The sequence below is a fragment of the Pinus tabuliformis genome, chromosome 3_1 (assembly GCF_031772625.1).
Source record: "Pinus tabuliformis cultivar Carrire ecotype Pingquan chromosome 3_1, CPIR1, whole genome shotgun sequence".
In the NCBI taxonomy this organism is placed as follows: domain Eukaryota; kingdom Viridiplantae; phylum Streptophyta; class Pinopsida; order Pinales; family Pinaceae; genus Pinus; species Pinus tabuliformis.
Window position 1 is genome coordinate 600,546,159 of NC_142301.1, and position 72,089 is coordinate 600,618,247.

At 36.5% G+C, this 72,089-nt stretch overlaps 1 protein-coding gene and 1 pseudogene across 1 annotated transcript; one reads left to right on the forward strand and one right to left on the reverse strand.

Moving 5' to 3' along the window:
• Positions 1-13,378: 13,378 nt before the first annotated feature.
• Positions 13,379-14,394, reverse strand: LOC149188432 (beta-galactosidase 9 pseudogene; annotated as a pseudogene).
• Positions 14,395-24,324: 9,930 nt separating this feature from the next.
• Positions 24,325-47,589, forward strand: LOC149188433 (chaperonin 60 subunit beta 3, chloroplastic-like). The gene is made up of 4 exons (XM_089409955.1): positions 24,325-24,438; positions 46,689-46,814; positions 47,111-47,248; positions 47,515-47,589. The coding sequence occupies exons 1-4, from the start codon at positions 24,325-24,327 to the stop codon at positions 47,587-47,589; spliced, it is 453 nt and encodes a 150-aa protein (XP_089266081.1).
• The last annotated feature ends 24,500 nt before the right edge of the window (positions 47,590-72,089 follow it).

The window sequence follows — 72,089 nt, forward strand, 5'->3', positions numbered from 1 at the left end:
CATTAAAGAAACTTCTGCGATAATCAGATCTATCATCCAACCGATTGTAGCTTCTATTCACATTCATTCTTGGAGAAAATTGGGAAGATTTTACCTGAGACTGATTGTAGCTTTTGTTTGTCCTTTAGGCAGTTTGTCCCCGAATTTCTCGATGGTCTTTATTTGTTCTTGAGGTAAAATTTCCCTGATTCACCTGATGACTTTTATTTGGCCTTTGCTCGCTTCTCCTTGCTGCATCAAGATAACTTTTAGAGGTAGAGGCTTGAGATGTTTCTCCATTATATCCAAGACCTGTCTTGATCAGAGGAGATCGCTGCACATTGATAATCTCATCCAAGGTTTCAGATCCTTTAACAAATTTAAGATTAATCGCTTTTGTTTTCTCAATCTCCTTTCTAAGACAAACAATCTCACATTCAAATTTTTCAAGGTGTTTTTCCTTTTCAGCTAGTTGACATTGTAGAGAATCAATAATAGCACTCTTCTCTTCTAAGCAAACTTTGAGATCTTTCATTTCTTCACAAAAGCCTTCTACATCTATGGCATCCATATAGTCATCATCTTCAAAAGCCATTAACAATTTATATCTATTACCTTGTTCATCTTCATCACTATTTGAAAGACTATCACTATCTTCATGAGTGTAATAGCTTTTCTTCTTTTCATTTTGTTTCTTGTTCCATTTAACAGGTTCCTTTCCCTTGTCATTCTTATTTTTGTGAGGACATCTAGCAGCATAATGACCTACTCTTCCACAAGTAAAGCATTTAAAAGGTAACTTACCTCTGAACCTTCCAGAACCCCTTTGAAGAATTCTGACAAAATTTGATTCCTCTTCTTCATCTTCTGGCACGTGACTTGCTTCATAATACTCTTCTTTGCTTGAAGCCTTGAAGGCAGCTTCTCTTCTGTCTGATGGACCTCCCTTTCTCATTTCATAAGCGGTTAGAATCCCGTGAAGCTGAGACATAGTAAGAATTTGCAGATTTTCCTTTTCTTCTATGGCAGACACTTTAGATTCAAACTTGGGGGACAAAGATCTTAGAACCTTTTCAACCACAATAGCCTCTTTTATTTCTTCACCCAAGTTTTTCATGCAATTGACAATCTCATCTACCCTAAGGAAATAGTTAGCCACACTTTCATCATTATGCATTCTGAGAGTCTCATACTTAATCCTGAGAGTTTGAAGTTTAGCACGCTTTACCTGTTCGTCTCCTTCATAGCTCGTGACAATTTTTTCCCATATTTCTTTTGGAGATTTATAGTGCATTACCTTCATGAATTCTGATTGAGATATACATCCCAATAGAGTATTGACTGCTTTCGCATTTGTTTCATATTTCTTTTTCTCGGGTGCATCTATAGGAGTAGCTGAAGGAAAAGTGTAGCCTGTCTCTACGATGTCCCAAACTTCTGTACCAAGAGATTGAAGATAGGCAGTAACTCTTACCTTCCAATAATTGAAGTTTGTCTCATCAAAAACCGGTGGCCTGATTGATGCTTCTCTCTCGTAGTTGCTCATGATGAACGATCTACCTTCAAGCGATCAAGCTTCTCTGAAGGACCTCCTCTAATGCCAATTGTTGGAAATAATACTGAGAGGGGGGGTGAATCAGTATTATCAGATCAATAAAACTTTTTCAATGCTCAGAAACATATACGCTACTTCAGTTAAGTGAACCAGCGTGTGCACACTACTGTGTCTAAAGAAACCAGCGTATAACCATAAATCTTATAAGTCACCTAGTTTATCTTCAGTTAAATGCATCAGGACATTATTCATCATATTAAGAGTAAACAGATGCAGTATAGCAGAACATATCATCACACAAAAGCCACACACATGAACACCATGATATAAGGTGGAAACCCAATGTGGGTGAAAACCACCTGCTACAAGTCGTCTCTATCTTTCTTTAATAAGAACTTTAGTTTACAATCTTTTGTACTGGTGCAGCCTTATACCAATACGCAGTTTACAACCTGCAGAAGGCTTCAACCTTCTCTCGTTCTCCAAACTTCCTTGGAAGGGAGCTCCAACCCCCTTTGCTCTTGTACTAGATAAGATACTAGTACGTAGGTGCTGGCCTACAATCTTCTTTCCTTCAGGTACCACTTTTCATCAATTTTCAGACTGGATACTCCTGAAGCACAACATTACAATCTGAAGACCATGATTCATTCACAAATCATTGAAGCATAAAACAACTAATACTAGCATCATCAATCTTTGAATCACTGAACCACTGAAACCCTGTCAAACCCAGTCACCAGAACACAGAGCATACTACAGAACTCTGCAATAACAGTCAGATCCAGCTGCAACCCAAAAATCAAGCTCCAAAAGATATACGCTACTACAATGAAGGCAACCCGCGTATACACGCGGTTTTACTGAAGACAACCTGCGTACAGATCTAAAAATAATTTTTCATAACTTGCAGCTGTACCAAATTTCAGTTATACCCAGAACATAACATTGTGTCAGTATGCAGATCTAGAAATACGCATAATCAACCATATAAAGATAGTTCATTTCAAACCATTTGATCCCGATCTCTCCTTAGATCTTGTTCTACATCAACCGGTGAGATGTCTCCTTAGCTCAGATCAAGCAATGCATCATCAACCCATAACCTGCATACTGGATCTAATACTTCATCAGATATTCAAGATATTTTTTGATACCTTTGCCTAATGATCTTCTTCTCCTTATATAGCCTTAGGCCTTGCTCAATACCATGGGCCAAAACCATAGAAATCCAATACCCTTAACTTCAAAACTAGGGATCAACACGTCCGTCGAGACACCAAGGTCCAAAACCATAGGCACAACTTCCAAGGAATAACCGCCATGGACCAAAGATAAGTTTTCCACATACACGCGCGTTTACTGAAGCCAACCAGCGTGTACACGCGACTTGGTATATAGCGAACCTGCGTATACGCGACTTGGTATATAGTGAACCTGCTTGTATACGCGACTTGGTATATAGTGAACCAGCGTGTATATATTTTTCTTCATACATGTAGATTGATCATCAATTCCTTGCTGCTATCCTTCTGCACTATGATTTGTTATCAGTGTGATTTGCCATCAAGGACAATACTTGTCTCATAATGCCAATAAACAATTGTGTTACTAAAAGGTGCAGATGATTTGAATCCTAGAAGGAGCAGAGAAAAGTGCTCAAAAGAGGTTCCAGAGAGAGAGAACCAAGTTCTTGCCAAAAGACCAAGTACAGAGGAAAGCTTGGTGATGTAAGTGGCAGAAGGGAGGACTTGCTATTGCAGAGGCTTTAATGCAGCTCATAGTGAATGAGTGAGGAACTCATAGAGATGGAGAAGAAGATGACTATTGATAGTCATAGAGGAGGTTCTGAGGAACACCACAACAGAAGAAAAGTGAAGAAAGAGAATGCCAAGGAAAATGGCAAGAGAATGAGTCAAGAGGAAATTGGCAAAGAGATTGTTGAGATGAAAGAACAACTCAATGTATTAATGATGATACTTGAGGAAAGCCAAAGACTAGGTTGGGTCTTGAAGAAAAATCCAGTGAAGTGGCATAAGTTACAGAGAAGGCTACAACAGAAGCAAGTGGTTGACGGAAAAACTCAGAGAAGCTGAGTTGGAAATGGGAGTGTCCATTAGTGAAGTAGAACACATTGAATTTTTGGTTTGAAGATGAAGACTTGAAGAATGAAACTTCAAGTGAGATCAAAAGGTCACATGATTTTAAATCTGATAATTTGTGTATGTTTGCAGGTGAAACATGTGAAGAAGGAAAATTTGCTGATATTGTCGTAAAGAAGGAAGAAGACAGGCAAAATCTAAATTATGTTCTGAAAGAAGAAGTAGAGAAGGATATCAAGCAATCAAGTGAAGGACTTGATGAGATTGAAGAGAAGACCATTGAAATATTTATGTGTCATGTAAAGGACTTGGAACAGCAGGAGGACTTGGTGATTGAATCATCAAATGAGATCAGGAGGTCTTGTGGTTTTACAACTGACAAGTTGTGTGTGAATGTAGGTATTGCAGAAGACAAACCATCTTATGGAACTGTCTTGAATGAAGCTGAAATTTTCCAAGCAAAGTATGATGATGATTGTCTTTCAAATGACGATCAAGTTGAGTTATTACAGCAGAAGGAGTTCATAAATTCTTTGCTTAGTGGAAGAAATATCTTCAGTAGAGATGAGATGGTTACGTCTTAGATAAGGAATTTTCTATTGATGATGACAAAGAGGAATTGATTTTCTTAAATGGCCAAAGGGAGAGTGATGGACATACATCTAAAACTATCACAGATATGGGGGATTAGAATTTTATTTTAATTAAGAATGAAGAAGTAGTGTCAACAAGAATTTATACTTGTGACAAAGAGAAGATAGTGAGGGTTGTACAAAGCTTTTAGGAGAACTTCCAAGTGAGATGGCAATTTATGGCAAGAGTTAAGTCTTTTGGAGACAAGGCTAGAAAACCGAAAAGTAAGTGTTCAAGTTGTAAAATCAGAACTGAATGAGAATGAAGAAGTTAACTACAGTGGACAAGGACAGGAAGACAACATTGAAACAGATGGTGTGGAGGAGAGACTAGTTGATAGTCTCATGAATTCTATTGAGAATTCAAATCAGCATATTGATGTGCTGACAGAGGAGGAAGAATCAGAGCAGCATACTGAAGTGTTGCCAAAGGAAGAAGAGGCACTGAGGCCTTATGTTTTTTATTTTAATAATTGTTTGGTGAGTGCAAGTTTATTTGCAGATGCTGGAGAAAATTTGGCACAGATGAGCAGCCAAATAAAAATGAAAGAGGAAGATTTTGTGGAAGTATTTAATCCATGGAACAGAGATGTTCAATTGCTGGAAAGAATGTTGGAAAGTTAGGATTCAATACAGAAAGAGATAATCATGAAAGAGGGTAAGGATGAAAGGGAGGCAGAACAAGTAAAAATAAGAGAAGAAAAAGTAAGCGTAGGAAAAAGAGTAAGTGCTAGAATTCAACAACTTCAATGAGAAGAACAATAGTTTGAAGAGTTAGTAGATAACAACAACAACCTAAAATAAAGAGAAATAGGTAACAGTAAGTGGCAGAGTATGGAACAGCCCAAGGATGTGTTGGCAATGGAGATTGAAGAATTATGGCAGTTGATGATGAAATAGTCCATATGGAAAAGATTGACAGCAGGAAGGAGGCTGAACCAGAACTTGAACTTGATTGAAAAGGAGAGGAAAATAAAATAGAAGATAGTAGACATATAGCAGCAGCAAAGGTGCAGAGCATTCAGACAACTACAAACTAAACTTTGGGACCCTAAAGGTTTTCTATCAACATATGAAGCCACATTATCAGGAGATCATGAATGCTTTCTACTTTGGGAGTCTGACGCAGGAGCATTCAGCTCAGAAGAATCATTGTATTTTAGTAGACAGGGGGTTCTTTTGTTTCAAGGAAGTTGGTTTCCTAAGTGTTGAATTAATGTAATTACTTAGGCTTTGAGTGATTTTAATGAAAATAGGAATTAATTAAGTATTGTGAAGCATATTGTAAATGTTCTCAAATGAAGGGGAACATGAGAGAATTAGGATAGTTAAGAGATTGAGAGATTTGAGAATTAATTGTAAATCCTAGATTAGGAGCTAGTTCATGATTTTGTGGATTAGAGAGAATCCTTAGAGATAAGGAAGAGATTTTAAGATTTTGTTGAGAAGTTTATGGATCTAAACCAGAAAATGGTTAAAGAATCCTTTTGTATAAATGTAAGCCAAAAAGGCATAAAAAGAGTTAGTCAAGTCAAGTTAGTAGTTAGAGGTTGTGATTTAGAGGTTTGATTGTAAGCCTACAGGCAGATTATGAAACAGAGGCCACTGATATTGGAAATCAAGCCTAAGAGAAGAAACTATGTAAATACATGTTTATTAATAAAAACAACTCAATTTTGAGTTTATGTGTGAGAACTAGAGTAAGTTATAGGTAACATAAGTTGCATGTGTAGAATCAGAGGTGAAATACAGTGAAGAGTAATAGAGAGGTGTTACAACTTTGTACACACCGATAGTACAGGAGGAAGCCTTTAATGTTACAGTGAAGGTGAAAGAAGCATAAAGGGGCGAGCAAAGTTAAGCTCGAGAGGAAGTTGTGATGCAGAACAACTAAAGACCAGAACCTTGGAAGAAATCAGAAACCACATGAACACTAAGAAATGACCTAACCACGAAGTAGGTAGAAGAGAATGAGAACCATCAGTTCATTTAGATCGACAGATATGAATGGTAGGATAAAAAATGTGGAGGAATAGACTACGGGGAATAGGAGTGTATGGATGTCTTGATCATGGTCAAAGGCTCGCACTCAATCACAACCATCGATCAAAATCTCAAATGCTTACATCATAGTCAACTACAGGGGTTGATCTATTTGGTAATCTGTGTGCTAGTTGAAGTGCTGAAGGCCATCGGATTGAATGGTAAGATCAATGGTGTAGAGTGAAGCACCTATGCAAAAAGTGAAACTCAATGTGGGAAGTCAAGGTGGGACCAGTTTCTGTTTCAATAACAATTGATGTTTAGTTGTTGTTCAATTGTTGTTTAGTTGTTGTTCAGTTGATATTTAATTGTTGTTTAGTTGTTGTTTAGTTGTTGTTCGATTGTTGTTTAGTTGTTGTTCAATTGTTGTTTAATTGTTGTTCAATTGCTGAGTGGACCTCAGAAGTTTATCGATGAGAGTTAAAGTTATTTGAGTTCTAGAGCACGAGTGGAGATCATGCGACAGTGATTGATCTGATGGAATGAAATTGATGGTGGAGATTGAACCGATAAAGGTGGGCCTCGAAAAATGTGTCAAGGTTGTGGAAAAAGTGGAAAGGTAAGTTTAAATGTGGCTTATGTATATTTTTGTTATATGAAGTTATAGTAGAAATAAAGCAGATTAAGGGCAATTAACCATGGTATGATTAGCGTTGAGTAAAATTGAGACCAGAGTAAGAGGGTATGGTCAATATGCGTGGGTTTAAGACTTAACCAAAGTTTAGGAAGGTTGAATAAGATTTCGATGGAGAGGTTAATTAAGGTTTAGACTATTGAATAGTCTCTGGATCATTTTCGAATGAGATTTTATTAAGGGGCCTTAAACTGTAATTTAAGAGGGGTTAACTAGGCAAGGAGATTGAAATTCCTGGGGTGAATGAGATTATGCATTTTATATGCATACTGTGGGTATTTTCGGCTTAGTTTGGCATCACATCATTGTGCACAAGCTCTAATATTTGTTTCTCCCTCTTACCACCAGAGGGGAAACTCACCTGATTCTACTTCCCATATACACAATTTTCACAGAAATCAAAATCCGGAAAGATATTAGTCATACCTTCTACCTTACCTTTACCATGAAGTATTCGAAGGCCCTGATCTCTAATATGTCCAAGCATTTGATACCATAGCATCGTCTTTTCTCCAGAGACCACTATATCTTCTGCTCCACTTTCAGGAAGCACAAAACTTTCGCACCCATCAACAATAGTGCTACCTTGCAGCTTGTACAGAGTTCCAATCTGATCTCCACGCATCAATGCTAGTGCTCCCTTAACCATATTGCAGGTATCCTTCTCGAACACTGTTTTTGCACCTGCATCATCCAGCTTGCTTATAGAAACCAGATTTCTAGCCAATTCAAGAATATGTAGAACACCCGAAAGTGTTCTAACACTTCCACCTTGCAACTTCAACTTTACTTTTCTGTGACCAATGATTCTAGCCTTCCTGTCATCCCCCAAGAAGAAATCACCACCATCATATATTTCATACTATCAGAACCACTCTCTATGAGGAGTGAAGTGAAACGATGCACCTGAGTCAATCAACCATGGCTCATGATCTACATGTGTACTTGAAGAAGCCAAGTACACATCCCCACCTTCATCTCAGGTGGTTTTCGCCTCTGCAGAAGGAGCATCATCAGATCCCTTTCCTTTGTTAGGAGCTTTAGATTTACAATCCCTTTTGTAGTGCCTTTCATTTATGCATTTCTAGAACACCACCTTTACAGGTTTTCTTGGAGATTTATATCTCCCTCTAGATTTAGATCTCCCACTCGATGAATTATTTTTGTTTCTGTTCTAGGACCATCCTCGTACAGACAAGGCATCACCATTCTGTGTCTCCATATTTTCTGTCTCATCTCCTCCATCAGCAAGGATGAGAATATTTCATCAGACTCCAAGGCAATTGCATTGCTACCTATTGCAATAACCAGACTATCGCACAAATCTGGTAGAGAACACAACAAACTAATTCACTTATCTTCATCTGAAATTTTAATATCAATAGAAAATAACTGACTTACCACAGTATTAAATGCATTCAGATGCTCTGTCACCGAGTCTCCATCTTTCATCCTCAAGTTATACAACTTTTTCTGTAGGAACAATTTATTCACGAGAGACTTAGATTGATACAAAGTCACTAACTTGTCCCACAAATCCTTCCCCTGATACATTCAATAATACTGAATCTGAGACACATAATTATATTGTGCTCTTTGGCTTCCAATCCAACTTCTTCCATTCTTCATTGGACACTCCCGTTGGTTTAGTACCCGAATCTACCATGATCCACTGATCTTTATCCTCCAACAGATCCTCCATCTTGAGCTTCCACAACTCAAAACTCTGACCATTAAATTTCTCAATCTCTATCTTTCCATTGCTCGCCATCTTCTTTCACCACCAGAATCGATCTCGCTGATCTCCCACTTAATAGGGTATACCATAGGCCCGAGCGAAACCCCTTAGCAACAAAGGAGTCCCCTTGAAGCCAAAACAACTTTTATACCAAATGTTTTAAACCTGTACATAAATTACCTGCATATGAATTCTAAAAAGCAGAAAATAAACAATAGCGAGAGCATAACACATAAAACAAATATATATAGAGATTTTCCCCTGGACCCCAAAACCGAGACTACCAGCTTGATTTTTCATTATGTTCCTTTCAATGTTACAATACATATATATACATGCCGAAGCATCCAATACCATGGACCGAAAACCATCGCGCCCAAAACCATGCACAAAACCATAGGTAGGTTCGCCCCACCTAATATAGGGTCCAATTTTTTTTCCCTAGGGCGCTGCCCTGAATCCCGTAGACGGGGGCTACCCGCTCCCCTCAAAACCCCTAGACATTACATACATCTCATACTAATGTATATACAAGAAGAAACCTATTTACAAGATCCCTTCCCTGAAATTCTTCGAAACATCTATCTATAGGGTCATCAAAATAAGGATGTGATTTTGATGTTTGAAAAGAATTCAAATAAAAAGAAAACAAAAAACCAATATTAAATGCTAAATCTTTGCAAATGAAAGGTAGTTTTAAAGAAAAAGAAAAATAATAAATCTTATTTTCAAAAGAATTTGGCGATAACAACGTGGAAGGTTCATGAAGGGAGTATTTGGCTCGCTATAATGCATTGATGAACTTTCAAGTGTGAGAATCTGTGATGAACTTATTTGAAAATGAGAAATAAATTGGTCAAGCATGAACAAATAAATTTCAAAATAAAAAGTAGCCGATGTCCTTGCCTAAAAATCTTGAATTGATGCTCATATATGCTTTTTAACGCACCCGATGAGTGTCTAGAGTTTGAAAGTTCAAAATACCAATACAATGTGCTCAGAAATTAAAAAATTAGATTCAAAAGAAAAAAAAATTCAAACCAAGAGAACTGAAAACAAAGCAGTTCCAAGTTTACATTAATGTTACAAGTAATGGTACAACAAGGCTAGGACTCATTTGTGAAGATTTCTTTCCCACGAGCATCAATATAAACTATAAAATTAAACTCATTGTTTGCTTTATTTTGCGGGAGTGGGAAGATTCCAATATTATGATCTAAAAATGGAATTCCATAATCATAGGAATAAAAAAAAGGTGATAGGTTATTGAATACCAAAATTAATAGGATGATTCAAATCAGTGTAAATAGGGTCTATCAAACCCTAATTCAATTGCTACATTTCCTAGACATGCCACATCATTGAGTGCTTTCATCCATGAGAGTTTCCTGACTTCAAACCCTGCTGAAGTGCTTCCTTGTGTCACCAGCGCACCCCTGGTCAGGGGTAAGTGCTCTGCAGAGTAGGTAGCCCCATTCAAGGCTGCATTGTAGAGCACCTAAGCCCACTCAAGATTACGCTGGGCAAGAATCCTTGAAATGTTCATTGGATCTTTAGTATATTCCTCCTTTCTAGAAGGAACCTAGCTCCTATCCTATCAAGATGGGCTCGACTTAGGATAGGCTTGGATCATCTAATCCTCTATCATCTCATCCCTTTGAACATGGAAACTAATCATACAATTATGGAAAACCATTCAATTCCATATTACTGACAAAAGCACTTGCATTCATCTATAACTTGGCCTCCCATCATAGAGCCAAGAGAGATTGGATATTATAGAGAAATATTGTTGGTTTAGAGACTTGAATTCATTGTCAAGTAATGTTATGCTGCTGGATTGATGTTGTTATTGGTGTGATGAGAGCTTGGACTAAGCTGGATGAGTGACATGAGATTGAACCACATTGGGTGTAACTTCTCCTTCTATCAATCAATAAAGTTGTTTGTTCCTTTTGTAATACTTTTGTCTATATCTATGATGAACATATGTTCAAATGTTTTCGATTCCATTTTTTTACAATAAATAGATCATATGCTTTGATTGTTGTCATCTTCTATTTATATTGGTAGGTACCAATTGAGTGAATTCAGTTTGAGCGGGAACGACAGGAGAAACTCAAAGGAGATCAAAGGAAGTGAAGGGTCACTAGTAGGTTCCTTTATCTTACCTGTTTATTGTAGGAAAAGGTTAAACATCTTTACTTCAATTGTTCTAATTGTAACTACCCAAATAGGGAAGATATACTTATCTCTAGTTATAAATTCCGCATAAAAAATTGGCGACCATACTAGGGAGCGACCATCGTTCCTGGTACTTATCCCTTGTCTTAGCAGCACCAGTAGACTTTGCTTGAGTTCATTTACCCATATTTACTCATTTTGAAGCTTGTTTAGTCAAAATGTGTGCTTATTTGTGTGTTGATAGTGCTCTCTGGCATGAACACACTGTTGTTCTTGACACAGTGCTCTCGAAAGTAGCCTTAGCCTAGAGACAGTGCTATGAAATGCACTATCTCTCACTCAGGGAGGGCTGTGCTGGTCCTTGTCAAGCAAAAAACCCATCTTTTTGCTTGATTTTTTCCAAACTGTTTCACATTTGTTTGTTGAATGGTCAATGTTTCTCTGTCCCTGAAGTCCAAATTAGCATTTCTTTTCAATGCCCACTTTTTCTTTGTTTGTTCTGTTAACGCTCGAATTTGCCCCAGGCTGAGGAAGGAAAAACTCAAGGCAACATCAAACCACGCTCAGCCTTGTAGCTAGCCCTACGAGGACAGGAGAGGGCTCTCTCCGGGTCTATCTCGGTAAAAGGTTTTCAAAATGGCTGAGATGACTCCAAATTAATACTAATTTTAGGCTAGTAAATTGATAGAAAGGGTTTTTTTTTATAAATGATTGGGTTTTCTGGGCAGCGTGGTACCAAGAACAGCGTGAGCAGAGATTTAATCAAAGGCACAGATTATTCCATAAGGCGAGGTAGGAGCGAAATTTAACAATTAAATTGAGATTAAACGGAATGGCAAGACTGCTGAGAAGTCGACAAGGGCATGTGTGATGAATCCTTATCGAACAGAAGAAAACCTTAAATATGAACACTTCCTCAAGACAGAGAAAATAAATTGAATTCTGCCTTTCTCACTTAAAAGTATCCATTTAGAAACGATTATGAAATGAAATGGAAACATTACAAAGATATATGAAACAGAAGAAAAACATATGCTAAATTTCCACACCACAAGAATCTTACAGATCAAAGCTGAGCCATTTAATTAATCTGTGTCATTCAATTGTACATTGAAATGCTCTGTTTTCCTCCACCAGCGCTCAGAACTCTCTCTCCCCTCCTTTACAAAGAATTTACAATAATAAAAAATACAATCTTTAGAAAACAGATCGACCCAAAACAGGGGCACTGTTTCAACTGAAATTACAAAAATTAGAGAAGAGTGTTTCATCTATTCTAGAAATAGAACAGCGTCCCTCTAAATCTTCTGATGATTGGCTATTTAAGAGGCAAAACTGGAGCGCAGATCCCATAGAATCAGGACTGAGGATAAAAATAGGCAAATTCATTGCCATGCTTTGACTTCGACTTTTTACTTTACGTTTGCCTTTTGAAAAACATTTTTAATAAAAAATAGTTTTGAACAAAAATTACGCCCTCTGATCAAGAAGAACGAAATTCCATTTGATGCACCATCCAAAAAATCAAAAATTATAATAAGTGTATATTGCCTTGGACGTTGTAACAGAGCAAGTGCAGGAGATTTCTGAAAATCTATGTTATGAGCAGACATGTAAGGTCCCATTCCCATGTAATAACTTCCTAATTGCTGGCCTGCAGTTACCAATACATTAGTCGTCTGGCCTGGCCAATACTGGTCATCATCATAGTCATCATCACCCTCATTTTCGCTCTCACTAGAAACAGCTTTAACTTTACGTGCAGGAGAAACAATTTTTCTAAGAGTTCTTGTGGGCACATGACCATTCATCTAAGCATATTTATTACCATCTGCTCGTGCAGCTGTAGGACGGGCTCATTTTTTGGATATATTGGCTGTATAAGCAGAGTAGTCCAAAGAATCGTCCTTCATAGACCTTTTAAAATCCTTCAATTTTTGTAGATATACATCTGGAATGCCTTTAGAATCATCTACGTCCCCTGAAACTTTATCAACTGGTTCAATAGATTCAATATTATATGCTACATCACTTTCCATTTCCTTCTCAGATGCCTTAGCTTCAAATGTGACCTTCGCAACAGCTCCAAAAGGACCATCTGAAATCAAGGCCTTCATATCAGCCTCCAGGCTTCCAGCTCTTACTTGCATGATTCGATTAATAGCATATACTACATATAGAGGCTCATCGGGTACAGTAAAAGGAAGAGCGGCAAGAACTTCAGCACAGTACACTAGAAATGGAAGTGATGAATAGCTCCAGCTTCCAAAATCAAATTTACATATAATAGATTATAGAAATTTGTTTCTTGAAATACGACTGCCTCGAATAATCTTGTATATGCGAGAAACCCCGACTTTTGCAGCAGCAGATATGCTCCCATCACTCTTATTCTTTATATTCCCTCCACACTTTTGATAATTGTGAAACTTTTACTCCAAGTTCCAAAATTTCAGAATCAAAGATTCCTTGTGAAAGAGCAGGCCTCCTTTTCGTGTTTACAATGGATGTTTGAGATCCAACCTTTGCAGTGTTGAATACCACATTCTTACAATCAGGCAATAAGCTGACAGATCAAGGTGGCAGATGAAACACCTTTCCATTAAAATGTACAGTAGCTGAAGAATTACTATCGATATTAGCAAGAAATGCTACACATTTCCCTGTCTTCCTAATTACAGTCATATTTGCAACTTTGGATTCTCCAGAATATTTATATACATGTGCCTCTTGCTGAGGACCAAAACGTATATACTGAGGATCTCCATCAACAGAAATTAGAGCTAGCTCACAGAGTTTTATGGCTGCATGAAGATCCTTCAGATGCCCCCATTTAGGTTGCCTCAACATACCATATTCATCAATTGGAGCATCATAGTCATAACTTGTTGTGTAAAATGGTCCCCAAGCTTTGCGGCCAAAGTTTGTCCCTCCAAAATACATGTAGTAATTGTGAACGCTGCCACCACGTTGAAAAAATCGAGCTACTGCAAAAGCATTGTCTTCCACAGGCCTATAAGGAACCCGATCACCCCAAGCTGAAAACCATCCATTCCAATCCTCGGTCCAAAGAGTGGGCTTGTGATATGCATTTGGCTTGAAACCATCGCAGTAGAAACCATTGCATGAATTTATAATATTCCCTGGTGCGTCACTTTGTTGACACATGATCCAAGGTACACCTGCATCCAGTCCTTCTGCCATACTCGCAGCCCATTTTACATAACGTTTTCCTTTCTCACCAAATGAGTGTTCCTCATTTCCATACTCGTTCTCAATCTGGAGTAAAATAATCGGACCTCCTTGCCATGAAAAAAGCGTGTGCACTTTCATGAGATTCACTATCATTATGACATATTTCTCCATCTCCTCCTTGAATGCCATGTTATCAGTTCGAAACTCAATACCAGGGATGTCACGTAACCAAACAGGAAATCCCCCAAAGTTCCATTCTGCACAAACATAGGGGCCTATGCGAAGATGCAAATAAAGCCCAGCATTTTGAACAAACTTTACAAATTTAACAAGATCATTTTGAACAAGCTGTAATAATGGGCATGATATGGCTGCAATATAGACTCCTAGATTTCCGATACAACAGCTACAGCTTCCTTGATAAAATGTGTCTCATCCAATATTATTTGATTCCATTTGACTGAATATAGAATAGAGGAGCTATCCTGCTGAAGACTTGAACTCAAGCGATGCGAATTGACTGTAGCGAGCTGACAACAAACAGGCAAGACGGAGTCTAACATGTTCAATGTTTCTTTGTGTTTTCCATATCATTTTCGAATCAATCCCAAAGTTAGATTACATTGATTAGTCTTTACTTTTCTGAAAAAAGAAATTGTCGTAAAGTCTTTGTTTCTTGTGAAAATCATTGATTGATCATTTGTGCATTTAGTTTCTTTATGTTCATCTCAACATTAAAGGAATGAAAAGAAAAACATGCATAATGAATTTAGAAGTTTGTGTGTGCTTGTAGGAATGGTATAGGGAAAGTTGCATTAGATGTGCTCTATGCTCTTTGTTTAGAGATTCTGATTTCTCTATCCCTTTTAGTTACGGTTTTCATTGTTTAAATCAAATGAAAAGAATGTTTCCCATCCTAGTTGCATTCTAGGAGTTTCAGAAACATCACACGATGAACCTAAAAGACAAACTTTTAAACAAGATCAACTAAAAAATATCTCAACTAACCTAATGGAGCATTGTAACTTAATGCATAACATTTAGAGGTCTAGGCTAGAGACGTTTTCCGGTGTTGTTAAACATAGCAACTATCACTAATGGTCTGCGATACATTCTAGGTGTGATACCTCATTCCACGTATGTAAGTATATCGTAGCTCATCCATTTACTTTCGGGTATATTTGGCGGTGTTATAGTATGAAAAGTATAAGGGAATGCTCTCACTGTGCGGTTTCGCATTAGACAGTGCTAACACGGATTGGGCCTCCACATACTTTCAGGTATATTTGGGAGGACTACATTAGGTTGCTAACCATCCATAGGTAACCGAGTTGGCAGCCTTGTATACTGTGATACACCGAAAACAAAATTCAGGGAGATTACCTACACATATGTTAAGTCCTTGGCTCCTCCAAGATGGTATATTGCAATTCGCAGTTACTTGGTAATTCTTTTGCCTAGATTACCCTGTTTTTGTTTATTTATTTTTATAATAAAATCAATCAGGAATTGTGGAAGAAAATTAACCTTTACCCCGTCGTTCACATAGGACAGCGAGTAAACTACCTTTACTGCCTAAAGCTACACCTAATCGACGAAAGTGGTCTTGTTTAACTGAGTCCAGTACATCACAAACTTCTGATTCTTCATCTGATTTACCAGAGTCACCTATACCGGTACGTACTGCAATTCCAGTTACTCCTACTATTACTGGTTTATCTGCTATTGAAGTGGAACCTTTATAATTACCTGAGGACACTGAAAGTGAACTTAGTGAAATGGTAACTGAAGTTGTCCAACAAGAAGTTGATCCTCAACCCAAAGTTATTCAACAAGAAATTACTTCTGAACTTGAATTTGTTCAACTAGAAGTTGATCCTGAACCTATCATAGTTCAACAAGAAGTTACTTCTCAACCAGAAGTTGTTCAAGAAATTCATCCTAAACCCGTTGTTCTTTTACCATAACACTTGGATCCCGAAGTTGAACAACCAGAATTTGTTCCCGTAACAAAAGACGATTGACCAATTTATCCTCATACATCTGTAACTATTTAGACTTCTCCTTTACTGAAGAGTCAAACACCGGAAATTTATTACAGACATGACGGTGAAACCCTTCCACCCAGTATGATTTCTATTGAAGAGGAATTTGAAGAAGAAACTTCACCTAGAACTCCAACTCATTTTGGACCAGGGCTTTATCTTTATCCTTCTTTTCCTTGGTTAATTTATACTACTCCTCTTGATCATGTTTACTTTCAAACTCCCGTAGATTCCTTGAGACATTTATTGGGTCATTTGACTATGGATGAAAAAACATCCCAGACTGTATCATCTGTTATAGTTCTGACAACATCTACTGTTGCTACTTCTTTGGTGTTTACCACAACACCTGAGTCACGTCAATATGGTGGTTCATCTGTCCCACTAGGTTACCAATCATTATCTGGAACTCACTCTAATGTTTATTCTAGTCCATGGTCTTCACCCATGTCGTCCACAGGAACTTTACTTGGTTCTTCACTTACGGATATTGAACAGTTTGATCCATCAAGTCAATACCAAGTTGTTCCATCTGGTTACCATCCAATGTATCCACTTAACACTAGATTACCTCCTTATGGAGAACAATATGCCCAATCTGCTTATTCTCCATACTCTGCGGGGCCACCATATGGCAGTCTACTGTCATCTTTAGGTCCAGCTTATTCTAGAATGATTTTTTATCAATGGTAGCCTATAATGCCTCTTCAACAAAGCCTTGTGTATCCATCACAATTAATACAACCTGTTTCATCCATACCTACTACGCCTATCTTTAATACTTTACCATAGTTGCAGGCTTAGTTGATTGTATCTCAACCTTTGCAAGTTGATTCTTCAACCTCTTACCCTGAAGTTTCAGGTCTACAGACTCAGTCTTCTTAGGCCATTTTACAACAACTGTTTGTGTCTAGAATCCAATAACCTCAGGCCAGTTTACCATCAACTTGGATGACTCAGACTTATACTAGTCCAGTTTATCCACAACCTGGTCAAACTTATACTAGTGGGCAACAATCGTTGTATCAACAACCATTGCAGCCACAATACCAATAACAACAATTCCAACAGTACCAAACTTATCCTAGACTTGGTCAACAAGCCTATGCTAAGTTTGGTTAACAACGAGCTTACCCAGGTTCTAGTCAACAAGCCTATGTTGGTTTTGGTCAAGAGAAAATTTATCCTGGTTCCCAACAACAACCTTATGTTGGATATTCTCAACAAGCCTACCCCTTTCAAGGTTACCAGTAGTAGATTCCTTATGTTGGTATGCAAAGGCCTATTGCCCAGGCAATTCCATCTTACCCTGGTTACACTCAAACTGACCTAACCCGATAATTGCCTTTGTTGCAACACTTGAATTACCGGATTTAAATCGGCTTATCAATGATCCCATTCTTTATTCGACTTGGTGGCTGGTGATTCCACGCAAATTTTCTTCTGATACTCCTAAGTTCAATGGAAACCCTAGAGAAGATCCGTCCAATCACGTTCTGACTTTTCATTTATGGTGTTCATCCAACTCCCTAAATGATGATTCAGTAAGACTACGTCTTTTCTGGTGAACACTCACTAGTCTGACTGCAAAGTGGTATATTGAATTACCACGAGCTTCATTTGACACCTTCACAGCCTTCTAGACACTACAATTTTAACTCATTTCCAGTTACCCATCAGATATGAAACTGGAATGGAATTGTTGACCAACTTTAAACACACCACTGCTAGTCACATTTTTTATCATATTCATGAGTGGCATCGTTGTCGTTGAATGGTCAAAACTTTTGTTCCTAATCAGCTTTTAGCTGAGTGGTTTATTAAATCCTTATTTCCATCTATCACCAAGGATGTGGCTAAAGGAGGAGTTGTTACTGAAGAGAAATTAATTTCTCGTGCCCAATACTTAGACTTGATTTACACCCAGTCTGGCATGCTCTATGATAAGATTCCAAATGCACCTAGACTAGCTTTTACTATTCCACCACCTCCATCCAGTAAGCACTCTCATGCCAGTGATGGTGTGATAGGTTCTTCAAGAACTCAAACAACAAGTAGACCATCTAGTCAAACACTTGCTATTTCAAATCAAACCTCTAATACACCTGATAATACATTTGCTTCCGAAATAAATGTCGTGTCATCTAACAAAGGTAAAAATGAAAAGAAACCTGGAAGCAAGAAAAAGGGGAAAACCAAAAAGAAACAAAATTCTCCCCCTCAAGAGAAATCATTTGATTCCTCTTCTCTGGCTAGGAAACCTCGTTACCCATGTTTAATTTGTAATGAGGAGCACTTTATGCAAGACTATCCTCACCACTCTGAAGTCTCAAAACTTCTTAAGACTTCTAGTACATCCGCTGTGTTGATAGACCCTTTTCCAAACCCAGAGACTCATTTGGTTGCTACAGATCATGCTTCCACTTCACAAGTTCTTATGCTATCTGCTTTAAGCCTAAGACTAATGTTTTGGTGACTACATGAAGTAAATATTACGGTAATCCACGATCTTCGTCGAATAACTAGGCTATAGATCAACTCAATACTTCAACTTCGACTTCATCTAACTCCATTCTAACACCCATTGCACCAGAGTTAACAATAAAAATGCATAAGGGAGTTGTTCATAAATATACATTCAACCCTCGAGCCCGAGTAGCGCAAAATTATAACATAGTAGAATATTTGGCTCAGTCACCTTCTACTATTTCGATGCTTGAGGTGATTTAACATTGTCCCTCCCAAAAGCATGCTTTATTGTATGCAATCGGTGGAATTGATCCAACAAATTCCAATCTCGTAGTTTTTAACCATGTGGATTATATGCCACAATTACCAGCACAGTTAGCATTCTTCATCCAAGTAAATGTTTTACATCACCTCATTCACCGAATGATTGTTGACGAAGGTGCATCCACTTGTATCATGTCAATGAATTTCTGGAAAACACTTGGCTCGCTGCCTTGTCACGATCACCTACAACGTTAAAAGATTTTGACAGTCACAATTATACACCTTGTGGAATTTTAAGTAACCTGTAGATATAACTAGGGGGGGAAATTGTAACTGTTGAGGTTGAGGTCGTTGACGGACCCGTTGAATACAATATTTTACTAGAAAGACCATGGTTTACACCATGACTGTTGTGATTGTGACATACTTTCGTATGATCTCTTTCGATCGTAAAGGTAGAATCACAGTAATTGATCAACTTGCCTTCTTTGCCTCTAGTTCAAAGGCAACTGGAAGTGATATGTTAGTTCATGGACCTTCGCTATCTCTTCAGGACAATGGAGTAGGTATCTTCAAAGATTCTTCCCTAATGGGTACCGTTTCATTGTTGTCACCATCACATATGGTGGAAGTTGCAAAAGTTGAGACCTGTAAAATGATACCTTCCACTTCATCTGACTCAAGGAATATTTCCAATAATTTCGAAGATGATATGCATAATGAAACCATGCCGCTTAGCCCAATTGATCTCACATAGCAATCAATATTTTGTCTTGCGTAGAAAATCCAAATCCATCATCATCGATTGTATGGGTTGATCGTTCGTTAGAATATGGCACTTCCTCTGATCCTTTTTCACGTACATTTTCTACTGATGAAGGAATCATCCAATCAATGATGACATAAGAAGAACCATAGGCAGATTATCATCATCAATCCCATCTTCCAGATCACATAGAAGATATTCCAAATGAACTAAATCACTCTTCAATCATTGATTTCCTTTCAAATTCTGTATTTATAAACACAATCGATTCTCAATGAAACTTATCGAATATCGCAGAAAATATTTCTATCGATATTTCGACCAAAACTCGAATTGTAGAAAACATCCATGTTGGAAAATATTGTTCTCCATCGGAACTTGAAACTTACCATGCTCTGTTTTGTGAATTCCGCGATATATTTGCTTGGTCATATGAGGAAATTCCAAGTATTGATTCTAGTATAGTTGAACACGAGATTAAAATGTATCCTGATGTCAAGCCGGTACGACGGCGCCTCCATCATGTTCATACGAAGAAGGCTGCTTCCATAAAAGCAGAAGTTGAAATTTTTTTGCATGTTTGTTTCATATACCATGTTCCTCTTACTGATTGGGTTTCCAATATTGTTCCTGCCATGAAGAAACAAGGAACAATACGAGTGTGTGTTTATTATAGCGATGTTAATCATGATTATCCAAAAGACAACTATCCCACTTCCTTTATCGACTAGGTAATTGATTAATGTGCCGAATGTGAAATGTTTTCATTTATGGATGGCTTTTCCGCTATAATCAGATCAATATCCACACAAAAGACCAATCTAAAACTGCCTTTATTTGTCCCTCGGGCACAATCGCATATAGGAAACTCCCTTTTGGTTTGAAGAACAATGGGGAAAATTTTCAGAGGGCAATGAATTATGCCTTCCACGACATCAAACACATCATTCAACCCTATCTAGATGACTTACCTGCTCATTCATGGAAACGGGTTGATCACCTGCAACATTTGAGAGCCATCTTTTTACGATGCTGACACTACAAAATTCAACTCAATCCACATAAATGTGTGTTTTGTGTTGGTTCTGGTCATTTTCTTGGTTTCGTAGTGTCCAAAGAAGGAATTTGACTCGACCCCTTGAAGGATAAGGCAATTCTTGATGTGCCTCCACCTTCCAATTTACTTCAGTTACAGAGACTCCAAGGGAAGGCTAACTTAATAAGGAGATTCAGTCCCAACTATGCAGAAATGGCTAAATGATTTACTCGTCTTTTGAAAAAGGGAATTCCCTTCCATTGGGACTAGGTTGCACAAGCTTCCTTTGATGATCTCAAAGGTACCTGATCCAAGCGTCATTAATGTATTCCCCTAATTATCATAATGACTATTTCTTGTATCCCGTCACTGCAGATACAACCATTGCTATGATTTTAGTCCAAGAAGAAGATGGGATTGAACATCTGATCTATTATTTGAGTCGTAATCTCAATGACATGAAAGTTAAGTATTCTTACGTGGAGAAGCTAGCTTTGGCTTTCATTCAAGCTGTACAGATATTTCGCCATTATATGCTTCTTCAAAAGACCACTATCATTTTGGATTGCAACCGTATGACATACATCTTGTCACATCAATGCTGGGGGGCAAATATTCAAAATGGATTGTCATTTTGCAGGAATTTGATTTGGAATTCATCAATTCCATGTCAAAGAAATCTCTAGTTTTTCCGAGCTTCTTTCTGACCTTCCCTCTACCGCCATCGACTCGACAACGAAACCATCAATACAGAATGAGTCTATATTTCTGATCTCGTCATCTGACACTTGGTATGGAGATATATTGATCTATCTCCAAACCCAAACTTTCCTGTCTGATACCTCTTGCTTGCAACAACGACGTATTCGATATCAAGCCAAATATTATCGGATCATTGGCGACACCCTTTACCATCGTGGTATCGATATGATTTTTCATAGGTCACACATGAGGAAGCCGAGAAATTTCTAAATGATTGCCATTCTGGTGCTTGTGGTGGACAGTTATTTGGTTATGCTACCGCACAGAAAATTCTCCATGCGGATTATTTCTGGCCTACCATATTTAATGATAGCATTATTGTTGTTATAAATTGTCATGCATGCCAAATTTTTTATTGTGAAACTCGATTACCACCTGCACCACTGCATCCTGGCATCGTTGTTGGACCATTTGCAAAAATGGGTATATTATTGTCATCGTTGACTATTTTACGAAATGGGCCGAGGTGATGCTTACGTTAAACATCAGTGGTGAGACATATACACTTTTTTTCTTCAACCATGTGGTTGCACATTTTGGTTTACCACAAGCTATAATTACAGATCGTGGTTCGCATTTTTGCAATCACATAATGACTGAATTAACTGCCAAGTTAGGACTCTCACATGATAGTTCTACTCCTTATGCTACTACACCAAGGACACTTTTAAGACATTTTTTTAAGACAAAAGAAATCTTTTGTCTTAAAAAATCACTTTTTATTTTAGTTACTCTACATTAAAATTTAATATCAATTGAATTGTCTTAAATATAAACTTTAAGACAAAATTAGTTTGAGACAAAAATATTTTAAGACAAAACTTTATATTTAAGACGAAACTTTATATTTAAGACAAAAGTAGTTTGAGAAAAACATTTAAAGGCAAAACTTTGTATTTAAGACAAAAATATTTTGAGACAAAACTTTATATTTTAGACAAAAGTAGTTTGAGACAAACATTTAAAGACAAAACTTTATATTTAAGACAAAATTATTTTAAGACAAAAACAATTTAAGACAAAATTATTTTAAGACAAAACTTTATATTTAAGACAAAAACAGTTTGAGACAAAAATATTTTAAGACAAAACTTTATATTTAAGACAATGGCCACTTTAGATGAAACCTATTTAAGACAATTAGCAATTAAGACACAAACATATCAATTTAAGACAATATTATCTAACAACTCCAAAATTGACTCTGACAGTGTGCCCTAAGTCTGCCAGCTTGCAAGAAACTATTGTCATGCGCCTATACCGAGGTCATTATTTTACTTACCATTCACGTTATCTTATATAAAGACAACAATTTGTTGGCCTCTTTTTTTTGTGGGGGTAGTTGACTAAGAATAACGCGACAAATTTTACTGACAAGATTTATTGGACATCAATTCCTCTTTTGTCCCTTTCATATCTTGATATAATTAGAGACAACTTGTCTATCATTGCATTCGACATTGCTACAAGGAGGTGGATTTTAAGACAATTTTTTAAGAGAAAAGAAATATTTTGTCTTCAAATTTTCAATACGAAGCACTAGTAAAAAAGGTAAAGGTAAAGGATTAGGTGTTCATCTTTATGTTGTTGATGGGTTCTTTAGGAATTGGAGTGATGGAGGTCGACAAAAACTGATGGGATTTAGGGTGATGGAGGCTGAAAACATAGGTGTGCTTCATGAGAGGAGCGATGGAGGAACTTTTGTTGAACGTGGACAAGCATTATCATAGTTGGAGTACTTTTCGGGGTCTCCATCAATTTTGTTTTAATATGTGTTTTTTTACTGTTTCATTTATTTTGAATGCTACTTCTATATATTGGTTGCTATTATCAACACATTATTGTGTTGGAACTCTTGACTGTCATCAACAACATGGATTAGATTCACTTGAAGGATTGTTGAAAAATGTAGTAATAAATTCTTAATTTGATTTTTCCTTCATTAAATTGAGAAAAAATGAATTTCCACATCAACATACAACTTGGATGCAATTAACTTGTGTGACATGCCTTGTGTCACCTAGTTTACTGAGTAAATTGGAGTTAGAGGAGTTAGAGTTTATTTAAGCATTTTTTATTGCTAATTTGTATTAATCAAAGTCAGTTATCTCAAGTTGTATTCAAGTAAACTAGTTCTAATTGTTGGAGGAACTTGTGGAAGGTTAGTTGTGCAGTGGGACTTCAGTCAAACTCAATGATCATCTAGTTAACTGATCAATCATCCCAAAATAACTAGTGCATGCAAATAATTCGAGTTCCCTAGCTGTGGTGGAGATTCCAAGGCAATGTGAAATCAATTGTAGACTAGTCTTGAGTGTACAAGTGTTGCATGCAATCATATGATCAACCTTGGGAATTGCGCAATCCATTTTGGAAAATTTCCTAAATAGTAGGGGAATAATTTCTCGAGGAATTGCACAATGAAATAAGGGCTCAACAAAAGGCATAAATTGACTAAGTCTGGATCAGAGCTTCTCAATGAGTAGAGAGAGAGGTTATTCACTTGCAGGCTGTGCTAGTTGAGCAAAGAAATTGTAATACATCTATGTTCATCGTATTAATGCAAGAATACATTGGGGTTTTTACCATATTTCTTTCCCCAAGAAAGATACTGTGTGCATGTGTGTTATTTCTTATTGCATGTCTGAAATTTTTGTTCTAAGTTGGGAATTAACTTCCATATTGTAGTAGACTAGTTTTTTGTCTTGTAATTTTGATTAAAACTTCATGAGCAGTTGAACATCTACACCATAATTTCTACATGGTATTAGAGAAGGAATTTCGAAGTTGTTTCTTAGGAGGTTCAAATTTGCAGTTTAGTGTAGCAGGATCTCTTCAGAGTTGAGAAGATGACCTTCAATGGTTGAGGCTAGAGTATGCCTTGGAATGCAACTTTGATTTCATCTCATGGAAGGATCACATGGAGGATGTATTTGATGATAATGGATTTCTAGAATACATCAAGGGAGATGTTGCAAAACCAACGGAATATGATGCCGAAAACCTTGCTCACTGGAAGAAAAATGTAACTAAGGTAAGGAGAATAATATTTGAGGGAGTACGAGACCTATTCGAGGGAGTACGAGACCACATTGTCACCAATATGCATGAGAGATAAAATACTTATGAAATGTGTTAGACACTGACAAATCTATCCCATAATAGTAGTGACCATTGAAAGTTGGAGCTCAAGGATAAAATTTGAAATATCAAGATGTAGAAGAATGACACTATCCTGCAGTATCTTACTAGTTTCACACAAGTTCATTATGAGCTTGCAATAGTTGGTGTTATTGTTTTAGAGGATGACTTGGTAAGCATTTTCCTTTAGGGCCTTCTCAAGCGCTGGCATAACTATGAAGATTCAATGAATGGAAGGGAGAAACTACCGAATTGGGAACACTTGTGGTCTGATTTGGTACATGAGGAAATAAGGTGGAATACCACAGATGGGACCTCATCCAAGGGCGAGGATAAAGAAAACTTTGGATTTGTTTGAAAGGGAAAGAAGAGAAAAGGGAATAAATCTCAAACCAAACCAGAATCTAGTCAAGGGGGAAAGAAGAAAGATCTGTCAAAAATTAAATGCTTCCATTATCATGAATGCAGGCACTATGCCATGAAGTGTCCACACAAAAATGCAAGAAAGAAGACCTTAGGAGGAGGAGCATGTTAAACCTTAGCTTCATAGTTTGAGCTTGACTTTACCCTTATCGTATGCATGTCTAGCACAATGATGGGGAGTGTGTGGTACTTGGACTCAAGTGCATCATTCCACATGACAAGGTGTAAATATTTTTTCAGTGACTTGGAGGACAAAGATCTCTAAATGCACATTAAGCTAGGGGATGAAAAAAGTTACAATGTGACTGGTATTGGTACAGTCACCTTTCAGAGGGAGTCAAGATCCCCTCTCAGGCTCAAGGATGTCATGTTTGTTCTAGGCCTAAAGAAAAATCTCATCTTTGTTACAGTTTTGGAATACCATGGTTGTGAAGTGATATTCATCAAAGGAAAAGTGTTCCTAAGACACATAGCCATGGGACAGGTGAAGCAGATTGGGGTTCATGTGAAGAACATGTATAAGCTATATGTTGAATATTGTGTTGCATTAAGCACTAAGGTGGAGAAAGTGCAGGTCACGATGTCGATGAACTTTGGCACAAAATACTTGGCCATTTGCGTCATGGTAACTCAAATATTATACAACAAATAACCACTGGCCTCCCTAAAGGAGAACTTAAGTAGTAGGATGTATACAAAGGATGTACATTGCGGAAGTACATAAAATCCACATTCCATGATCGGGACAACAGAGCACATGCAGTCCTAGAAAGGATCCACTATCATGTTTATGGACTTTTCTCGACAACCTCCTCTGTCAGACACAAATATTTTGTCATTTTTATTGATGACTTCTCACGGAAGTGTTGGATCTTCTTCATGTGGAAGAAAGATGAGACATTCTCCAAGTTCGTAAGATTCAAGACAATGGTTGAAAAAGAAGCTAGCAAGAAGGTGAAGGCTCTGTTGTAACAGCTTCAACGCCCTCTAAAATTTTAGCCTGCACTTAAATTTTAGAGCCTACTATGGATATTGTGATCGATCGTTCCTTAGTCACTTATTGATAAGTTGATGGTCTCAAGCTCCCCTTTTAAATCTTAAGAGTCATTCATGCTTTTATATTGACATAGAATGTGTCATCTTTGGGCATGGGGATTATCACTTGTCATGCAACGGGAGGTTTCTTTATCTTAAAGGGGAAATATTTATGAGAATGGGTTGTCCTCACCACATAGACATGTTTCACACTCATTTCACACACACTTACACAAGTTTCACCTTTATCCTCCCAAAGTATATCATCGGAGACGTACTTGTCATAAGCTACCACAAAGGTTGTTGCATTAAGCGAAGTATGTGCTATATGTTCTGGATGGTCTATGTTATATCACTAAGTTTTCAAGTGTGTGATCGTAGTAAATTTTTATCACTGTTCACAACAGTTCCATTGATCCCACACTTAGCCAAATTTCAGAGTTTCCTTAGCAACCTAGCCTCATCCAACTTTCGTAAACTACGCACTTCACATATGTAACCCTAAAGATTTTCCCTTTCCTGTTGGAACTGTGCAATGTGCAGAAATCCCAACCTGTCTTAGCATTCAAAAATGTGTAGTGGTTTCCTCCAATCTCCTTCCCTTAGCCAGAACCCATTATCTCCAGATTCTGTGCAGTTTTGTCCCTTGACTACCCAGTCTACCTTGCATCCTGAAACTACATAGATCTGTTTTCCCAGGGCCTCATCCCAAATCAGTGCCTTGCATCCTAAAACTATGTAAATGTGTCCTCCAAGGGCGTCATCTCGCAACAGTCACTGCCCACTGAAACTACACAATTATGTCTCTCAGGGGCCACGAAGAAGGATGACATGATAGATGAATCTCAAGGAGATGAGGAGAAAAATAAGCAGACCAAGGAACCTAAGGTATGATAGAATATCAGTACCGCATGAAGACTCCATCTGATGCATAACCCTTTGGAGGCTAGGTATGGAAAACAAAGCACATCTTTTGAAATACACCTCTTAGTGTAGCTTAAAATATTTCTTATCATTGTTGTATCATTCTATCTTCAATGACATGCATGGTTGCAAGAACTGAAAGTCATTCCATGTGTTTCCTCTACGTGTCTTGCTCCCTTTCACTTGTCTATTACATAGCTTAGAAGATGAAGATTATTACCACTTGTTTATTTAAGCTACGGAGGTTGTGACCAACATGATGTTATGACTAACCAGGCATGATGCAAGGCATCCTAAGTGGGATGAAAGATGTTTTATGATATGTATATAGTCAGTACACTCCTTTGCATTAATCCTTGGTTTGTATCTTGCATGTACCCTCACTGCTTATCATATTTGACTATCTGCTACCAATAGTCTCTTAGCTCTTTCCTAACAAAGCAGGGGAATGAATTTCCTTCAGCTTGATTTTTTCAAGGATCTTCATTGAAGGTATAGAGCTAAGAGAAGGAGATGTGGAATTTCACTATCAAACTCTTGAAAATACTTTGCATGTTTGAATCTATGCAAGTGATTAAGCTTCCACTCAACAACATTGTCAATCTTGGAAGACTCAAGAAAGATCACACCTCTAGATATTATAAAATTCTTATTCACTTCATCATAGAGATGGTATTATTTGGAGGTATGAGTACCCAAATAAGATACATTTGTGACTCCTTGCACTGAGTTTTTTCATATGTTCCTTAGGTATGAAGGCATAACAAGAGGAACCAAAAACCCCAAGATGCCTCATCGAAGGAATGTGGCCATACCACATGTCATAGGGAGTCTTGTTTCTGATAGCATGAGATGGACACCTATTATTTATATAAACAAAACATAGAACCACATCATTCCAAAACCTTATGAACTTAACATCTAAACTATGCCAAGTTCATAGTGAAAGTAATACATTCTAGTGAAATATGTGTTGAAAAATGCAGCAAGAAATTCTAAATTTGATTTTTCCTTGATTAAATTGAAAAAAATCGAATTTCCACATCAACAAACAACTTGAATGTTGTTAACTTGTGTGACATGGCTTGTTTCACCTAGTTTACTCAATAAATTCGAGTTGGAGGAGTTAGAGTTCAGTTTTGCATATGTGACTACTAATTTGTAGCAATAAAGGTCAATTATCTTAGGTTGTTGTCAGTTAAACTAGTTCTAACTTTTGGAGGAACTAACGGACGTTAATTTAAGCAGTGGGACTTCAGTCAAACTCAGTGATCATCTAGTTAACTGATCAATCAACCCAAAATGGTTACGGCATGCAGAGAAGTCGAGTTTCGTAAGATTAGTGGAGATTCCAAGGCATTTTTAATTTCTTGTAGCTCACACAGTTGCAAGAACTTACTATAACCATAGTGGAGAAGGTATCTTGTGTTAGAGCCTAGATTGACCTCAGGATGAAAGGAGGCAATGCTAGGGTAGCCACAAACCACGCTTAACCTGGTAGCTAGCCCTACGATGTCGGTAGAGGGCTCTCTCCTTGTGAATCTCAGTTAAGATGACTGGATCATATATGGATTTGAGGCTAGGTATAGTAGCTCTAGGGTTTTTGAATGATTTATTTGCTTTTGTTGCTGGATCAAATGGAGCAGACAACTTTGGGTCTGGGAAATCAAGTCAGGATACAGGGTGTTCTATGGCGCGAGGTAGGTAGGTGCTTTGTCACTTGAAATTGAGTGAGATGAGAGGTCTAAGGCTGGTGAAGACCTGAGGAGGGCATGCAAAGATCATGTATCCTTATCAAATAGTAGAAAACATAAAAAACTGAATGGTTTCCCAAGGCAGAGCACTGTTAAACAATGAATTTTACCTATCTATCTTGATATCATTCAGCTAGAAGAAATGAATTAGATTGTGGCATACATAAAACATGAGAAAAACTAATAACAAAATAAGGAACTATGCAAAACACCATACCACAAGAATCCCATAAAAATAACTGCAAATCATGGTTTATTTCCTAGCCAAACTGTTGATAAAGGTGTACAATGTAGCTCACAGCATCCAAGAGAGTCCAACCTTTGCTAATGACAGAAAAAATACATAATATAGACATCAAACCACCTATGCTAGCCATCAGGGGTCGAAAGCAAGAGAAAAGGCGTTGTTACAACCATTTCCAAATAGGGAACAGGAATATAGGCAGTGGAACAACTTGCCTCTACAAGCATGGAAATTGATTCACTAACCCCCAAACCACCTCAAATTGATGAATATAACCTATAATATCATTTTACCATTACATACAATGTCATTAATTACATCATGAAAATCATCCATAAGGAGAGTGAGAGTGGATTTTCAAAGAAGACAGGCGAAATTTGGTTTTTCTAGCAAACTGGCCCAATACGCAACGTTGCTTCAGACCCACTTTTGAAGGCCTTCTCCTTGGCCAAATTGAGCCCACAATAGCTCATTTGAAAGGCCTTCCTGTCTTGTTTATGAAACATTTTTACGTTTTTCATTTGGAGGTCATTTTCCCCCTCACAAGTGAAATCTCCCAAGGCTGCTTCTGTGTGTCCAAAAAAGTCATAGAGGTCATTGTTTGGTAGTTTTTTGACCTTTTGGTGACCTAGTTTTGCTCCAAAATTGATTAAATTTTTTGGGTTTTATTCTCTCATCATGTTGAATCCAAATATATAGCCCTTTTCTCTAACAAGTGCTCCAGGGAAAAGCGCAGCGCTAGTGGCGTTGCGCATCTAGGCCAATTTTCTATTTTCAAAATTTCAAAATTTGCAAAAGACAAAAATTCATCAAAACTTGCCCATATTTGTCATAGGACACCACCATTAGCAGATTTTATGGGCTAGTGAGGCTTAAGCCAAGATTTTCAACTTATCTTGCTCCTTTTCGCTCTTTAAGGCCTTCCTCAACCTAGCCTTAAGCTTCCTCATCCTCATGTTGCAGATTTTGTTGTGAGTCATGTAGTGGTAGGCCATGTGGCGAAGCATCTTCTTGTCTTTGTTGGCCTTTTCAAGAAGCCCATAAAGGTGTATATTAACCCTCTCAAGCCAATTTTCCCTATCATTCTTAATCTGTTGTTCAATCGAAGTCAACTTGACATTTTCCTCCTTGGCCCTTTATGATCATGTCTTTGGCAGTCTTTGGATCCTGAGTTTCCAAGTCAATGACATCAACTCCTTGATGAGTGAAGTGTTGTTGTGGCTCTTCATGATCAACAAGGTTAAAGTCTCTTTCCTTCTCATCACTAAGATCCCTCTCTTGCACCTTTTTCTTGCCCTTACTTTTTCCCTTGCTTTGCTGCTCAACCTATACCTGTTTTGCTGAAGAAGAAGCCAAAGTCCTTTCCACACCTTATGGAGATAGCATTTTCCTGTAGGCTGATGATGAAGGCAAGACCCCTTCCACACCTGGAGGAGATAATACTCGCCTAGCAGCTGCAAAAAGTTTCCTAGTACCCCTCTTATATGTCACAAACATTGGCACTCTATCAATCTCCTTGACCTTTTCATGTCTTGAAGGTCCACCTTCTTCATGGTGTACTGATGAAAAGATTTGTGGGCCTTTGAACATCTCATGAGAAATGAAAGTCTCCCATGGCATGTTAAGAAGGTTCAGCTGATGTAGAACAATGATTTTAATCAAAGAGTAATGGTAAATGCTATTCAAGTGCTGGGGTTATGGCTTCCTCTTTACAATATGTGCCATCTTCTCAATGTTTCTGAACATGAAGTAAGGGATATTCATCATCTTTACTCTAGTGAAATGCATGAGAATTCTAATGTGGTAGGCATACAACCGAGAGAACCTACCTTCACAAGTGAAGTACTTGATAATGATTTTCATCAATGGAACAAACATGTCTTCCAAACACATGAAGGGGAATACTCTCTTCATTTTTTCTTTGTATCTAGCTTTGATGTAAGGTTCATAGTACTCCTCATCAATATCCTGATCTTTGTTCCAATTTTCACCCACATCTGGAATACCTGTAGCCTCTGAGATGACAACTGGTGATATGGTGAATGTTATTTCGGCAAGGGATACTTCGTTATTATGCAAATGTGTCAAAAATAGCCTAGCCAACTCATGATGAAATTTGACTCTTTCTATCACCTCACAAAAATCAAAACATGCCTGGTGATTAAGGCAAGAAATGGCAAGTGGATAGGCTTGCAACTCCCTCAAACTAGTGGGCTCCTCTCTGATAATCCTTCCTCCTTTATGAGGCTTCCTTTGTTGTATGTTTCTCTCCCTGGAACTGTTACTAAGGGCGTCTTCAAACTCATACTCACTGTCTCCTTCCATTTCTTTTTGTGGCTGTGAGCACTTATGGACAATGATGGGATAAGGTGGATGAATGAAATGAAGATGAGTATGAAGAGATTTTAAGAAATGAGTAGGGTTTAGGGGGTGTATGAGGGGAATGGGATTCAGGAGATATGTATGAGGGAATGGGGTTTAGTTTAGGGAATAATGGAAAGGAATGGAGAGATGATGAAAACTAGGGTTTCACCCTAGAAGCTAGGGTTTTAGTTTTAGGAACACAAAACACCAATCTTAGCAAACAAACCCTAACACATAAGATAGGAGTGAAGTACTTACTTGTTTAGAGGGAGAAACTAAAGATTTAAGGTGAAATGGCAACTTGGTGAAGTTTTTGGGCTTGGCTGGGCAGGTGCACAACGCCTCCCAGATGCACAACACTCGTGTAAATTAACACTGGGAATGGTTGCCAAGTGTGTAGTGCCTCCCAGTAGCGCAACGCTGATCTCTAATGCGTAGCACTAATTAGAACTTCTCCAAAAATGCAACAACTGCACTCTTTTGATCAATGACACTCAAAAATCTCTTCTTAGCTCTCCTTTAGCACTTTGACTTCAACATTAGCATAATGAAATGATCAATTGAGATATGGCTTTATATAGCTTTTCAACTTTTTGATTGTTGATGGTGAAAACCCACTTTTATAATGTCTATTTGTTTTTTCAAATACTCTGTTTTTTATGCTTGGTATTTTTGCTTTGATAGGTGCATTGATGCTCAAATTCTTTGAATTTTTGTAGTGGCAACACTTTGGCAACATCACCAGATTTCTAGGAGGAGCATGGAACCATTTATTACATATCATAACAATAAAATTACATCAAATTTAAATATGAAATACAAATTCTCTGTTTTGTGAGAAATTTATTAAGCTTACAAATTAACAAATTAGGACTTTTCTGATCATTATTATCATCCTCATGTGTCTGCTAACCATTATTAGCAATAATCACTAAATTTTGACCATGCTTAAAACCCTAAGACCTAATGGGACTAAAAATTTATGTAATTGATGAAATGAACTGAAAATGAGCATCAACCATTGACTGAAAGGTATGAAAGAAGGTCAGCAAGTACATATCATGAGGGAAAAACTGAAATAAACCCTACCATCAGTAGATCCATGACCTAATGGAATGAAAGTGGTCTGAATGGGACTCCTAGTATGAAATGAAAAGAGTAAATTTTGATCACTGATGGCAGTGTTAAGACATTGACACTAATAGCTTGAGTAGGAGCTTCTTGCGAAATTGGATAGGGAATGATTGTTGGTAGCATTAATAGCCTACCAAAAATTTGTTTGGGAGGTCTGTAATAGTTCCTTGCATGCATGTCCTCACTAAATATGTTTTGGGATGTCTGTACTAGTTCCTTGCAAATTTCTATTTGTCAAGGTTTAACTACTTATGATCTTAGGTGCTCACAATAGTTCGACAATTTATGGCACTCTCCAAATCACCAATCATTAAAGGATCCAACAAAATGACTTGAGAGGAAGATGAGAGGGGCACACTCTTATTGGAACTAGCCTAGAACTAGTGGAATTGGCTGGTTCCATTGGTTTTAGATCTGTAGTAGCCTAATTTGGTGGTTCATATTGGCTAAGGTTGGTCTTGTATTGAACTGATCTTGAAACACCAAAGTGACTAGTTCTCTACTAAACTAACCAATTCTGAAGAATGTAGTGCAACATAGCTAATGACCACCAAATATTAATTTTTTAATAAAAAATACTTAAAAGGAAAAAAATATCTTAACCCTAGGGCCCTACAAAACCTAACCTTTGTAATTAATGTTAATACTTCATTTTTAAAGTTAAAGTAAAAGTTGACATTCTCCTTATCTTTCCTTTTTGAAAAGGAAAGATAAGGATAATGTCAACTTTTACTTAAATTTTTAATATTAACATTAATTGTTTCAGGTTGTTTCAGAGTGGTTCCAACTTCATTCAATTTTGAGAAAGTCAAATTTTAGATCCCATTCAAAACTTAGTGGTGACTGTTTGAATCGCTTCTTTGTAATGAGTCCTAGACTTTGACTTCCAATTTTTCATGTGCATTTATTGCATAATCATATTCCTCGTGAGACTTTGCAGCAAAATTTGATATTTAATCCATTGCAAGCACTTGACCTAGCTTAGGGAACCTTCAGCTACCCCTCCCAAGTTTCTCCTCAACATTGAAATTTTCTTTGGAAGAAGGCATGCATTTTATCCATTAGAGTTCATTTTTTCCATTGTGATAGTCCAACAACACCCTTGCCAGCGCATGCTTGACAATCCATCTCATCTTTACTGCTACCTTATAAACACTCATAAATCTTGTGTCTCCAATCTAAAAGAGAAAGAACCAGAAAGTGCCTTCTGGGCCCTCTTCTCAACCCACAATATGTTTATCTTCTCTCTTGTGCTTACACTCTAGTCTTCTCGCAACTTCAAAATGGAAAATCTTAAACACAGTCTCATGATGTGCATTCTGGGAGGCATAATTCACCATTGCTTTGCATCGAATTACTCCTCTACATGTGGTTGCTCCAAAACCTCCTAAAGCTTTGCATGACACTCCTCCTTAGGAGCTATAATCTCCTCCTATGGTGGGATACTCAACTCTCACTCTAGAGAGCATCTCATAGCCTTCTCCTCATCAAATTTGACATCTCTCATCATTACTATGACCCGAGTGACGAAAAATACACCCTATAGTTATTTGGTGTCTTTATGTATCCTACAAAGAGTCCCATCTCAGTTGCAGGCTCAAGTTTCTTCCTGCTATCCTTGGAGATGTGACAATACACAGTAGCTCCAAAACTTCTGAAATGAGATACAGTTGGCTTCCTCCCATAGAAATCTTCGGGTGTGATCATTCCAAGTATTCTATGAGGACTCTAGTTTTGAAAATAAACTTTTTCTTTCCATGCTTATTCCCATAGGTGTAATGACAAACCCTGATCATGCAACATGGCTCTTGCTACTCCCACTATTCTTTTGTTCTTCCTTTCAACCACCCCATTTTGTTGTGGGTTATGGAGTGTTATCAGTTCTCTTCTAATACCCTCTTTAGCACAAAAGTCCTTAAAGGTGTTAGATACATATTCTCCTCCATTATCACTTCTCAGGGCTTTCAATTTCTGACCAATGTCCTTTTAAACCAATGCTTTGAATTAAACAAATTTTGAGAAAAATTGATCCTTCTTCCGCATGAAGAATATCCAACATTTTCTTGAAAAGTCATCAAAAAAAATAATATAATACTTCTATTTTGTTATAGAGATTGTAGAAAATGGTCCACATACATTAGAGTGGATTCACTCCAAGATTACTCCAGCTTTGTTATCTTGGCCCTGGAAGGTATATTTGACATATTTCCCGAATGTGCATCCCTTGCAGACATCATGTTGGTCAAGGTTGCATTTCGAGAGACCAGTGGTAATATGTTGCATGATTTTTAAGGCCCCATGGTGTAAGTGTCCCATGTGTCTGTGCCAGAGTTCTCCAACATCCCAACTTTGCACTTCTCCTACCTTGCTATTTAGTGTAGCATAAGCTTCAACCTCAAGTTTGTATAGGTTATTCACATAAACTGCAACCTATTTCACTTGCCCAGTATCTACATGTCTCAAAAAGGATTTCCCCTTAGTGAAAACAACATCATAGCCATGTTCCTCCAATACAACTATAGCGAGAGCAAGTTCCTCTTCATCCCATGTACATACATACCATCTTTTAGATGAAGATGGGAGTTGACTCCATCTTAAAGGTTATGATACCAATTCCTTTGGTATTGTACCACCCATCATCCCCAATTTCTATGTGCATCTGGAGATCCTTCTCCTCTAGGCTACTAAAGAATTCTTTACATCATGTCATATGGAACGAGGCATCTGAATATAGATACCATGCACTCCCCATTATAGTGGTGTCCATACATGCAATCAGGGTGAAGCCTAATTCGAATTGTGAGGCAAGTGCTTCACCTCTTTCTCCTCTTGAAGGCTTCTTCTTATACTTCTTGTGCAAACAATTTCTTTCATAGTGCCCAAATTCATGGTAGTGAAAACATTTTATCTTTCTCAAGTCCTTCTTCTTGCCATTGTTTTGACTAGTCTCTAGTTTTCTTTGGGCCTTCTTTCCCTTGCCCTTATTTCCATTTCCAACCAAGGAAAAATTATCTTCCCCTTCAAATTTGGATGTTATTCCATCTCTAGTATTCCATTGAATTTCTTCCTACACCAAATTGGACCGAAGTCTCTCTCAATTTGGTAATTTTTCCATTCCATTTACAGAGTGCCAATAGCTATGTCTGAAATTTGGAATCCCTAGGAGGGCTAGGATCACTAGTTCTCTAGAGGGAATATTTTCTCCAACTCCTCCAATCTCATCTCGAAACTGAATGAACCTGGAGAGTAATGTGAAATTATTTCTCTTTTTTGCAATCAAATGTTTATGAGCTTGTCCCTCAATGCCAAACCTATTGGTGTTTTAGGATTCAAAGTAACTTTTCCTTCCCCTAATTCAATTCTAGTACTTGTAATTCAATTCTAACACTTGTAATTTTTTAGATAACACTTGTTATAACATAGTTTCAGATAACACTTTTTGCAGAATATGTTCATTTCAATGCAAAAAGTATGCAAAGAAACAAGATTGAAATTAGTGAGTTCCATGAAGTTTCTTTCCTTCCCATGACCTTCAAGCCCACCTGACTAAATTTGTGACCCAACCAACTAGGAACAACCTTTCCGACATCCTAGCCCTAGGGAACCTCCACAAATTCCCTAACCCTCTGTGCCAAAGCCCTAATTTCCACCCATAATGTTTTCAAACCATGTGCTCAAATCATCAAGTTCCTATCACCTCTCTTAGCCTCCTTAGAGAACCCTTAGTATCCAAACTCTTTCAACTTTATTCCTCTCCTCTCTCCCCAAAACTTCAACAAACCCAAATATCACAAAATGACGAGAGTTCCTTCTTGCCATCCTCTCCTTCCAAGACTTATTCCCTCTTATTCTTGAAAATATTTATTACCCATTAATGGTTCACCTACCCATTCTTTAAGTCCCATAACTGACATTCTCTCTCATCCCCCCACCCACCAAATTATAAGAATTAATACATGATAACTAATCAAACAATTTTAGTTATTTGATCAAAGTTAAAGAGTCATGAGAGGGCCAAAATTAATTTAATATTAAACTATTCATAAATTTATACTTAAAATCATAATCAAGCTTAATCAAGCTTAACGCTAATCATAAGCTTAATCATTAATCAATTATCTAGCATAATAGATCATAGAATACTAGCGTATCCATGTGAGTTATGGGTATGTAGATAACATACACATACCTTGTACATATAGTATTAATACCAACAAGAAAGTACCAAGCAATCAATCTTCTAGTAGGTAGGATAATAACTAATCATTACAGAAAATGGTTGGGGAGTGGATGTTACAAATGGCTCCATTATATTTTATCATATATATATCTTATATATAATTAATATTTGGATATTACTTAGTAGATGAACTATTGTTCATTTCATTTTTCATTTTTATTTTCCCTCACTAACCAATGTATTAAAAGTGCTAAGGGAGGCTAGTGGTACATATTTTTTTTCCCTCTCAAGTCTTTCTATTTATTTGCTTGTTGCATGAGCACACCCGTAAGCCATAGGGGCTTCACTTTATTAATTATCATGTTCATTCATAAAGGGGGTTTTAAAATTGTGAAAAATATAGCCAATATATTATAGATATTGGGGGTGGGGATTTTGGGTAGAGGGTTATAGGTTTTGGAGGTATTAAAATAAGTATTTGGTAAAACTAGGGGATGTCTACTAAAATAGGCATGAAGTAGTATTGACTATTTAGTAATAGAAAGAAAAGGGTATTCTAAATCGTGAACACATTGATGGTTTTTTATCTCACCACTTGAAAGGATGTTACGAGTTCAAAGAACCACACGAGGGAGAAGATTATACACTAGCAGTACTTTTTTGCAATGTTTCAAATCAGATGTGAATGGAGAGGACTTTGCAAAGGTTTTTTGCAAGGGTCAAGGGTTTCTAGGCTTTGATAGTTTATCAAAATGGTGACATGAGGAGGAGTTATCCAATGCAATGTGATCAGAGGATGTGGATTCAATTGTAGGTTTGGACATGGTGAAGATGCTAAAGGTTGCAAGGTTCGCTCTGGTAGCTGGAAAGGACAATGACAGTTGTTCTTCACCGAGGAAGAGTAGATTAGACTCCTCTTCTTTGGCGAGAGGTATACACATCAAGGGGGAGCTAGAAAATGTATTTGTGCCTTTCGACACCATCGTCGATGACATTTTATCATGAATGGGTTGTCGTGTTGGTTAGATGGTGTTGGGGCATAATATGATGGAGACAATCAAGAAATCTACTTTCACTATGGAAAAGGAGCAAACAAGAAGTTAATTTTTTTTGTAAGGAAATTTTGAATACATTATCACATTAGTTTAGTGGTTCTCATTTATTAATATGCTCATGGTGGTTCATACTTTCTAAGCTAAATGCTATGACTCTTCATAGGATATTATTAGAGATACCAGAGGAGAGACCTTTTTGGCTCAAGGGTTAAGGAAGGATTTTTACTTCAATATCAAACCAACAACCATATCCTCAACATTTGCACCATCATGGAGGAGGGGAGACATTGCTCTTCAAAAGTCTTCTTCTACATTATAGGCTTTTCAAAGTTGTTTGATGTTATCTTGAACGAGGCATTGTTCCATGGATGAAATTGGGATTACAAAGATTTAGTTTACTATTATTATATGTCTATTAGTTTCTCTAGGAATTTTTTCTTCTTCCTTGTCCCATTTAAAGCGGGCAAGTCTGCACTTTAAAATGCCTCGATATTGTTTTGCATTTACCCAAATCCACTTCCTTGTTTTGTTTGCTGAGGCAATTTTGACTTGGCCCAAATGATTTGTTTCCACAAAATCTGAGATTTCCTTGCCATTTTTAACATTTAATATTGATTTGTTTTCCATTTTGGGAGGAGGGCACTCACTAAATATCCTCAATGAAAATAATGCATGAACCTTGATGAAGCGCTAAAAGAACAGTCTCATTTATCTGGGTGTTAAATGACTAAACCCCTCATTCACCCGTAAAAATAGTCGAACTTTTCTTCAAAAAAAAACAAAATACCACTCAATACTAAACTACCCACATAAATGGTGTTGAGATTTAATAAAATTTACTCCAAGTCTAAGTGTTAGGCCCCTATACTACTAGTGTAACCCCTTATTGTTATTAGTATAACCCACTTATTATATTGATGTACCCATGTAGTGCCCATATTGTTACTATTATGCAACATAGAAGCCCACCATTGTTACTGTTGTGCCCTACAATATTACTGTTATGTAGGCTTTGATTGTATTGGGACCACTTAGACTCCTATATATAGAAAGGAGGTATTTTCATTTGTATCATCCAAGAATTGTTCATTTATGTAATGTAAAGGAGGTTTCCCCCTCGAAGAGGCTGAATTCTAAGGCGTGGATTTATCTTTTCTATCTTTTCTTGAGCTGGTTTCATAACATTTGGTATCAGAGCTTTGGATTCTAGGGTTTCGCTGCTCCAAACAGGTCATCGTGGAATTTTCGCTATAACTTTTTTTCTGTGATGTTTCAGAAGTCACAAAAAAAACCCATTTGAGAAGAATTGGCGTCAAACCTGGGGTCCGAATTTCAGATCTTTTCGCACGACATTGTCGGAGATATGATCTGCGGAAGTTGGTCCTTTTGCAGACTCTTGAATTACACTAAAAACAGGTGACCTGGGGAAAATCGTCATAACTTTCTTTCTGAGCATCGGATGTAAATTTCATAAGAAGGTACAGAAAGAGGACGGACTGTAGTTTTGGTTTATATATTTTTCAGAGTCAAAGGTTGAAACAGTGACACGTGGCACTTCATACAAGTTCGCTCTACTGAACTAGTCTATAATCAGGTCACTGCAGGAGATTGTGCATAACTTTTTCTTGGAGAATTCAATTGGGATCAGACTTGTGGCATTAGAAAGAGGACACAGAGGGCTACTACAGGTCACAAGTTCAGAACTTAAAGATCCGAAAGTGCAGAGTTACAGTCGTTTCGAGGTAGAGCTCCTAAAATCAAGAAAAAGCAAGATGAGGAAGTTTGATGGCAAGGATCCGGTAAATTGGATACTTCAGATGGAGCAATATTTTGATATACATGGTGTACAACTGTTACAAAAGGTATGTATTGCATCTTCATATTTAGAACCAGATCAATTTTTATGGTACAAAGGGCTTTGTTCTCGTAAAAAACTTGTTACGTGGTCAATTTTCACAGAGGAAATGATAGCACATTATGAGGATATAAAGAGCAACACCTTCTTTAGAGCAACACCACAACAATTGGAAAGAGTAAAAGGGCTTTGTGACATAATGGAAAGAAAAATTATGGAAACCAGGAAGCATACCCCTCACAACTATAAAGATGGAAGTGTTGTTTCTCCCAGCCTTCCACAACCTACAAGGGTTACACCACAACAATTGGAAGAAAAAAGAGAAAAAGGGCTTTGTTACAATTGTGATAGCAAATGCACTAAAGGTCATAGGTGTGCTGAGAAGAAATTATTTTACATAGAATATGAAGAGGAGGAAGAAAAGGATCAAGAAACATCAAAAGAAGAGGATATACGTCAGGACACCACCCCAGAGAAAGAAGAAATGAATCAGACCATATCTTGTAAAGCATTGGCAAGAATTACCACTCCTCAAACTCTCAAGATAGAAGGACATATCAAGAAGAAAAAGGTGCAAGAAGTGAAAAATCACATCGAGAAAGAAGAAATGAATCCAACCATATCTTGTAATTCAATGGATGAAATTACCACTCCTCAAACTATCAAGATAGAAGGACACATCAAGAAGAAAAATGTTCAAGAAGTGAAAGATCATATCGAGCATCAACAGCAAGTTCTCCAACTTTTAAAGGATAACGCCACTTCGGTGCAAAATCAAATGAAACAACAGGTAGATCAACATCGTAGTGAAAAATGTTTTGATGTGAGTGATTGGGTATTTTTACTGCTACATCTCAAGCAAGCTATTTATGAGAAGGAAATGTTGGCAATACTACATGCACTTAAAAAATGGCGACCTTACCGAATGGGAAGACGCTTCAAGGATGAGGATGTGGAAGCATTGTTTTGTGCTATTTATATTATCCAACCAAATTGGATAAACGAAGCAACGGATGAATGGAAGAAGAACGAAGAAGTATGGCCACTTATTCAAAAGTTTCAAAAGATCCCAATTCAAGCAATATTGCCAGAAATTGAAGAGGAAGGAAAAATCATATTGGAACCTGGAGCAGTCACAGAAACAAGAACCCGACAAATACGAAATCGATCAATTTCAGAGTATCTCATCAAGTGGAAGAACTTACCCGCTGAATATTCCACATGGGAGGACAAGAATTTTATATAGAAGCATCAAGAACTACTCAAGCGTTGAGGACAACGCTTTTTGAAGGAGAGGGGCATGTTAGGCCCCTATACTACTAGTGTAACCCCTTATTGTTATTAGTATAACCCACTTATTATATTGATGTACCCATGTAGTGCCCATATTGTTACTATTATGCAACATAGAAGCCCACCATTGTTACTGTTGTGCCCTACAATATTACTGTTATGTAGGCTTTGATTGTATTGGGACCACTTAGACTCCTATATATAGAAAGGAGGTATTTTCATTTGTATCATCCAAGAATTGTTCATTTATGTAATGTAAAGGAGGTTTCCCCCTCGAAGAGGCTGAATTCTAAGGCGTGGATTTATCTTTTCTATCTTTTCTTGAGCTGGTTTCATAACACTAAGTTTTTGATTCCTTATCGAGTCGGAAAAACCACTGGCAGTATCGAGTTGGTAAAATAAAGTAGGATCCCTTATCCAAAATCCTAGCGTAGTGCCCTGAATCCCTAATGTGACTGATACTTTGATTAATTGAGCTGATATATCGATCCTTTGTCTCATGGTTTGCTGTGACAACTCAATTTATTGATTGAGGTGATCTAATCTCAGGGTTAACTGTGGCAGCCGAATTTGAATCCATGTTCCATTTTCCGTTTGTAGAAACTGAAACAATTAAGAGAACATGGACAATTCTTCATGTTCTTCCACTCCAACATAATTATATTATCCAAAATTATAAAACATATAAATTTATATAAAATATGTATCAATTTATACGAGGAAAATCTGCTTGAAAGGATCACAACCTATGAGCTCGACCATGAAGTCTAATCCCAATAATGTCAAGATAATTAAACATGTGACCTCTTAAAAGAAAAAGTGTTTTATTGATGACAACTCAACCAACTAGGATAACCCTTAAGACTATGTATTTTTGCCATTCACTTTGAAATTTGAAAAAAAAAAATTTAAATTTATAAAATTACTAGCATTATAAATGAAATATTTATATCTAACTCATTTTTGTGTTAAAATAAAGCTTTTATTAACTTAAAATTAAAAAAACCATATTACCAAACTCCACCAACAACTAGAAAAGACATGCAAACAAAAAAATATCAGAATTAATAAGTACTCAAGGTGTAAAGAAAAGTAATAAATGTAAAAATCACACTCATACATGATAGAACACATTTCACATAATATCAATGAATTTTATGGTTAAAGACTTCCATTAGCGTAATATTTAGCGTAGGTTCTAGACAGAGCCACATTCCACTGAGGGAGACTTATGCTGCCCATCCTACCTTATCTTTTCAGTTTCAACAACAAATATCTTTCTTCTGGAGCATTCCGCACACTCCAATAGCGAGCACACTTCGGAGGGATAGAATCCCATTACCTCGGTTCAAGGTAAGAATTCTTTGAATCACAATCATCATCCACTTCCTTGTCGGAGCTTGATTCAACAATGTTGCTGGAAGTTGTTCAAAGAAGAAATTTTAAAGCATTTATGCTTGTATTGTGAAAGTTTATTTCTTTTCATGATTGACATGATTTTCTCCGGCTCGTTGTGAATGCAATTTTACAAGCTCTAGGTTTTTTAGTGGGGGTTTATGGTTTTGGTGCTAAGTTTGGAGAATAATGTTTATATCTTGTAGATCGTTATGAACACCTTTGATTTGGCTGTAGTCAAAGGTTTGGCAACTTAGTTAAGGTTTGCTGGCTTGTTTTCTTTGTGAGATTTTGTTGGATGAAAATGTTTTACTCTCGATATGTTTAAGATCGAGTTTATTTAGCTATGCTTATCCAGTTTCATTTGGATTTTTCATTGAAATCAAGGAAATGGAGGCTTAGTGGTAGTGAAGGGAAATATGCAACCAGGAAGAAAGAGAAAATAGGGTTTATTTTATTTTTGCTCGAACCTCTTTTTGTTGTTGATCTCATTTCCTTATCGGTAAGGATGATGTAGGTGCTTGTGACAACACTATTTGAGACAGACCAACGGGGTTGTGGTTTAGGGATGATGACGTTCCCATTCCAGGCTACCCCAAGGATTCACTTCTCCCGGAGATGCGAATTAGTTGTTAGGGCCAATGCTAAGGTGCAAATTTTAGTTGGTTTTGATGAAAGAGCACCCCCTAGTCTGACAAGTCAGCCAAATGGAATTCATTTGTTGTCAAGTAACTTAAATTTTGTCCATGGTCAGTTTTTTAACTGACCTATGAGTCTTTTTTACCCCATCCAGTCCCTGATATTTTTGGGCCAGCTGTAATGCTTTTTTACCTAAATACATACTTCAAACAAAATAGTATACAATAGGCACTGCTAGTGCAATTGTGGTTGTATACAGTAGTCACCACTAGTGTGATTGCTATAGTATATAGGCACCACTAGACTTTATGCAATCCCAAATTCTTTTTTGAGGAAGTTCTTCCCAAATAAAAATAAAAGGATATAGTAAGCACTATTACGTGTTATTATGATAGTATACAATTAGATAGTTTAAATGTACCAGTATATAACATGCTTCATTAGTCGTGATTACATCTGTATTTAGTGGCTGATAATAGGTGCCCAGGAACTAGAATCCATTGGTAGTTACCATGGACAATCACGATTACCCCTTGAGCACAAGAGATCTAAAAATAATACTTGGTTATTACTTACTGGAGGGATGCCATTGTCATTGGAAGGATGGCACTTGAGGCCTTTGGCAAGTTCTTCACTTTTCCATTGGACTTCAAGGTCATGTCTTCCCCATTGCATGATTATTAGAATTTGTTGAACTACACCCAAAATGATATGTAAGAGTGGAATTGCAAGTTTTTATTAAAATGATACACATATAAGTACATGGTTCATGACCGTCAAATTCATCTTCCACATCTCATCTTTATGCATCTCTCTTTTATAGATTTGAAAGAAAACACATTCACATGGGAAAGGAAACAAAAATTGTAGTAAACTGACACTAAAGTAAACACATTCACATAGGAAAGGAAACACAAATGTAGTAAACTGGCACAGGAATCTCTAAATACACAACTCAAGAACTCAGATCTTGGCAAAGTTTTGATTAAAATAAAAATTCTTTGTACAATCAAAATACAATGGTCGAGTCTCCAATTCCGAACCCTTCTTACATTACAAAACTTTTAATATATAGGCCAATAATATTAACCAACTGTAACTAATTTATAGTATAAAAAATCAATTAATATTTCTAAAAATAACCCAAATTTGGAAAATATTGCAAGGTGTTTCGAGTAGTTGCCAAGAAATGCTAGATGTGAATTCTAAAACTGCTGGATTTGATCCCTTTAAATCTCGGATTAATCTTTGACTTGATTTTTCTCCTTGAAAACTGGATCTCTGCTACTAGGTGTCTTTTTGACCTATGATTCATCCTCTTGAAATATGGAACTGTTGATTTCATGCCTTAAAGCACTGGATTGATGCCACTAAATTTGGATCTGATTTTTAATTGTTGTTTCCTTTCTTTCAAAACCTCTTCTAGTTGTTATTAATCTCTTATTATTTGACTACTCTTCGATTTATCTTTGAGATACTCAAATTTAATTCTTGAATATCTACAATAGCCCCAAATTGGTTGATCCATGCTTTAGAATACTCTGCCACCTCATTCAATCTGAAATGATCACATAACATGTGTATAGAGTAGATAGAGCACAATAATGCTTCATTGTCATCACCTATTAATGCAACAAAAGGAGGAAAAATATCACTCATTTATTGGTAGTCTCCAATGTTCGAATCATATAGAACATAAGTCTCAAGGATGGTGACTAATTTTGCATAATGATGCTTATGAGATGTTTATAGGTGTTCATCATTAATAGTAACCGCAAACTTTTCTGGAATGAGATTATATTCCTCCATAGATTCACTACCTAAGAAGTCTTCTCTTTCTCTATTCCCATCATTATATCCTGACTTCCTCTGTTCCCATCATTATTCTTTTCCACTTCTTCTGAGCAGATTATCTGTAGTTCATTATGTAAACCATTATGATAGCAGTACATGAAACATCATCGATTTTTTCTAAGAATCCCTCGCGTTGGATACAGGTTGCTTGAAATCTCCAAATTATAGTTTGAAAACATGACTAGTAGTGACAGCCATAATAAAAATCTATCATCACCACAGTCAAGTGAAATTCTAAATAGTAGAAGAGAACTTAATTTCTTCAGGTTCCATCCTCCAAAAGCATAACATGGGAATGAACTTTACAATCTTGTTGACTTTAATTTTCTCACGTGTTAAACAATTGAAATGTTTTTCCCATTTAATGGTAATGGTTTTTAGAAGAAAATGATCATGTTGTCTCAAAATGATTTGATAGTAGGATATACCCTCAAAACTGAGAGTGTCCTTAATAAAGTATAGACTAGCTATGACCAGGGTGTTTGAAAAAGATTGCTATAACTGACAACTTTTCCATTTGTTTTTGTTGTACATTTGTCCATTGTGTACCATCCTATCCAAATGAATTGAAAAATACAAATTGAAACACCTAATACAAATTCCCTTGAAAAGAAATCCTTTAGCTCCGAGATGGTCTCTATTTGATGTTTTTTTGTTTATAGTTAGGATCCTCTAGGATCACTAAACAATCCAATTCAGATGTCCATGAATGCAGAAATTTATTCCTATGGCATAAACAATGCTCCAGTGTCATAGTATTATTGTTAATAAAAAATTTCGATTAATATCAACAACGACTTTTGGTGACATAGAAACTAGGACCTTATGGGTGCAATTTGTCAACAATTATCATTGATGTAGATGCTCTTTTCCAATGCTTTTTGACACTGGGATATTTGCATAACCATCAGTTCACACTTAGATGTTTTAATAAAAATAGAAAAAATTAAATATGGGGATTTTCTGAAAATTATGCTTCAAAGAGCCATTCGAATCTTCCAAACCATGACACCTGTTAAAAAATGAAAGAGGTTACTATAAATCAACATGTTCCCAAAAAACCCACATTTTATTTTTTCAAAATTCATCACCACCTTCTCGTAAATTTCTCCCAAAGTTATTGTCTTTTATGGAAAAAAGTCTTAAAAACAGTTTTGTCAATATGGGCAGCTTTGCCTTAAACATTTGTCGTGCAGCTGGGTGAATTCCAAGCGTTCCAGAAGCATGTTGGGTCATCTAGGAACACAACCTAGGTTCTTAAATTTCCATGTGAATGCCTGAAATATCCAAACTAAAAGAACTACCAAATCAAAAGGCAACACTCACTGTAGAAAAACCATCAAATTAGTGAGGGATCAAGAAAAAACTTGTATGTGCTAACAGATCCTTCAATATCTGGTAATTGCATATAAAGTATTGTTTACGCACAATAGTGGTGAATTAAATCTAGATCCAATTGTATAGCTAAAATGAATTAAATATAGATGGAATTCATGTTTGTGAGATAGCTAATATGAAGATATTGTAATTCTCTATTCAGAATAAGGGAAGATGGAATATGCTATAGGTATTATGACAACAATTGCCACTCTGCCTCATTAGGTAACATTGGAAAGGAGAGGTAGTTGGGTATCGTATATGACAAAAATGTCAGGCAATTGTCTTCTCTTGTTACTTTTTCACCCATATCCTCTAATCGTTTAAGCAGAATGCAGACCACGAGATTAAGTAGCAGAGACAAGGTAGTCAATCCAAGATCTATGGCAAAGGAGTTGTAATTCAACCAAGATGAGTCTGTGACAAAAAATTTGTAGGTCAGAGAAAAAAGGTCCATCTAAAGGAAGATTCTTTTCACATAAAACTTTACTGTGGTAGATCTTTCCTTGTCCATATACCTTTGATGTTAATGTGTGGTTTGTATGTAGGTTTGGTATGACATATATTCCAACATTTTGTTGTGCACCTACTAAAAATATTTTCAAATTGTCTTGCAGGTAAGTGTCAACAAGCTTGTTGATATTGTCGGAGTCACCCTTGGACCGAAGGGAAAAAACGTTGTTTTGGAGAGAAAGCATGGTTCTCCGAAGATTGTCAATGATGGTGTGACAGTAGCTAAGGAGGTATATTGTAGATGTGGGTTGTAATTTTTTATGTTCTATATTAGTTTTCCTTGCCTAAATGTCTTACTGTCTTAGACTTAGAAGGAAAAATTCTCATAGGTCATAGACAACATAGTTATCTATTGAGGATGTACCTAGTCTATGGAGTAGACACAGTAGAGTAATGAATGACGCTTTAAATAGTTGAAAAAAATACTTGTGTGCTAGATGTTGATGAGTCAAGTTAAATTTTTATTTCCAGTCTAGTTAATCCAGTCTAGTTAATGCATTTAAATGTTGCACCCTACTTCTGACAGGTTGCATTAGAGGACTCGGTTGAAAATATTGGGGCCAAGCTGGTAAGACAGGCTGCAGCAAAGACCAATGATTTAGTAGGTGATGGAACAACCACATATGTTGTACTTGTGCCAGGTTTAATATCTGAAGGTGTAAAGGTAATTTATTTGTCCCTATTACTAGCTTAAGTATTTATTCATTTTTATAGGCCCTTTTGGTGGTTGTTGTTTAGTTATTTATTTTGTGAATTTTCAAGGCTTCATGAGGATCAAGATATTATTTGAGTGGAAAAATAGCCTTGTTGAAGATGAATTGTGATTGTGTTATCAATTGGTATGACCTAGTTAGGAAAACCCTAACAGATAAATCTAGCTTGTATTTTTAAAGATTTGTGAATAAGAATCTGAATCATAAGCCTGTTTAGGTTGTTGCAGCGGAAGCAAATCCTATTCAAATTGCAAGGGGCATTGACAAGATAGTAAAGGCTCTCTTTTTTTAACTCAATAATTTTTCAAAGGAGGTAAATTCACACATTTGAGCTAGTTTTAGTCTATGTTTGAGGTGCACTTTCATTAGGGGAATAGTTGATTTAAAACTATCAGCTAGAGTTTCTTGAAGACTACGGGGTAGAATTTTTCGGAGTTACTTTTCAAACATTTGGGAAAAACGTTATCTGTAAGGGAGTACACATGCTGAAACTTAACACCCTGTAATTGGCCTTATTCTATAGATTGAATATAGTGAATTAACTGATGTTGCTATAATAAGTGTTGGTAATAACTATGAAAAAAGAAACATGATAGTAGAGGCAAGTAAAGCTGGAAGGAAAGGTGTTGTGACACTTGAAGAGGGAAAAAGTTCATAAAACAATTTGTATGTTGTAGAGGTAATGCAATTTGATTGTGGATATATTTCTCCATACTTTGTGATAGACAGTGAGAAGATGTCCATAGAGTATGAAAATTGCAAGGTAATTGATGTGAATGAAATATTCTTGCTTCTTTTTGTTGTGCTACTACTTGTTATTGCTCCTTGTAATGAAAAGAGAATGGATAGAAATCATGTGTAACATTTTTAGAATAAACTCTCATCTTAGTTGCAGAATTATTTCCCAATTACCTCCATCTGTTTCTGGTAAATCACTTAAGCTTCTTCTTAATAGGAAACTTTCCAAAAGATTAGTGGTCTTGTTCACAACTTTGATTGTGAACAAAACCATAGATACATGATTGTAATGAAATTTCTCAAAATGCTGGACTGGAAGGAGAGCATAAATGATGTTGATATCATATACAAGCTAGATCCACACATAGTGAAGGTAACCAAGAATCTTTACACAGTTCTATCTTGGACTAACAGCTCTAGGTCTTCATACTTTCTGGAAGATTATTCCTCCTTAGGAGATTCAGGTTAAATTTTGACCTTGAATTATTATGCTCTCTTTCTATTGCAATTTTTACCAAGATGTTATGACAACCATGCTTTAGATGTACTAAGTTGATGTCAATAAGATCACAACCATATAACCCAAGATCAATCACAGTTCATACTTTACTCGTTCACTCGCTTCATGATTGAAATTGGCACTATTTCACTTGATCACAGGATCCATTGTTAGTAAGATATTTGTTTGACAATAGATCATACATAAGGGTATGCAGGCATATTGTCTTACTGTCCATAAGCATCCCTGAAATATAATCCCTTCATGAGTATAATTAATGGCCTTTACTATATTGGATCTAAGTAGTTGCTAAATTGAATAATTCCTTTTTGCAAAGTATAGTGAGTAATTTCACTGCCCCTTTTTTTTTCAAATTTTGATAAATCTTCCTCCCAGACCTGTAGTTGGTGAATAATCTGAAGAAGTGCCTTTGTGTCACTATGCACAAACTTATGGACAAGAACAAGAAAGTGAAAGAGAGTTGTACAATTGGTTAGAACATAGATTTGTTACTGATCACTAGATCCTTAACTAATGATCCCACCATGTTAGTAGATAATAGTTCCTTCAAATAATGATCCTCATATCTCTCAGGTTGTTTTTATTTTATTCCACCTTTCATGGCACTGATTTGTAATGTGAAAGAAATTTTCTGATGAAGGCTAGCCACCAACTTCACAGGACTCCAATTGACGTCCTTCTGTACAGCTTCTAATTTCTAGTCTTTAAGCTCTCTTGCAATGGTATAAGTATATTTATGGGCTAGCCACCAACTTCATAGGCCTCCAATTGACGTCCTTCTATCTAGTTTCTAATTTCTGGTCTTTAAGCTCTCTCGCAATAGTATATGTATATTGACGGGCCTTTCTAGACTATCTATATAAGCAGCTGATCTTTCACTAGATAGACAACAGAGTTAGTAGCCTAAAGTTTTATGTCACATTATTATTTTAAAAGATAGTAGCATACAAAACACAAACAAAGGCCATGATGAGGTCTATTAACAAATGGGTCCTATCTGTTCCAAGTATTCATTAATATTAAGTAAATAATATCTCTACCAAATGCCTTTCACATAGTTATGTGCATATTGGTCTCTTAGAATCAATACTGAATCCTATTCATTCAATTCTTCAAAGGTTGACGATCTAAGAGCATGCTTGGACATTAAGTTCTCAGGTTGAAGAAGTTTCTGATTAGATCTTCATTTAATAATGATTCTAAGTATGAAGGGGATCCTTTGAGTCTGAATAAAAAAATGTCATAGGATTAATTTTAGCCACTGAAGATATTTTTATCTTCACAAGGTATCAATGGTCTAATGTTGCTACTGAATAACTCAGAGGATTAGGAGGGTCGAATCGATCTAGGTGCTTCCTCAACTAAAGTCTTCAGATAATGATTGTGTTGTAAACAAAATAAAAGAGTGCCTTGATGTGACAATGGATCTTAAGAGATGCCACAAATGATCAAAGAGCCCCTGTTTTTCTTCTTTAAGGGATTAAATTATAATGCTCGAGAACTGATTGAAGAGGCTGAAATACTTCAAAATGTCCTCACCCGAGTGACATAAGTAATTCACCAAACACTTGCGTTATAAGGTACCCTTCATGCCTCTAGTAAGAGTATTCATTGCCTCTCTTCATTGCTGAACCAATGTACTATAACTTAGTTGTATCTAAAAAAATGTGTGAGCTCAAAAATGTGACATAACATTGATGATTTTCAAAATGCCTATATGCAAACCACCATAGTGGTAGAGGATGCCAAATATCTGATTTGTATTGGGTACATATGTCATAGTGTGAATCCCCATCATCAAAACATGGACATTATTCATTGTTCAACACATATCCAACAAAAAGTGAGTAATTTGTTGTGTGGAACAGTTCTATAAGGCATCTCATTGGAAGGATCTAGATAGCACCATTTGAAGAGGGCATTTTTGGACAGACTAGCAGGTAGCTTGTATGTGTGATCTTTTAATCACACTGCACCCCAAAGATTGTGTTGGTGAGGTAACCTAATCAACTTCATTGTTGCTTAGATTCTTCAAAAGCAAATAGACTTGTCTTTCCCACATGGCCACTCTATTCTTGTAGTATTATTGACATTTTCTATATAGAGAAGAAGACATGCATTGCTAAATTGTATGTTTAAAGTGCCAAATATGAGTGCTTCTATGAGAGGTTCTATTGTTTGTTATTTCTTGTTTGCACCAACTTTTATGTTTTCCATTATTACCTTTTTGGCAATTTTTCTGTTATGGAGGTTCTGCCACAACCTAGAGAGTTAGGACGTTGCATTGAAAGGGATCCTTACTTATGGTTAAGAGTTAATTAATATTTAGTGTTAGGTGATAGAATGGAAAATATAGTGTAGCTATTTCCACTTCAGAGACCAAGCTGAAATAGAACCAAAATTTTTGTACAAAGTCTACAACCAAAGACAGAGCAACATCTCTTGTACAAAAGGAAACTCCTTGCTTGCTTTCTCTTCATAGTGCAACTAAGCACAGAACTCTACACTCCAAATAAACAATATCTCAAATTCTTCAATTTCAAATCATGTACCATTATTATATTTTCAATTTGGTCAACTTTGAGGTAGTTGGTTCCAGAATTGATCCTATTTCACTTTCTTCCTTAATCTGCATCTGGAACTAGTCCTTATCTAACATGGTCTAATTGATATGATTTGGTATTGAGTTCTTATCATACTTTTTGTTCATAGTGAAATTAAGCACAAGATTTTGCACTTGATATTATTTGGTACTGAGTTCTTATCATACTTTCTATTCATAATGCAATTAAGCACATGATTTTGCACTCCCAATAAAAAATAGTTCAAAGTTTTCAGATTCTAGTTGTGTTTTGTCATTTTATTTTCACATGGCCAATTTTCAAGCTATTTTGTTCCAAAATTGCCCAAATTTCACTTTCTTTTTTAATCTACATTTGGATGTGGTCCTTATTTAACATGGTCTAATTGATATGATTTGTTGAGTTCTTATCGTACTTCAATCTAATGGTCGATTTGAATTTATGAACAGGTAATGTATGAACTGAATTTGTTTGGTCATGAGGTTGACATTTTTTGTGTTGCTTGAAGAATCATTTTTCTTTTCCTGAGTGTTTGAACTACCAAAATTGAAGCCCTGGGATTCTTGGATCTTGGGGTTGTAAAGACGATAGTGAATAGATGGATTAATGTATGAGCAATTTATTCATCTGAAACTGTTGCCCTTGTCCTTTTGGACACCTTTTTGCCAGACTTCTTCCCACTTTTATGACCCTATACTCTCATTAAAGGAGGTGTTCTAGGGTGTTCTGTTTCTTAGATTTTATAATGCCCTATCCCTGAAGAGACAAATTGGTCCCATGACAGATGAGGGAGTTTTTCTGTAACTCATGAAAAATGATCAAATTAACTAGGAAGTGATGTGCTACATCATCCAATTTCCCCTTTTGAATTCTAACACACATTTATTACCGAGAATGCAGTAGGAAATGGGGGATACTTATCCCTGGTTGTGGCTTCTTATGGCTCAAGTTTTGAATTTTATGAAAAAATCGAAAATAGTAAGCATATACAATGCTTAGCCTTCCCTCACAGGTTCAATATTTAATGAAATGATATGTTATATCTCCCCATTCATATGGAAGAGACTCCCTTTTCACCCCATTTCTGTTTTCTTCATACTTATCATCTATGTCACAAGGTTCATCAAACTTTAACCTTGAGGTTCAAATTTTGGCAAACCTTAAAAAAAAATTGAGGTTCGGCGAACCTCATTGAACCTCATAGCCATTGACCAAGTCCATAGATCAAAACTCATAACTTCCTATCGCAACTCAAGCTTGTAATTTATCCTTGCAGTTTCCATGTCTATGATAGCATTTTTTATGTTTACTGATGTTGATTTCTTACTATTTTATCATATAATTCATTTTAAATTAATATATATAGATGAACCTAATGATGAACCTCATCAAAACATTCGAACTCAAACCGAACCTAATCATTGTCGAACCCGAAATCAAACCCAAACCATGTGGCATTGCTTATCATAGGATCTGAAAAAGTTGGTCTTGGCTCCAAGGTTTAGTACTCTATCATCCTTATCCCAAGGCTGCCCCCTAGGAATTCCAGTAACCTCACTGAGCAATTCTTCAGTTACAAAGATCCTAAATCCCCTAAACGTTTTGTAGAATTCATGGTTTTTAGAGTGTTGCTCTTGGGGATGTTAAGAATTCTGGGCAAACTCTAGTGATACTACATCGTCGTATCCTTCCAACTTATCAAAGAAATCAAGCCAACCTACCTTCCTAAAATCATCCACAACTTCAGCATTAAGAGAAGCTTATAGTGGGAACTATCTCTCGTAGTGGATCAATTTTTCAACCTAACTGCTATCCATGGGATTCCTAGATATTCCCAAATCTATCATTATAAAAATACTTTTTTAAACGTAATCGGAATTGTTATAAAACCTTGGCATATAACAACACAATTTTTTTTATAAAACCTTTGCATATAACAAAACAAAAAAAATTAATGATCAATTACATCAATTTTTAGCTTAAGAGGGGGGATAAATTTGAAATTTCACAGCTGGTTATCAAAAACGTAGTAGCAAAATAATTATTTGTGAACGATGTATGAATTGCAACATAATTTTTTTTTACAAAATATATACCTAATGCGTATAAGGTTTGTCGTGCTGGTTCAGGCTTTTCGACAAGGCAGCTATCCTTGACAGCAACACTGGATTGAAGGATCTCAACTACAGAAGTCAATGGAAACTTTGCATAGTCATGCTGGTAGAGGAAACAAAATTCGTGCTGAGACTATTACCCATTTTCACAAGTACAATTATGACATACTTCTGCCTCACAGAGCTACAGACTTTCTCTGTTCAGCAGGAAAGTACCATGGACAGGAAACTCAAGGGTTTCGAGATTCCAGTGGCCTCCCTTTCTGTGATTTCACTCATTATCTTGAACTCACTGAAGGTATCCTAGATATTTTTGGGGCATTGTAATTACTCTGCTGTTAGTGGGTGCTAAAAAGCTAGGTATACCTCTCTAAGACCCTAGCATACAAATGTTCTTATAACCTGGTTCCTCATTTTCATTAGTCTTATAAAAGCCCTCTAGTTTAATAAAGGATTTGCTCATGTAAGATGGTTGGTTCGTGAAAAAAACAGGTAGTTCAATGTTCAAAGTACCAGGTTCATGGTTCATAGCACAGAGCTTCACCGGAACTACAACCAGCATGCTCCTACTATCAGCTTGGACCATGGTGAGAACTATAGAGACTCTCTATCTTGAGAAACTATCTCTTGCACAGCCTTTGGAATGGGTCTTGCAATAGGTACTATAACCTTTGCTGCTTACTATGTTGTTAGTGGTGCTTCCATTAATTTAATTGGTGCAGCAAAATGAGCACAATGAGAACGCAAGTATAAAAGCTAGCTAGCTAGTATTTTTTTTCTTGCTATGCTACTTGTGCCAGATACAGCTTGAACTAGCAACAACATAGAGTAGGGACTAGTTGTCGTGCAGCCCCTTTTGTTAAATAATGACATGTATACTACCCTAAATACCCTTCGGATCTCACCCATACCTTAGTTATAATGATAGTGACATCTACTACTCTCTCTTTAATACACAGTTGTTGTATCTATTTAACTTGTACCACAAACCCAACAGGATGCGTACTACCTAGTACCTCGATACCAACTGTTTTGTCATTTATTTCCATCGACCTGTACATTGTACACATGTCCGGTGGGCACAGAACCCAAGCGTTTAGTTGGTCGAGAAGCCTCTCATCACCCGGATGCACTATGCTCGATATGTGGTTTAGATTATCCTGAACCAACCCTATCCTTGTTTGCCTATATTATGCATTAAGGTTTTCATTCTTGCTACAATCTATAGCGCAGAAGTGGAGAGGAGGGTTCGACTTCTTGGTACAATCTACAGCACAAAAGTGAAGAGGAGGGTTTGGCTTTTTTCATGATGTTGGACCCCTGTGGACAGCTACCCGACCTCCGTCTACCCTTGGTGTATAACAGAGTGTAAATAATCCCCGTGATGGCTCTGCTAAGCTACAACTCATAACTTCCTATCGCAACTCAAGCTTGTAATTTATCCTTGCAGTTTCCATGTATATGATAACATTTTTTATGTTTACTGATGTTGATTTCTTACTATTTTACCATATAATTCATTTTAAATTAATATATATAGATGAGCCTAATGACGAACATCATCAAAACATTCAAACTCAAACCGAACCTAATCATTGTCGAACCCAAACAATGTGGCATTGCTTATCATAAGATCTGAAAAAGTTGGTCTTGGCTCTAAGGTTGAGTACTCTATCATCCTTATCCCAAGGCTGCCCCCTAGGAATTCCAGTAACTTCACTGAGCAATTCTTCATTTACAAAGATCCTGAATCCCCTGAAAGTTGTGTAGAATTCATGGTTTTTAGAGTCTTGCTCTTGGGGATGTTAAGAATTCTGGGAAAACTCTAGTGCTACTGCATCGTCGTATCCTTCCAACTTATCAAAGAAATCAAGCCAACCTACCTTCCTAAAATCATCCACAACTTCAGCATTAAGAGAAGCTTATAGAGGGAACTAGCTCTCGTAGTGGATCAATTTTTCAACCTAACTGCTATCCATGGGATTCCTAGATATTCCCAAATCTGCCCTGATAAAAATACATTTTTAAATGTAATCGCAATTGTTATAAAACCTTGGCATATAACAACACATTTTTTTTATAAAACCTTTGCATATAACAAAACAAAAAAATTAATGATCAGTTACATCAATTTTTAGCTTAAGAGGGGAGATAAATTTGAAATTGCATAGCTGGTTATCAGAAATGTAGCAGGAAAATAATTATTTGTGAACGTTGTATGAATTGCAACGTAATTTTGTTTTACAAAATCTATACCTAATGCGTATAAGGTTTGTCATGCTGGTTTAGGCTTTTGGACAAGGCAACTATCCTTAACAAAAACACTGGATTGAAGGATCTCAACTGCAGAAGTCAATGGAAACTTTGCATAGTGACACAGGTAGAGGAAACAAAATCAGTGTTGAGACTGTTACCCATTTTCACAAGTACAATTATGACATACTGTTGCCTCGCAGAGCTACAAACTTTATCTGTTTAGGAGGAAAGTACCATGGACAATAAACTCAAGGGTTTCGAGATTCCAGTGGCTTCCCTTTATGCAATTTCACTCATTATCTTGAACTTACTGAAGGTATCATGGATATTTTTTGGGCATTGTAATTACTCAGCTGTTAGTGGGTGCTAAAAAGCTGGGTATACCTCTCTGAGACCTAGGCATACAGATTTTCTTATAACCCGGTTCCTCATTTTCGTTAGTCTTATAAATGACCTCTGGTTTAATAAAGGATTGTCTCATGTATGATGGTTGGTTCATGAAAAAAGCAGGTAGCTCAAAGTAATAGATTCATGGTTCATAGCACAGAGCTTCACTAGAACTACAACTAGCATTCTCCTACTATCAGCTTGGACCATGGTGAGAACTATAGAGACTCTCTATCTGGAGAAACTATCTCTTTCACAGCCTTTTTAATGGGTCTTGCAATAGGTACTATAACCCTTGTTTCTTACTCTTCTTTTAGTGGTGCTTCCATTGGTTTAATTGGTGCAGAACAACGAGCACCAACCTGCAAGTATAAAATCTAGCTAGCTAGTATTTTTTTCCTTCTATGCTACTTGAGCAGATACAGCTTGAACCAACAACAACATAGGGTAGGGACTGGCTTTTGTGCAACCCCTTTTGTTAAATAATGACATGTATACTACCCTAAATACCATTCATATCTCACCCATACCTTAGTTATAATGATAGTGACATCTACTACTCTCTCTTTAATACATAGTTGTTGTATCTATTTAACTTGTACCACGAACCCAGCGGGATGCGTACTACCTACTACCTGCATACCAACTGTTTTGTCATTTATTTCCATCGACCTGTACATTGTACACATGTCTAGTGGGCACACAACCCAAATGTTTAGTTGGTCGAGAAGCCTCTCATCACTCGGATGCACTATGCTCAATCTACAATTTAGATTGTCCTGAACAAACCCTACCCTTGTTTGCCTATCTTCTGCATTGAGGTTGTCATTCTTGCTGCAATCTACAGTGCAAAAGTGGAGAGGAGGGTTCGGCTTCTTGCTGCAATCTACAGCTCGAAAGTGGAGAGGAGGGTTCGGATTTTGTCATCATGTTGGACCCCTATGGACAGTTACCTGGCCTCCATCTACCCTTGGTGTAGAAAAGAGTGCAAATAATCCCCGCAACGGCTCTGCTAAGCTACAACCCTAGGCGAAGTAGGTAATACATTTACTATGTGTTTGTTTATTCATTATATCCATGAACTCTAATGCTTTCTTCCCTGCAATGTTTAACATCCGCTTCTAGCTAATTATTTTCTTTTCCTTCTATTAACAGAGGAATACACAGAATTCCTTGCTATTCTGTCTCTCCTTGGTTAGGCACTTTCATGAACTCAGGTGAGTACTACCCAGGTAGTTATGAACATCCATTTCTGGCGTCTAGTTGTTTTAATTACCATTTTGAACCTTTTCTCTCTAATTCTTCATGTAGGATTTATGGGTGGCACAATGTTCACACGAATTTTACAGATAACCCCTTTCACCCATGATTTCTCCCTTAGAACAAGGTTTATATTTCATCATCGTTAGTCTGTTTCATTTTTCAATCATATTACTGATGCAGGTGTTTGCTTTTATCTCAAGTACACCCAGTTCGACTAGTTTGAGGCACAAATGTGCAAAAATTAAGCATCTAACTCATGGTTGACTACTGGATAGGTTGGTGACCTCCCTAAACTGGGTTCTATTACTTGTGGTATTATTCCCATCGCTTGCACACCAAGAGAGAGACTCAACATCCTGACATGGACAGATTTTGACTCTCATAAGCAGATCTAACTCCTGTTTAAAGCTTCTAAAATCCCCTAGGCTAAAAGAAGAGGGGTCCTAAATAATAACTTTACAATGATTCTTCGGCAGAAGGGAAATAACAATCAACTGTGTTAGATTCCATAGAGATTTGCAACTATTATGAACAATCCAAGTCTCACCCATAAGAGGACCTTACCACGAAAGTAGGGTAGGGCTGAAGAAACCAAAATCAGCCTGATACCACGTCCAAACTAAATATTTTTGCAGCTTCCATTTCATCATTACAACACAAAGCACAAGCAAAAGCCATCCCCAATCTCTTAACAACTGACAATTGTAGGAGTAGAATCTATCTCCAAACTCTGTTCTTATAAGAATGTTATTTTTAGGTGGACTGATACCTTGTCAAGCAGCAAGCCATATGATCCTTGGCCATCCATTGTTTGTCCAAGTGAGGGGAAATTTCGGTGGGGTGTCTAGGCATACCACAAAGATGAAAGATCCTTAGTCACGCAGATGTAGAAGGGCTACCCAATCCTCCATCCCTAGTCTCTCTAGAACAAACCCGACTTATGTAACAATTAATTGCATTTTACTCTTTACGAATCAGGAGGCAGAGATGGTGTTTATTTCATCAAGTCATGGTCTTTGGTTTGTATTAATATATTCTTTTCCAACCAATCTCTTATTCAAAATCCATATTTGTAGATCTCAGGATTGGGTTGGGAGAAAATTCTATTCTTGATGAGATTCACCCTGATGCTCGGGACATGATGGCTGCTTATGTAGATTTTAAAAATCTTTGCGTACGTCTGCACACTCGTTCTGTTCGATATCTGCGCTAGGTTTGTTTTGGATCTTCCATTGATATTTGATATGAATGATACCTATTAGCACTTCTTTTCACCCATCAAAATCAATAAATATGTCTTCAATTTAGTCATTTAAGTTCTGGTGGATGTTAACCATTTTCATTATTTTTGCTTTCTTTGGCTACTTTTAAAGGTTTTTCTTCTGTTTTAAGCAAGACATGTTGTTCGTTATCATATTAATTGCAATCTTATTATATTTTGCACTTGAGTTAATATATTTTCTTGTCAAAGCTTCATCAGGATATTGTGGTAGGAAAGTCGGTCAAGTTTCAACACTCCAAAAAAATGAATTCTATTGACACTACTTGGGAATTTGTAAGACATAAACCTTTATTGCTTAATTTAGCCAATATTGTAGCTATTTTTTGTTGTATAATGCTACTATTTCCTATTTTTTCTTTATGGTTAGTGTGATTATATCTTTTAATACTGACCCTCCCTATCCCTATCACTACCCCTCTTTATTGGCATCTCTCCAATTCCTGAAGATGCTTTTCTAGTAGATGCTAAACCAAGGGTTATGAGGTGAAGTAATACAAACAAAGAGGGTTTGCATTTATACGGAGAAGTTGTAGTCAAGCCATACACTGATGTATCGTGACTAGTCCAAGTAGATCTTTAGGTTAATGAGAGTACATGAGGGCCCTTCTGTAAGATGCACCATTGACATTATGAAGATGTAGCCAAAAGATAATGAGAAACCATAAAAGTGAAGAAGGAAAATTATAACATGAGATTATAAGAAAATAGGCTTAGGTAGTGAGCCTTCTAATTAAGGAACAACCCACCCAGTTTTCATATTATAACATGCAACTCATGAATCAACAGGCCATAACATGCACCATACGAAATTTGTAGTTATAGCTGCAAATTCCCCAATATTCCAGATTACAGCAAAGCAGAAGGACTTCAGAGGGATAACAACCTCATTCTTAGTTCCTTCTCACGTGCAATGTGATAGCTGTTGATTTTATAAAAATCATGCCATAAAAATTGCCAAAACAGGAAAGCATATGAGCTTGCACACTAAGAGAGAGACGTAACATCACGACATTGATAGAGTTTGACTCTCATAAGCAGAGCTAACTCCTGTTTAAAGCTTCTAAAATCCCCTAGGATAAAAGAAGAGGGGTCCTAAATAATAACTTTACATTGATGCTTCAGAAGAAAGGCAATAACAATCAACTGTGTTAGATGCCATAGAGATTTTCAGCTATTCTGAACAATCCAAGTCACACACATAAGTGGACCTTTCCATGAAAGGAGGGTAGGGCTGAAGAAATCAAAATCAGCCTGATACCATGTCCAAAATAAATATTTTTGCAGCTTCCATTTCATCCGTGCGACACAAAGCACAAGAAAAATCCATCCCCAATCTCTTGATGACCAACCCTTGTAGTAGTAGAATATATCTCCAAACTTTGTGCTTATAAGAATGTTATTTTTAGGTGGACTAGTACCTTGTCAACCAGCAGGCCATAGGATCCTTGGCCATCCATTGTTTTTCCAAGTGAGGGGCAATGTTAGTGGGGTGTCTAGGCATACCACAAAGATGAAAGATCCTTAGTCACGCAAATGTAGAAGGGCTACCCAATCCTCCATCCCCAGTCTCTCTAGAATAGACCTGGCTTATGTAACAGTTAACTGCATTTTACTCTTTACGAATCAAGAGGCAAAGATGGTGTTTATTTCATCAGGTCATGGTCTTTGGTTTGTATTAATATCTTCTTTTCCAACCAATATCTTATTCAAAATCCATATTTGTAGATCTCAGGATTGGGTTGGGAGAAAATTCTATTCTTGATGAGATTCACCCTGATGCTCGGGACATGATGGCTACTTGTGTAGATTTAAAAAATGTCTGCTTACATCTACATAGTCGTTCTGTTCGATGTCTCCACCAGTTTTGTTTTGGATCTTTCAAATATACCTATTAGCACTTCTTTTGACCCATCAAAAATGATAAATATGTCTTTCATTCAGTCATTGAAGTTCTGGTGGATGTTAACCATTTTCATTATTTTTTCTTTCTCTGGCTCCATTTGAAGGTTTTTCTTCTATTTTAAACAAGACATCTTGTTCATTATCATACTAATTGCAATATTATTATATTTTGTGCTTGAGTTAATATATTTTCTTGTCAAAGTTTCATCATGATCTTATGGTAGGCAATTCAGTCATGTGTCAGCACTCCAAGAAAATTAATTCTATTGACACTAGGGAATTTGTAAGACATAAACCTTTATTGCTTAATTTCGCCAATATTTTAGCTATTTTTTGTTGTATAATGCTACTATTTCCTATTTTTTTTTTACGACTAGTGTGATTATATCTGTTAATACTGTTATGATATATGGATTGCTTTGTCTCTGCAATTTGCATGTAGAGATACATAATAATATTTACCAATTTTGTTGTACGTGTATAATTTTTACTATTGGTTTTATTGTGTAGACAGTTAGAGTGATATAACATAAATTGGAAAGGAAAAGCATTCTTCTTTTGATGAAAACAATTAGCAACTTAGCAGTAAGCTGTGATTTACAAGAAGTCTTAGGTGGCATGCCTTTGGGACCAAAAACAAATGCCATCTCCCAAGGCATAGACACTGAATACACACACAATGTGTTGTTACATATATGGTTATGCATTACAAATTCAATGAGGGGATGCCAATACTGGATTGACTAGCATGTACAAGACCAACTATTCTATGAAACTTCAAATGTGGACAATCGTAGCATCCTTGAAACTAGTCCTTAACTAAGTAGATTACGTGGATGTAAATTTGCTCTCAAATTCAAGTGTTTATCTGTATAGGGAACTACATAGGGTAGCTGTTAATGTCTATGTGGATTAGAAATGTTATCTTCTAATCCTTACCTTGTGGTCCACATTCAGAATGGAATCATATTGTACAAGTTGTCACGTGAAGTTTCTAATTGAATACTTCTACTGGAAACAACATCCCACCTTCTTCTACAAAGATAATTAATCTTTTGCCCTTTTTTGGAAAGGCATAACTTGAAAGTTGGTATCAAAGAGTAACATGCCTTCAGTGGTCACTCCCGATAGTAATCTTACTATGGATATTTCTACCTTCCCCTTGGAAATAAGGCCTTTTGTATGCATCATTTATGTAAAGAATGTTTGTTTTATATTTCCCAAATACAAACTGTGTTTAAAACTTATAATGTATAAGTTCTCTTTTTAACTTTGTTCCACTATATATTGCATTTTTAGGCATTTTGATCATTTTGTCCCATGTTTTATATGAAAGGGAAAGAAGTTACTGCTGAGTGCAAGTTTGATGACGATTGCATGCAAGTGCACAAAGATAAGTCTTGCATCCAGTTCTGAGTAAGGTAAACTACTTCTGGGCAAGGTAAACTACTTCCTACCTGTGCATTTCGTTGTTTATGCCGATCTTCAACAACAAATGTGAAGCAAAAAAATATATGGATGCTATGATAGGATTAAGTCTAGAAGATGAACATTGTGTCATAAATAAAACTATTCCTGGTTGCAGAGGATATGAAGTGAAAATTTATTTGACAACAGAGGAATGAGATAATAAATTCTGAAGGATATGATTTCAAAACTCATAATTGACTTGTCTTAGACATCATTATATAATTTTTACAAATTTAGCATGGTACTGGCATAAAGTTTATACATGTAATCTTTGCCTTGATATTTTGAAGTAATTTGGAATATATTTTTTGCAAACAAATTAGCATGTTCTGTTTCCCAGCTAGAATATCAGTTTTAAACAGTCCTCAAATTATGGAAGTGCGGAGCTTTAAAAAAATTCATCTTTTCGTTCACTTTTTTTGTTTGTCACAATACCCAATGACAAAATATTTGTAAACAAGAGTCTTAAGCTATGGAAGCATTAAATTATTTATAAATGGTGCTTCTCAAGAACTCTCTTATGAATGGGCCACTACAGAGAACTGTATCCCAAACATGCTGGAAATTTATGAAATTAGTAGGAAACTTGAAATTTCAATTGAAATTAAGATTGGAATTATATTTTAATAAATCAAGATAGAAAATACATAACTCTTCACGTAATTATTTAAAGTGTGCTAGCTCAATGTAAGAGCGCCTGCCTTACAAGCAGGAGGTTGGTTGTTCGATTCCACTGTACGCTAACATGACTTAATCAACGATTTTGTAGTTTATTTTTAATTAAAAGTTTTTTATATCGATTTATTTCAATGGTGAGATATTTCTGGATTCATTGTTTTATATTGTCTATAGAGAGACAAAAGTGATCTTTAAAAATTTTATTGTCTCTGGAGAGAAAAAGCTAGTATTAAAGACATATTGTCTCTAATCCGAGTGTTGTCTCTAGAGAGACAAAAATGAAATTGTCTCCTAGGGGACAATAATTCTTGTGTTATATATCGTCTTTATAGAGACAATTTTTTAAGACAATATTTTTTTAAGACAATAATCTTTAAGACAATAAACTTTAAGACAATAATTTTTGAGACACCCGCTTAAAGACAATATTGAAGACAATACACAAGTTTTGTTTTGTCTCAAGTTAAGACAGTTTACCCAAAAATTGTCTCAAATATTGTCTTAAAACCCCCCTTTATGTAGTAGTGTTATTATCCATACGCTAATGGACAAGTTGAAGCCATTAACAAAGTCCTTAAGATAATGATTCAACGAATGATAGGAGTTCACAAACGAAACTGGCATTTGATCCTATACTCAGCTTTGTGGGCTTACTGAACCTCGCTAAGAAACGCAACTAGATTCACACCTTTCCAATTGGTCTATGGTCTTGAGGCAATCTTGCCAATACAATGTGAGATTTCATCACTAAAACTCGCAATTGACTTGTTACCTGACACTTCTGATGAGGAAGAAAGCTTCTTAGAACTCATCCATCTAGATGAAACACGTTGTGAAGCCACATTGGCCAAAAAAGCACATAAGGAACGAATTAAGGCACAATATGACTGCAATGTCAAGCCTCGCATATTATTAGAAGGAAAACTGGTCTTGCTTTATGATAAGGAAGCTGATAAATTAGGAACAAGAAAATTTGAACCACTATGGATGGGACCCTACATTGTCAAGCGTGTTTTGGCAAAAGGCGCTTATGAGTTGGTTGATTATGATGGAATTTCATTGTTGCTGCCCCAAAATAGGTTGTATCTTAAACGTTACTATGATTTGTTTGTGTGTGTGTGTATCACAGTGTGACTTTTAGAGTTTTTATGTGGTTAGTAATCCGCTCTGCATATTTTGCAGATGTCGGAATCTTTGGAACCATTTGTTGGTTATGCCGATGGTGCTAGTCGTAGTACGTAGAACCTATCTTCTATCGCATGGGCCATATTCTCTCCAAGAGGTGAGTTAGTGATTTTTCAAGGGATTTGTATCAGTCATTCTATGAACAATATCGCTGAGTATAGTGCATTGATCGAACTCCTCTCTAATGCCATTTCACTTGGCATTCGCTGAATCATCATTAGGCTAGACTCACAACTTGTCGTACTACAACTTACGAATGTTTATACCATCCGAAATCCAACTATTCATCGTATATTCCTTAGATTTCATCTCTTGGAAAGACACTTTGATTACATTCAATATCAACACATTTCAAGAAACCTTAACACATTGAATGATTCCTTAGCGAATTACGTGTTAAACAGACATTTACAACATATGTAAAGAGTAAAGTTTCAATTCGCATCAACAGTTGAATAGGATTACACATAACCATACAAAAACACTAAAATTAAAATAGATATATGTTCAATTTTTTTACAAAATTTTGTGTCCAAGACATGTTGGTCATCTGACCTCAAAACCTCAAAATGCATACAGTAAATCATCCTAAGTAGACCTAATGATGCTCATTATAACAGGTCACTACCTGAGCTATCATGCACAATAGCCTCATCCAACGGTTAGGTACACCAATAGTATGGTGTTGTAGTCTCATCGGTAACTCCTCGATCCGAAAATCCAATATACCGAGGGTTAACCCCTCTATATGATGATGCAACTTCGCCTGTGTCTCGATTAGATCTAAATCGTGAAGAACTGCTCTTTCGACATTTCTCCCTGCTAGTTCACCCGCTTCTTGTTGATGACCCATTAGTTGAATAGTGTCAACATCTGTATACATGAGAACATTTTTAGTCTAGTCTAGGAAACATCAAAAAACAAAAAAACATGTAAAAACTCAAAAACACATAGTCAAAACAATTTACCTATAGCACCCCATTGAGCACCCACTAGTAATGTCAAATCTGAAACTTTACGGAAATCCATCCCTGCATATGGATGCTCTTCTATGACAATATGTTGTCGATAGAGCCAATTGAAGAATGCGGTAGAAAATGGGATTGATGGCTGACCAACATGTCTAGCCATCAACTCTACCCATATCTGCACCGATGGATCTCTAGGACCAGCTAAACTCAGTGTCACATGCTGAGGTTGCATCAATGGAATTCTCTCCAAAGTAAAAGCGATCAAGATCGATCCATAGCTGAAATTTTTCATCTTACCGTTTTTTACTTTACTCAGCTGCTCTTTCATCAAAGAGAATACTACCTCACACCACCTGAGCATAGTTGGCTCGAGACACTCGAGCACATACAGCATGTATGATCTATTCATGACATGAAGTGTCACACTACCCGCCAACTTTACAATAGTCTAGAGGATTTTTCGCAAGGAAAAATCACGAACATCCCTAATGTTTACCTTTCCATCTTTGCTAGGTTGTGTACCTTGCCGGTAGAATTGTCGAATGTAGTCCCTCATTGATTCACCCCCATGGGCAGAACCTAAAAGAGAAATGCGAGCACCACATCTTGACAATCCTGTGAGAAAGAAAATATCATCAATCAATATAGGGAGCAATTTTTCCCCTATGTGAAAAACCTATTCCGCTAGATCCCATGAATGAACCAAGAACTGCAATAGTTCTAACTATTGCCTCATCCCAGATAACCTAAAATATTTGAGTAATCCACAATCTCTAAGGGCCTGAACAATACCAGGATCATTTAGGGAAACCATATCCTATTGTTCATGTTCTCTTTCATGCCATGTGATAGCCATTCTGATCTGATCAAAGTCTGAAATCACACCATAGGATTAGTTAGGATCCATATCATGAAAAAAACGGAAGAGATTTTGGGTAGAAATGATGAATCAGATTTCTAAATTTCACCCAACGCATCCCTGATTTGTAGACAGTGTGATGTATAGAAGTTTCCCATTTGGTTGACTACCTTATAGCACAATTTTCAATGCATAAGGGTACGCTGACCGCGGGGCATGATATATTTACCCTATGGACCCCAAACCCCTAAACTTTTTCCTGAAATTGAAAAATAATGAAATTAAGTGAAAGAGAAGATGTAGATCTCGTACCTAGTTCTAACGACACGACGAATGATCCCCAGAATCTCCCGCAATCAACTACTGAAGTTTGAGGTAAAAAATTGGTTTAGATCATAAAACTAAATGGTAAATGTCAAATGGTAAAATGACTTGGTAAATTCTTGTTTTATGGTTATTTCATGTTGATTAAATGAATAAACTATATTTTTTAGCTATTTTTACCAATGAAACAGGTATGTTTAATCCGATTGGTGGTTCTTTGAGCAGGTTTACAGTTGACATAGTGAATTTGAAGTGCATGATCGTAAAATGTACTTTTGACCACAAAGCATACTTTTATCTCTTTTTCGAGCTATGTTAAACATCGAAAAAGTAACCCCCCTAGAGTCCTCTTTCAGTTCCTTTCAGACTCTCAAAATAAGAAAATATTTCTCGACGCTTGTCCTTTTCAACTCGTAAACGGATTGGAAACGACATCTACTCAGTATAAGTTTAACCCTTTTCCGGACTGAGATATATTAATTATGAAAAAGGAATATGTTGATCAAACATGGTCAATAGGTTATCTCTTATATTATTTTACGCTTTTTCAGACTTGAGAGACAAATTTACAAATAATAACTTGTGGAGTTTTCTTTTTGTCCCTTTTCAAACTCTCTAAACATGAAAAGGACTGAGTTCTCATTATTGTTAGACTTGTTAAAGCATCAAATAACGACAAACTTTTCCATCATGACAATACCGACTTTCACCTTTTCTAGACTCATTAAAACATGACATAGCGATGGATTCACCCAAAGGGTAGAATTATACATCAAACATATGTTATCCTCCTCAAGATTGTTAAAAAATAAATAGGTACTGGTCAGCAATGACTGGGGAAAAGGGGAAAAGGGATAAATCACTTTATGGTAGCAAGTCGCTCTTGAACATGACACTTTCACTTCATCTTTGTGACTATTTGGTTTGGGTTATCGGCTTGATGGTTATCATACCTATGGTCTATCACGCCATCCATCACTTATGTTTTGGATCAATGCTGCCAATTCATTCAGTGTTGCTAACATGTTCAAGAGAAGTCACTCAGTAAACTTCATCCTTTGCAATACTCATAAACCTTCATTTTCATGACTACCATTCCTGAACATTGTGTCATCAGTCACATTCTATCTTCAAAATCATTACACTCATTTCGTTTCGTTGATGGGGGACACATCAAGGCCCTCCTCTGATGAGTCGCTTCTTGTCGACATCAACACATTATCGAGGAGGTTGACTTAGAAACACGCTTCCAGTACCTTGAGGCTTGCATACATCAATGGAAAGTTTCTCGCTTCCGGTGACAGTTTGACATTACAGGCCTTTAACCGAAAGACTTTGTATGGTGTTTGACATCAAAACATCTATTCACACCATGCATAATGTACTTTAGTACCTTGAGAATCATTATCATTATTGGTGATTTCTCTCGTGTCTATTAATAGCTTACATCATTGGCTAGTAATCAGATGGTGTCTTCCCATGTTTGACTTTAGATCACATTCACATGGTTAGACTCATACTTGATCAAATGATTGGACGAGATAGAAGACGTTGAATCTAGTTTCATCCATCTAGGCTGTGATTTCAGGAGAGTACTAAATCATCTGTATGATGGCTTTACACAGATGGTCATCTTATCATGGGTCTATATCTGTAGACGACTATCTGATTTATGTACATGTAATGAAAATTTTATATGTTGAGCATGGGTATGACTTCCGTCAATAATTCATGAAAATTCAAAGATATCATGATATTATGTATTGTAATTGATGCAGGTAACCATCTTCTTTAGATCCTCCTCATCACATCATAAAGCATATCACTCAAAATTATCATTTTTGACTTCATGCTTTAGGAGGCAGCTATTATAGGTCTATTTGGGCACGTCACTCCTGATGATCAGATCATTGTAAACAGGGTCTATTAAACCCTAATTCAGTTGCTACATGCCACCTCATTGAGTGCTTTCATCCATGAGAGTTTCCGAACTTCAAGCCCTGTTGAAGTGCTTCCTTGGGTCACCAATGCACCCCTGGTTAGGGGTAAGTGCTCTATAGAGAAGGTAGCCACATTCAAGGCTGTGTTGCAGAGCACCTAAGCCCACTCAAGCCTGTTCTTGGCGAGAATCCTTGAAATGTTCATTGGATCCTGAGTATATTCCTCCTTTCTAGAGCATTCTAGAAGGAACCCAACTCATATCCTATCAATATGAGCTTGACTTAGAATAGGCCTGGATCATCTAATCCTCTATCCTCTCATCCCTTTGAAAATGGAAACTAATCATCCAATTATGGAAAACCATTCAGTGCTATATTAATGACAAAACCACTTGCATTCATCTATAAATTGGCCACCCATCATAGAGCCAAGAGAGCTTGGATATTATAGAGAAATATTGTTGGTTTAGAGACTTGAAATCATTTTCAAGTAATGTTATGCTGTTGGATTGATGTTGTTATTGGTGTGATGAGGGCTTGGACTAAGCTGGATGAGTGACACGAGATCGAACCACATTGGGTGTAACCTCTCCTTCTATCAATCAATAAGGTTGTTTGTCCATTTTCCAATACTTTTGTCTATATCTATGACGAACATATGTTCAAATGTTGTTGATTCCAATTATTTACAATAAACAGATAATATGCTTTGATTGTTTTCGTCTTCTATTTGTGCTGGCAGGTTCCAATTGAGCGAATCCAGTTTGAGCAGGAGCGACAATTACAACTCAAAGGAGATAAAAGGAAGCGAAGGATCACAAGTAGGTTCCTTTATCTTATCTGTTTATTATAGGAAAAGGTTAAACATCTTTACTTTAGTTGTTCTAAGTGTAACTACCCACTTAGGGAAGATATACTTATACGTAGGTATAAATTCCGTATAACAAGAATCTTCATGTTTATTGATTGAATTGCCGATTAAAATTTCTTTACCAATATTAGAAATTAATAATTCATTATTAAAATCAGTTCCTCTATTTTTTAATATTAAATATGTATCCAAAGGAATTGTTGGTTGATTATGAATTAAACTAAAATTGTTAAAGATATTAGGGTAGAGTGAAAAATAGGAAGTTGAATATATATACCTGAAGGTTTCTTTATGCATAGATGCTTTCTTATTTTCTGTTAGGAAATTTACTGCATAACATAAATAACTATGGAGAGGAATATATATAAGAAAATAACCAGCAACGACCATAAACACATAAACACAAATGTTTATCTGCAAAAATCCCAAATCTGGGGAAAAACCCAACCATAATGAAGTTTCATTATCCTTGGCCAAAACATGGTCAATCCAACCAAGTGAGCCTTCACCGCTCACCTCTAGGTCTTGCATTACAATGAAGTCCTTCCAGCTTTTTATAAGCTCCATTACATATAATACCACGTGTAGAATACTATGGGTGCACAATACCATGTGCCCCAAAACCATCACTGTTTAACCTAGTCAACTTTGACTCTATCCCGAGTCAAGTTTACCTAACAATTCCCCCCTTAAACTTGACTTGGGGTTCCTTGACTAACTCCAGCCAAACCTACTAAGTGAGACAATCTTGTTCACTCTAGCTGTTACCCCCCTCATAGTTTTTACTCGGGGTATTGTTAACCCAACATCCCCCCTATCACCTAGGTCTAACCCAAACTTTACCGGTGATCACCGAGGGGTACACATGCTTTACTAGGTCTTACAGTAGTATGCCCATTTACATGTAATAATTTTGAATTCATTAATTTATTTTTTTTTATTGCTGCTGTGATTTTGATCTATCCTTTCTCAATTTGATTTTCTCAAAAAATTCTATCAAATCGCTCCAACTACAAGCCCGCTAACCTCGTAGATTCCAACATCGGTGGCCTCACGTAGTAGAAAACGAACAATTTTTGAAGCCGCATGAATAATTTTCTGTTGACCTTCTTTAAATATCCGCATGAACAACTTTCTGCTGACCTTCTTTAAATAGCCGCATGAATCCCGAACAATTCCTCAGCATGTTCCAAACCGGTAAATATCGTAAATGCACTACAATCCCTCGCAGTTACGGCACAATCTTCTGCACATTCTCCTCGAGGTTCTTCTGTGTACAATTGTTCCACCATTATTTTCCAGACCCAGATCTGTAAAAGAACTGCATTGATCTCATCAGGCACTATAAGCCCCTGGCATCAAAGAATCTCTTTGAAGCCAATATCTGGCTCTGATACCAGTTGTTAGGAAATTTACTGCATAACATAAATAATTACGGAGAGGAATATATATAAGAAAATAACCAGCAACAACCATAAACACATAAAAACAAATGTTTATCTAGGAAAACCCCAAATCTAGGTAAAAACCCAACCATAATGAAATTTCATTATCCTTGGCCAAAATCGTGGCCAATCCGACCAAGTGAGCCTTCGCCGCTCACCTCTAGGTCTTGCATTACAATGAAGTCCTTCCAGTTTTTTATAAGCTCCATTACATATAATACCACGGGCAGAATACTATGGGTGCACAATACCATGTGCCCCAAAACCATCAATGTTTAACCTAGTCAACTTTGACTCTATCCCGAGTCAAGTTTACCTAACATTTTCCAAAATAGACAATTCAAATTCTTCATATATTTGATCAATTTGCAAATTGTTGCTGAGCTGCTCCATCATTTGAAATTTATTATCAGCAGCTAGTGAATTAATTTCAACAATAGACTATGGGTTGTTGACTGGTTGATTTAATTATTGTTGCTTTGGTTGTTGCTGATTGCTCCCAATAGTTTGTAACACATATTTCATTAAAATTAGAAAAATATTATTACAAGGAAATCACTAGAATTGAGTTTTTTTGGTTATTTTGAAATTATAGGTCCACTATTTAATTCCAAGTCTAATGAAATATGTATTTTTTGCATTTTGTTGAAATTCTACTTTATCAACATTATGTAAATTTGGAGCATTTCTCGCATTATCATTTGTAATTTCAATTTGAGAAGAATTGAAATTGTCATTTTGAGAAAGTGTATCACTATTAACAAAGGATATAATTTTTCATTCTTGATAGTTATCATAGGATAGAGACACCAAATGCCTAAACCATTCAATAAATTAGAATTAAGGAGGCAAATATTTGGGCCGAAGCTGAGTTAAAATTAAATTAAAACTAATATAAAACATATCCAAAGTATCACCTTCCATCCTACACAATTATTCTAACTGATCACACACCTTTTCGTAGTCATATTCCTGAAATGCATGAAGGAAAATCTTCAAAAATTCATGCCAACTATGTATAGAGGAAAATGGAAGTGATAAGCACTAGTCTTTGGATTTTCCTGTCAATGTTAGAGTAAATATTCTGCCAATAATATCTTCGTTAATAATAAAATTATTGCAGCTTAAGATAAGTTGAAGATGATGATTAAACCCAGATGTATTACAATTATATTTTACCTGAGACAGGATCTTGACTGCCTTTACTGGAGTGGTTTTTGGATGAGATCCAATAAAGAAACTCTAAGGAAGTCTTTTACATGGGGCCATATTAAATAGAAAAAATATTCAAAGAAAACAATTCATTGGCCCTCCTTCTAGTGCCAAAAATGTTGAAGGCTTGAAAATATTTGCCTACAACATTATAAGGGAGAACACCTCATCTAGAACTTAGAGCATCTCCTTTTCTGTTTAAATGGTGGTTCCAACTAGTTAAACTACGTCCAATTGCCTTCTCTCTTTGCCCACTGGCTTAAAATATGAATTTCACCTGCAGATAGAGAAGAAACATCAAATCAGTCTTCTTGATGATCAAGCAGGAAAGTGATCCTTAAGCTCACATGGGACTCAACCAAGCCACAACTAAAGTTTTCCCTTATATGAGCAGACTTCTAGAGTGCACAAAGTATAACAAAATGCAAAGTATAATATAATATCCATATAATCCTTTACCTATCTCGATTGAAGGAAGGATTAGTCCTTCGCTCAATCAAGAACAAGCTAAAAGGATGGGAAAAGAAGTGTATAGGAATTGAAATAAAATGAAGGAATTGGACGTGGGAAATAACTCACAAGATCTAATCCTTGTTAAACAATTACGAAAAATTAAATTCCTAATAATTAGTTAATAGACACTTAACTATAAATAACTCTAACTCCTAATACAACATATGCATAAGGACCAAAAGATTCATGCCACAATACTGAAATAGTTCAAATGCATGACATGTATTAAGAAGGACATCTATATAATCAAATTTCTAGATAGCTAGCAGCTCAAGGAGAT

Bases quoted from the DNA above. Each gene is read 5' to 3' on its own strand.
- LOC149188433 (XM_089409955.1), top strand. From the start codon at position 24,325: ATGGAGGATGTATTTGATGATAATGGATTTCTAGAATACATCAAGGGA. The intron at 24,439-46,688 runs GTAAGGAGAATA...ATTGTCTTGCAG, and splicing joins GGAAGAAAAATGTAACTAAG to GTAAGTGTCAACAAGCTTGT. The intron at 46,815-47,110 runs GTATATTGTAGA...TACTTCTGACAG, and splicing joins GTGTGACAGTAGCTAAGGAG to GTTGCATTAGAGGACTCGGT.